The sequence below is a fragment of the Nipponia nippon genome, unplaced genomic scaffold, assembly GCF_047370975.1.
Source record: "Nipponia nippon isolate SJK-2023a ecotype South Korea unplaced genomic scaffold, ASM4737097v1 scaffold_12, whole genome shotgun sequence".
NCBI lineage: Eukaryota > Metazoa > Chordata > Aves > Pelecaniformes > Threskiornithidae > Nipponia > Nipponia nippon.
Window position 1 is genome coordinate 12,364,726 of NW_028262313.1, and position 71,027 is coordinate 12,435,752.

The 71,027-nt window shown below is 48.9% G+C and overlaps 1 protein-coding gene and 2 pseudogenes across 1 annotated transcript; 1 reads left to right on the forward strand and 2 right to left on the reverse strand.

The window, feature by feature from the left end:
• The first annotated feature begins 643 nt into the window (after positions 1-643).
• LOC104015378 (gamma-aminobutyric acid type A receptor subunit epsilon) lies at positions 644-44,040 on the forward strand. Its single transcript, XM_087748734.1, has 9 exons — positions 644-781; positions 6,155-6,303; positions 6,507-6,574; positions 27,660-27,880; positions 28,479-28,561; positions 30,008-30,145; positions 31,681-31,833; positions 36,559-36,761; positions 37,832-44,040. The coding sequence occupies exons 1-9, from the start codon at positions 726-728 to the stop codon at positions 38,123-38,125; spliced, it is 1,365 nt and encodes a 454-aa protein (XP_087604860.1). The 5' UTR covers positions 644-725; the 3' UTR covers positions 38,126-44,040.
• A 22,369-nt stretch (positions 44,041-66,409) lies between these two features.
• On the reverse strand, positions 66,410-67,930 carry LOC148056699 (uncharacterized; annotated as a pseudogene).
• A 682-nt stretch (positions 67,931-68,612) lies between these two features.
• Positions 68,613-71,027, reverse strand: part of LOC148056700 (uncharacterized) — a 3,368-nt pseudogene continuing 953 nt past the window's right edge.

The following is a 71,027-nucleotide window of genomic DNA, read 5'->3' on the forward strand; positions in this document are numbered from 1 at the left end:
AATGCCCAAGTGCAGCTTGGCAAACCGCAAGAGCAGAGAGTGACAGGCTGAAAACCCACAGCCCACCCGTGACCCCCGGCTGTCCCGCAGCTCCTGCCCACGCACCCTCCCAGCTTTTTTTGCGGGACAGCAGCCCCAACAGGTGGGAAAGGACCCTCTCCCGGCTGCGTCTCCCTTGCAGCTCAGCCCAGCGGGGACTGACGCCTTGCATATCTTAATAATAATTACCCACTCCTCTTTTTTTTTTTTAGAAAAAAGCCCCAGCCGTTGTGCATTTTTAAAAAGCTACTATTAAGAGGCATCAAGCGCCTCGTTACGCAAAGGGGGAGCGAGAGATCCGTGCACCAGCTGACGGTGCTCGCTCGCCGGCAGCGCGGCGGCGGCAGCTGCGCGGGTTCGCCTCCGCCGTGCGCCCCCCGCCGCTGGCGCCCAGCCCTCGGGGGGCGCGGGGGGAGCCAGCCCCTGCGCGGGGAGGCAGGACGCTGCGCCGAGCCCCTCCCCGCCGCGGAGTCGGAGAAGAGATGCCCAACTTTCCCCTTCCTCCCCGGCGGCGCGGAGCGGGGCGCGGAGCGCGGAGCCGGGCGGGCGGCGGCGGGGCTGGAGCGCGGCGCAGCGGGCAGCGGGGGAGCCCCGCCGCCGCCCCCGCCCCGGCCCCGCGCTGAGCCCCGCCGGGGCGGGCGCACCGCCGCCGCCGCCCCCCCGGGGCCGGTCCTCGCCTCGCCGAGATGCCCGGGACGGTGCTGCTGCTCTGCCTGGCCCCCGGGCCGGCCCTGCGCGCCAGGTGAGCCCCCCCCCCCCCCCCAGCGCCGACCGGGACGCCCCCTTCCCGCCTCAGTTTACCCGTCGGAGCAATGGGAGGGGAGGGGGCTGGAGTCGCAGCGTCTCTCCCCACACCCCCCCACCCCGGCTGCAGCGGGGGTTTGGGCACCTCTGTGCCCCCAGCGGTTCCTTCCAGCCGGCCCCGAGGCAGGATCAGGTCTGGTGGCGGCAGCACCTAGTCCCTGCATGGCCTTTGCACCCCGGGTCCCTTCCTCGCATGCCGGGAATCAAGAGGACATCCCGTTTTCCACCCCGCCATCACCTCGCTGGCTGAATCCTGCCGGGGGCTGAGCCCCTTCTGGGGGTGCCCAGAGCACGACCAGAGGGAGCTCGGCACCTCCTGGGGGCTCCATCCATCACCAGGGCATTCCCACGGGGAGTCGGGCTGGGTGGGAAGGAGCTTGCGTCCCCTTGCCTGCACTCCATCCCCTGGCACCCCGAAAGCCCCTGCAGGGCTTGCAGCCTGGCAGGAGGAGGGCAGCGCGGGCTCCTGCCTTGCTCTACAGGTTGGCCCCAGGACCCAGCTCTGGGTGCCGGCCGGGAGCCCGATGCCACCGGCGCGCTGGGCGAGGAGGCGAGCGGAGGCGCGGGGCTGGCAGGTTACGGTTCCCTCCCAGGGCCCCGGTTCATAGAGCGTTTCTGTAAACAGCGATGAAAGGCCCCACGCACAAGGGGTTTTCAAGTTTCTTTTTCCTTTTTTTTTTTTTACAATTCCTAGCCCTGCTGGTGAGTTTAATGGCTAGATTGGGGAAAGAACATGTTGTCAGCAGATTGTTGCCCCCAGGGCTCGGGGGAAGAGGGATTTTACTGGCTGAAGCTAATTGGCAGAATAAGCCGCCTTAAAGCCGATCAAATCCCATTACAAATGCAGTCAGGGACAGGGAGCATGAATCCTGCTACTAATGGTCTGCTCTGCCAAGGCTTCCCGACCTCGGGTGCGGGCAGAAGGTCTGTCCCTGCCGTGGTCCTCTGGGGCTTGGCCTTCCCTGGGTTGAGGCAGCGAGAGCTGCCCCACAGCTCGTGCCCTGACGCCCAGCCTCTCGCCAGCGTGCTGGTGCTGGGGGGCATTTGAGGGCCCAGAGGGGGGGTCTGTGGTGGTCCCGGTTCCTGTGCCCTACCGTCCCTGCAGCACACTGCCACGAGCACTGCATTTTGAGAGGGTGAGCGGTAAGCTGCAAGATCACATGGAGGAGCAGTTAAGTCATGTGTTCACATGCCCCAAGAATTGCCCCATAGCTGGCCTGGCTTCCCTTCTGCCCAGTCCCTCATGTCTACCTCTTCCCTGAGCCCTGCTTTGCCAGGAGCAGTGTCTGTGCATGTTGGGGGGGTGATGGAGCAGAAGAGGAAGCCTGTGGGAGAAGGAGAAAAGGAGCAAGTTATATCAGGGTCTTACTCTGCATTCACTGCATTTTTCCTGGCTGCAGCTTGTGGAGGGTGAATCTCACCTGCCCTACACTTGATGGTGGGTGCTGGGGTGAGGAGCCCAGTTCAGGTGCTGCGTGTGTGCGGGCCCCTCTCCCGGCACAAGCTGCAAGACCTGTCCCCTGGCGCTGGAGCGGGCTGGATGCTTTGTGCCGGGTGACTCAGCACTCCCCACACGGTGTGTCGCCCCCCCCAAACCTAATTCACCAGTGTTTCCCAGGGCACTGCCTTGGCTGGGACCAAGGCACCCAACTCTGAGCCCTGAAGGCAGGATCCCTGCACAGCATCATACTACCAGAAAGCTGGGCTTGACAAATGGTTGAAACTGGGCAGACGTGACCATTGGGCCTTCATGGAGTGTGCTGTGAAAAGAGAGGTACAAAGACATGTGAAACGGGTAGGGTACAGTTTAGTGAGCCCCCTGTCCTTAAAACCTCTGCCTGCTTCTAATATAATTTGCCTGAACATCCTTGTGCTTACAACCCTTGGAGGCATTGGGGTGGGTGGCTAGAAGGACACATTATCATGTGTCCTATTATTAGGATTGACCACAGTGCTTTTCAACCAAGGGAAATGTTGTTCTTGCATTTTGTTGCTGTCTGTTCCTCAGGAGCAGGGGAGGCTTTGAGCTGTGTTTGCAGAGGGGCTGGACAATCACAGCACTGGTATCTGCATCCGCTCCGGGACGTTCCTGCCTCAGGGCTAGGGATGGCTAAGAGGGATGGCTGATGTTACCTCCCCAGTGGGTGCAGGTGTCAGTACAAAACTTTACTGTTCTCAGACTTCGTTAACACCCCAGGTTGCAAATAGTAGCGGGTATGCATCCTGGTCAAGCACCGTTGGCTGTCCTACCAGGCAAGGCGCAGAAGTGTCTTCAAGGGCTTGTGGCACATGTTGCTCTTCCCCTCCTCCTGCCAAGGGAAACCTTGTCAGACAGCTTAGGCATGGGGGGAGGGAGCCAGCTACCAGCTCTTCAGGTGGCTTTTACTTTGACCATCAGTGTGTTTGGAAACCTCAGTAAAACAGGTGTCTGCTTGAGTAAAACAGAATTAGGGAGGCAAGGCAGAGCACTGTCCTGCTGTAATGCCAAGGGTTGCCCAAGGAGGGTTGTCCAACCCCATCCATATACGTGAACGCATCCGAAAGGACACCTCCCTGCCGTGCAGGCCTCCTGCCCTGGGCACCAGCGGGAGCTGCCACAGCTCCAACCGCGTCTGTCAGACCAGGGGTTTCCTCGCATTGTCCCCAGCTCTGCCCTGCCGTCATCCCCCCTGCCCACCCCCTGCCCATGCTCACGGCTGCATCCCAGCCATATGGCCGAGCGCAGGAGTGCTGTGAGGCAGATGTTTTGACATTTCAACAAGCGGAGGTGAGGAAACGTGGATCTGCCTTTCCTCCTGGCTGCACGGAGACAGGGCTGTCCCCTGTCACTGAGCCAGTCACTTTGCACAGGAGCCACCGGGCCAGCAAGTGTTCACAGCACATTGGTGATCGCTGCAGGTTTGCAGTGTGACATTTCCATTAGCAGCTGTGGGGGGACATGCATATGTCACCTTAATTCCTCTCTTCTGCAATAGCTCTTGGACCCTTCCCTTCTTGATTTGAAGTGGGGCCACTGGGACGAGAGACTGGGGAGGAGGCAGGGGCTTGCATAGGGTGGCATGGGAATCACACTCCTGGCCAGCAAGAGCTAGTGTGTGTCTGTGTGTGCACAGACACCCAGCAAAAGCATATTTTCTCCAGCAAAAGCTGTTTTGCTTATGCTAAGATGGCTTAGTATGGTTTAGTAGTCCAGGATTAGCTGCATTAGCAAAAAGCATATTTTTGGTAGTGTCACTGCATCTGTAATAGGGATGTTACTCCCTGGACATACTACCCCAAGCCTTAGAGTGTTCATCAGTGACACTAAATGGGGGGAAGCCAGAAGGCTGAGGTCAGAGTAACCAGCCCGGTTTTGTTCGGTCCCAGAGGGACATTTTGGATTCTACGGTGGCCTTACGGCTTGCAGGAACTGGATTTTGGCAGGGCAGTGGGACACGCAGAGTTCAGTGCCAGCAGGTGACCTGTCTTGGGCTGACTTCAAGTAGGGTCAAGGGAATACTGAGATATGGTTTCGGTATAGCTGTTCTCACTCTGCTAGAGGCAGCCTGCATCACCCAAAACGCTGGCAGCAACGGAAGGCTGTTAGGATTGCTTTCTCCTGCCCTGAGCTGGGCTGTGGGCAGACACATGTCCTTCTCTGTGCCCCGCAGCAGCGGGGAGAGCCCCAGATTTCGGCTCTGGCCAGCTTTTGGGTGGGTGCAGCAGTGGTCCCCCGTGCCTCCTGCAGCTGCTGGATGCCGCGGAGCTGTCTGCTCGGCTGCATTTCGAAAGCACAACAGCCAGGCGAGCCCGCGCTGCCACTGCTCAGATAGGGAAGCGCATCCTGACAGCGTTGCTTAAGACTCCTTAAGCATCATTAGAAAGTGCAGCACAATCGGACAGGAAACAACACGCTGATGTGCCAACACCTAACGTGTGGCGGCAGGCAGCCAGCTGCACGCAGCGCAGCCCTTGTCGGGGGACCCATCCCAGTGCCTGAAAGCTGGGGAGATGCAAAGAGTTTTAAAGTGATTGTGAAAGCAAGTTTTATCTGGGGTTTTAAAAGAGAAGCGTCTGATAAATTGACTGCAACATGTCAATTTAATGCTTTTTTTCCCCCTTCAAGTACCTTTGCTAGGCTCTGCCTCCCCAGGCACTGAAGGGGGATGTGTATCAGCGGCGCCTGATTGCACCTCAGAGCTGCGAGGCGCCAGCTGGGAAGTGTCAACACAGTGGCAGCTCCTGCTGCGAGGCCCTTTCTGGCGCTGGAGCAGGTGACATGCTGACATGGCAGACGTTGAGGGGGGTGTGCCGGGTGTGGGATGGCTCCGCATCCTCTCCCGCATATGGCTGTGTCGTTCCGGGGACAATTTTGTGAATGAGCTGCCCAGAGCAGCAGCAGGTGTTTAGAATTTCCCAGCTGACCATGTGGACCTAATTTAATCAGAGGGTTTAGGAAAACTCCATTAGGAAAAGGGAGGGGTGTGAAAGGTTTAGAGAGGGCAGATTTGAAAGGCAGTGGGAGAAGCTGTTGCTTTGTGGATCATGTCCAGAGGAGGATGCAAGCTTTCCTCGCCTGGCTTGGAACTGGAAGATCAGGAAGATGGAGCATCTTTAAATGGGAGCTCACGCCTAAGGCTGGGGAGGAAGGGTTGGTGAGTACAGGGAATGGGTTGTGGCAGGTCTTGGCCTGAGGGCAGCGGAGTTTGCATACGGCTTTAATTTCCCAGGATCTGTGCAGGGCAGATGGCTGGGTTCCTGGCAAGCCAGACATGCATGTTGCCAGCTTGGTAGTTTTAGGACCTCTTTTTCTCTGAAATGCTTTTATTGTAAATGCCTTGCTCCTCAAAAATTCTGTTTAGTCACTGTCAGAGGAAGCCTACTTCAGGTGCAAGCAGCAGGCAGAGCAGCTGAGGTATTTGGTGTTAACAGGCAGCTCTAGGAGCAGGAGCTGCTGGCAGCAAAGGAGGGCCAGGAGTGGGGTGGGGGGAACAGGGGAGGGCAGGGCAGGGACTGGCTCCCATGCTTTGGGGATGAGCAGTGTCTCCAAAGGGAGCTGAGGAGGATGTGGAGCACCCCATGCCTGCTAGTCCTGACCACTGGCAGCAAGGCCCCTGCATGTCTGGGGATGCTGGAGTGAGCAAAGGTGCCAGGTGAGCTGTGCCTTCTTAGCAGTGTGGCTGAGAGGAGATCCCTGAGCTCCTTATGTTCCACCTTTTAGCAGCACTGCACCCTCATCCTCTAGTATCTCTGAAACCCAGCTGTACCCCTGCTCCCCCAAAGTGCCAGAGAGATTCCACAGCGATGTCTCTCCTTTGTCTCTCCACTTCAGGTGCGAGAGCACAGAGGAATATGACTATGATTACCTCAGCATCAATAAAACCTGGGTCCTCACCCCCAAGGCACAGGAGACTGATGCCACGCAGATCCTCAACTCGCTGCTGAAGAACTATGACAACAAGCTGAGGCCTGACATTGGCAGTAAGTGTCACCTGAAGCTCCCTGTGTCCACGGCTGGTGACCTGTCCTGGCTGTGTCTTGTATTTTCCATGCTTTTGTGGCTGCTGTAGTTGGTATTTTTGGTGAGATGGAGCCACGCTGATCCTAGGTGCTCCCCTGGTCCCCAGCCCTTCACAAATGATCCTAGCCCCAGCTCATCCATACCTATTTTATTTTCTTTACAGTCAAGCCCACGTTTATCGATGTGGATATCTATGTGAACAGCATCGGGCCAGTGTCTGTCATCCAGATGGTGAGTGGTGTCATTGCTGCAGGGTCGCGGTATCACTGCAACTGAGAGCATGGGAGGTAGCTGGCCCAGCGCTGCTGGCAGGTTGTGTCATGCTGGCTAGACATGGTGTGAAGGTGGCGGTGTCGTGAGAAGAGGTGGATTTATTCCTCTTCTCTTGGGAAGAGGTGCTTTGAACTGCTGATAGCTGGAGCTAGAAAGGCTTGACAGCTATCCCTGGTTAGGAGCGAGGTCCTCAAGTGCCCTACCATGCTCACGAGCTCAGGGAGAAGGATGATGATGCTCTTTGGTCTCCACTGGCAATGTGTGGACAGACACCTCTGCCTGGTGGCTTTGCCCTCTCCTGCCTGGGAAGCGTGCGGGCACCAGGATGCTCGGGGCAAGTTGCACGGCCCTGGCTGAGCCAGTGCAGTGGTGGCTGGGAGGGGGAGCAGTATGCTTCCCAGGAGGACTGAAATAGGTACCTGGAGATGGTTTCCATGGCAATGGTCCGATGGTGTGAAACTTGGGTGCCCAGGCCTGGCCTGCCGTGCTGGGGAGGGGCAGGCAGGGTGCCTTGGGTCCGACAACTCTTCTTTAGTACGTAGCACATTAGATTGATGCCACCACGACTGTGATGGTTTCTGCTCAGGGCCCCACTGTACCAGGAGCTGCAGAAACACTCAACAGAGATGCTCTTTGGTCTGAAGAGCCTCCAGGCTACACACTGGAGAGCAACTGTTGATTATTTATTTATTACAGAAAACTTGAGTTATTTTCCTTGTGAAGTAATTTTTACCTCTTTTCTAGCAAGAAATAAACCTGACTACTGCCAGGTTTTGAAAGACTTGTTTGGCTCACTGGGCAGTGGGGTGGAGAGGTACAGCCAGGACAATTTGGCTTTTCTTATCTCTCTCAATGCAAAACAGAGCAGAAACAAAACCAGCCCCCTTAAACCAAAAAAAGAAAGTTCTCAGGATGGGCATGTTATTTTTAGTTTCCCAAGTAGAAAATTTCCACTGAACAAACCCTGCTGGGGATGGAGGAATGGCATTGTAGTTGTAGTACCACTTTCGCTGAAAAAATCATTTTGAAGCAGCCCTTCTGACTGGCCACTACTGAGCATGTGCCTCCAAGCAGCGCCTGCTCATGAGCCACCAGATGGGCACCTGGCTGGGTGCTCGCTTGCAGGATGAGGGCACCATCAGGAGGCCCAGCGGGGACAGCCTCGAGGCAAAAAATTTCCTTTCCTTGTTTCTGTGGGCGCAGTCTCCTGGAGGAGAACCACAGCCTGAGCCATGTGGATGTCATCCCTGGCTGCCAGCAGATACCAAAAGCTCCTCCAACCCATGTGTGTGTGTGGCCATGAAGCCACAGCGACGCAAGAGCAGCAGTGCAGAGGGAAGGGTGCAGGGGCTGGGTGTACTCGCCTCCCTGGCCACTGCTGTGCCTGGAGGTAGAGAATAAGGGTCATGTTATAAGTGACTGTCCCATCTGTTTTGCACTGCCCAAGGGTATGCCAAGAAAACCAAGCAAAACCACAGTGCACATCCTCATTCCTCCTCTTTCCCTCTCATCCATTTACTTTACCCCTTTCCACCCCTGTTGGAAGCTCTGCTCTCCTCCCTGTTGCAGGAGCACTGCGTAGCCATGCAGGTGGTAGCAGTAGAGTGGCTTATAAAATTCAGTCTTGCATCCAGAGTTCCTCTCTTCTCCTAAACAGAGATACCAGGCACTGCTGCTAGTCTGGTTTCCTAAGAAACACAGATTATGCCATGGTGATGGGTATGTGAGAATGTACGTACGTCCATCCCAATGTTTCAGTATTTTAGATCCACTGGGCTAATACCAACCATATATGGCTGCAGGTATAGGAGCTTCAGGCATATTCAGCATCTCCAGTATTTTTGTGAAAACAGGATGCAAGGCAGCAACAACAGCCATCCCCACTGAAGGGGAAAAACTGTTGCATGAACTCAACCCTTACTAGACACTAGAGAATTTTGTGGGAGAGGGCTGCTGAAGACAGCCCTGACCATTCCTAGAGCAGCTCAACCCATGCGTTTAGCTCTTTCTAAGAGTCTGCAGAAGCTTTTACACTTCATGAAGTGGGGCTCCAGAACTGCATAGGGTTGCAGCACACTTAATGCAAGCCAGGAGTGTGAAGACAAGACTGGCACTTGGAATTGCCTACATCTGCAGGGCTCTGCTGGGGAAGCTGCTGCCACAGGGCTAATCTACTCATCTGCAGCCTTCCCATGTGAGGAACATATTGCCGTTTGTGGGAATGGCATGGCGAGGAGCTGCTCAGGTAGGGGAGGAAACCACTCAGTGTAGAGACAGTTGTGGCATCAGTCACAACTGGCTGTACTGTCTCTCCAAAGTACGCAGATGCTACAAGTCTGGGGGTCCTTACTGGTTCCCAACAGTCACAAGTGATCTAAAGACACCTCGATATGACTCCTCAGGTAGACTCTCTATGGACATCTCCCCTTCCCCATCCCCTTCAGTAACTTCCTAAGCTTGAATCTGTGATGCCCTTAAGCTTTAAAACCTTTCTCCCTGAGATGCTGGGCTGATATTAAAGGTACTGAGGACAGCTAGACCCAGGTCTCATAGCCTTGGATGGCAGCTTTCTGCCATCTGTACTCTGAATACCTGCCCCTGCTCATGAGAGAGGCTGCATCCTTCTGTAGCATCTCCTGAAGCAAGAGAAAAGGGCTGTGACAAAGCTGCCTCAGTGTCACCTCTGGACTTGGCTGCTTTACCCACTTGTTTTGTGTTTGTTTGCTCTTCTATGCTGATGCAATGAATTAAGTCATTCTGTGGGTCATGCCAGCCACTGGCAGGCTGGCGTCCAACGTATGATACAGATAGTCTTTGCTGGGGACATGTCATTCCCACTTTGTCCTTTTTTATATAGCTTCTCCCAACCTGAGAAGCTTTGCCTTCTCCCAGCTATCGGGCCTATTCCACATGCCTGATCTTTCCCTTCTCCCATATGCAACCTGAGGAAATGCACATTTCCAAGGGAAGGGAACCAGAATTTGGCTTGGAGCTAGATCTCTCCTGAGCCCATGGTGAGATTTCTCTCTGCAGCAGATAGAGAGGCTCGTGTAGGCTGGAAGGTCCACTAGAGGGGAAATGTCCCATTGATCTCTCTTAGGTGCATTGCGATGACAGCATCTTACGTAAATATTTCTCTTTCACGCTGCCAGGCTATGTAAAAGATAGAAACCTAGTTCTGCTTTTAAGAAATATAGCAGCATTACTGTGGCTATTAGCTTGGACCAGCATGGTCTGTGCATCTGAAACTGAAGGCCATAGGATAGCCTGACATGCTGGTGGAATAGAAGGCTCCAACTTAACCAATGTAGTTTAAATACCAGTGGGATCTTCTGCTCGTCCCTCGAAGGGTTAACTACTCACTGATGCCTTCAGCCTGGTGATGCTCTGTCAGGGCTTGGAAGCTAGCCCTGCGTAGCCGCTGCTCAACCTCCAAATGATAAATCATGTCAGGATACAAAACTGATTCCGGTCCTTAAAAATGAATAGGTGATTTGAAAATGCCCTGTGCTGGGTGTGAATTCTGCATCCCCCTCATCAATCACTTGTCATAAATAACATTAACATTCAGGAGTCAGCAGAAGGCGGGCAGGTTTGGAGGGGGAAGAAATGTAAAGTGATTTCCTGGTATCTTTTGTAGACCAGAATTGCAGTTTTGTTTCCCATTTAGGTAGTTGAGAAAATTTTACATTCCATCCTCCCTGGGGAAAGGACCCTCTGTGCTCTGCCGGCCAAAATGTGGCAGTAACCAGGAATAAAGCTAGGAGATGGTTAAATGATAGGAAGTGGGATGGGGCTTGGTTGAAAGAGGATGGGCTGAAAGGGAAAAGGGTGCAGAAAAGTGGGACCATCAAGTCCCACACCTGTTTGCTCCAGTTGCTGCATGGACTGGGGTTTCCTCCCCACCCCCATGAACCTGTTGTCTTTGTGTGGGACTGGGGCACTTGGCGCTTCTTAGGGTGGTGGGAAGCTGTGTTTACTCCATCAGGGAATGGATGTGCTCGGCCACAAACCCTTCCAGAGCCGCCTGCTGCTGCTGGGTGCCGGCCAGCAGCACCTCAAGCCAAATGAGTTGTCACCCACAGCACCACAGCTTTCCAAGCTGTGTCACGGATCTGGAGGCCCAATTAGATTCCCATTAACACAGAGAGTGTTTAGGTGTCCTTGGCTTATCGCTAAGCTGAGCCTGGTGCAAAGACCTGCCTTGGTTGTCCAAGCGTGTTTGTGGGAAGAGGTGCCAGGGAGGGCTGCAGCAGCAGGGACCGATGGAGGAGACTTTGGGTTCAAATTTTGCACTGGCTGGTTGTTTGCTGGAGGGATTTGCTCCTGGTTTTGTTTTGTAATGGCTTTATTGCTATAGATTATAGCTTTAACTGGTGTCAAGGGCACCTAGAGTTCTGGATCACCTTCTTCTAGGGATGTTTAACTCTCACGAAATGATGTTGTAGAAGTAAAGCGGTTGCCAACTATTGGGGCTGAGTGTCTTTCGGTCCCGAGGATGTCCGTGAAGTGCTCAGGAGAGCCAGCATGGGTGGGAGTGCAAAAAGTGTTTCTGTTCCGAGCTTGGGAATGGAGCAAATCCTGCACAGAGCTTCTCAGATTCCTCCCAGAGGTCAGAGCTGAACGTTCTTTTTTTCCTTTCTTGCGCAAAACCAAGCATGAAGCCTGAGGAGTTCAACACAGAGAACATAGCCCACACACTGTTGTAGCCTCCTGGCTGAAGTGAATGGAGATGTTCCACTCATCCAGGGACCTGCCTTGGTTACCTGCTTCAGGTGTCTGGGATCAGAGGCAGTGCAGCCAGGGCTAGTTTAGATGTTGGAGACTCCTCTCTTTGGTATGTGTGAGGAGATGCCCTTGTGTGCCAAATTCTGTAGCAAAACCTGATGACAGCTCTTCTGCTGGGATTGTGCACCACCTCAATCTCATTAATTAATGACAATAAAGATGGAAAGAGCAAAACTGGCCTCCGTCATTCACCAGGGGCCAGGTTCTGGCTGCCTGTGATTTCCAGGGGTTAAGGCTAAGCTCCTGCCTCCATTATTACAGCAAATTATTTTCTTAGCTCTGCCTGTGAGCGGGGACTGGAACTCAAAGAGGGTAACATGTCCAAATACACATGTTGAATATTCTCCCCTTCCCTCTTTAGGAAGGAGATGCTGCGCACTATTAAATTCATAATGCTGTGCCTGGCTGCGTTAGTTACCATGCAACACACTAATGAAATTGAGGATGAAGAACGTATTTTCCCACGTCTGGAGTACTGCAGAATAGATTTAATAGATTTGCATGTATGGTGCATTTGTGAAAACACTGTGAAAAAGGGAGAGGGAGGGAAGGGGGAAATGTTTATTCGTTATCAGCTGATGAATAATTAATTTACAAACGTTGTCTTGTTAAATATAAATTAAATCCTCATTTGACACACTTTATAATTTAGAAGTATAAGCCCAGCATGAATGAAGAGAGCTCCCCACTGGCTGCTTTCATATTAATCCCAAGCCAGGGAGGGAGGTTTGGCTTTCAAAGTTAAAGCTGACAAGGAATAGTGGTGAGGAAGGGGCTGCTGTGACAAAGCCAGCTTGGGGGCCTGGGGTGCTTTGTCTTTGCTCGTGGGTGCTTTCCGTGCAGGGACAGCTTAGCGGGGCAGGGATGCAGTGACTGGCCGCACAGCCCTCTTCCAAGGATTGCTTCCCTCCCCGCTCAGAACTGTGGGTGGCCAAGCTGCTGAATCACGACTCTTTGAGTAAAATCCCTATCGATGCCACCTTATCAGAGTGTGCAGCAAGCCGGCAGCTGCTTGTGAATGGCTGAGCTGTCCTAGCAGCAGGGGCAAAGATCCCCAAGAGAGGAGCTAGGCTCTACAAAAGCCGTACGGGGCTAAGCCACCCTTGCGGAGAGCCCTTAGGCGGTTTGAGGCATCTCTGCATGGAAGCAGAGCCTCATCCTGAGGAACGGTGGCTGTGCTTGGTTGGAAGGCAGTTAGTGTGGGAGCCACAGTGGGAAGCCTTGGGTTACAGCCCTGGTGTCCTGCTGCAAGGCTTGGGTTAATATCTTCGTTTCTTCTTAATAGATGGGGAAACCGAGACTGGTAATAATTGTCTGGCTCTGAGGAACACTTAAGTCTTGATTATACTTAGCTTTGGCTGCTTTGGAATAAGTAGGAAGGAAATGAAATGAAAATGGCACGCTTTTTAAGATGCTTGAATGTGTTGCTCTGGAGCACAAGATAAGCCTATAGGTAAAGGAAATTTGTTACCTCCCCCCTTCTTCCCTGATAATAATAGACTCCAGCAGTTGCACAGCACTTCTCAACTGAAAGGACTTAAAAATGCTTCACAAATCATCTGTCTAGGAGGCAATAGCCCAGATGCACGCACTTCTAGGGTGGATTGCAATGCCTGAAGCATGCCGCAATGCTCTGCCAAGGACTGCGTGCTCTTCTTGGCCTGCCCGGTGTGCAGCAAGAGTTAGGCATCAGCATAAATCCAGTGAAGTTGCACAGGACACACACTTGTGTAATGAGCTAGGTCAGGTTTTGGTCCCTGATAAAGATGTATATCATAGAAATTTAAAATGCTGGGAAATGGATATTGCTCACTAAGGGCCCCAGTGCTTTTTCTAGCCATTAGTTTCCATGCCTGAGTGATGTCTCCGCGTTGCCGGAGCTGGTGGTGTATTTATAATGTCTTCACAAATACTCATTTGCTTGGCGAGTGCTCATATATCTTGATTCCTTGATGTTCAGGAATGATCACCTGAGCCCATTCCTGTGTGCCCAAGTGCTAGGAGAGTGACTGTTCCTCACGTAGCTGCTCGTGTTCACGTGGCGGTCAGGTCGGGTACACAGAGAAGGGCAGCAGCCGTCCTGTAGCCATCGTTTGTCATTGCCTTAAGAAAAAAAAAAATCACAAGGCCACTGAGGAATAGCACCAATCACATGTGACTTGCAGGGCAAATCATGAACCTCAACGGAAGGTCTAATGAAATAAATGAGTTACTCCCATCCTGAATATATCCCAGGAGCTTCTGCAAGTTTCAGGGTCTGCTCCCAGACCCGAAAAGGGCTGTTTTATTCACTATGAATAATTCAACCAGCTCCTTTTATTATCCAGAACATACACTAATCCCCTCTAGTTATTTTCTGTGTGACATCCATGTCGGTATTTTATTTATAGGCTGTTTATTGTGCAGAAACCATGAGTCTGTTATCAGGGAAAAAGAACAAAAAGGAGGGGTTTTGCCTCTAAAATTTGGAGCTAAATAAAATATGAAAATCTGGACAGTGGCCTCCTAGGGGGAAAAGTGCTTTTCTTCAGAGGCATTTCTGGTGAGCAAAGCCCTAAAGTTAATTAACATCTGTGCTCCCCAGTCCAACACTAAATGGGGAATGTGGCTGTACTCAGTCAGGTTTCTTAAACTGTAGCGTCAGTCCTGGCACACAGGTGCCTCCACACAGCCCACAGCTCGGGCGGCCTCTGGCCCTCGGGCAACATGGGATAAATAAACATTCATAATTAAGTAAGCAGCTCTATGTAAATTCCTTCATGAATCCAATTTCCGGCCTTCTGCTGGCAGGAATGGCTCAATCCCGCATTCATCTCATGCCAGCCTTTGAAGAAAACTCACATTTCTTCAGCCAGGCTGAATGCAAAGGGGTTTTTTGCCCTGAACCCTTGCGGGCAGCCCGGGAAGGATGCTTATTGTATGCACTTTCTGAGTAGCCGGTGTGCTTGCCTTGCCTGACCTGAGAGCGTTGTAATTCCTCACTCTTACTCACAGAAAACCTTTCTAACACAGCTTGTGACCACAGCAGCTGCTCCTGGTCTCCCTTTCCAGAGGTCTCTGCCAGCAACTCTGTTTCTGCTTGTTAATAGACCATGATGACAGTTTTCCAGTGACCAGGAGACTCTCCTTACTGGGGCCTGGACCAGGCTGTAGGGATGTCCCCTGCCCTGGCAGCTAGCAGCTTGCTCTCAGTTTGGTAGGAGCTTTGCCCTCTGGCAGGTCATTAAAAGAGGCTTAGCCGTGATGCACAGGTGTGGACACGGCTGCAGTCGCTGGGCGGTGGGAATGCAACCTTGCCCATTACACACTGGTAGGGATGTGCCTGGGAGATGCGGGCTCAGGCTCAGAGCTGCCGCATGCAGCTGCATCTTGCAACGAAAAGTGCGGACGCAGCCGTCTCCATCACAAGCGCATTAGCTAATGGAGTTGCTCTGCAGTTCCCCAACGGCCCCGCTTCTCCATATGGAGATGTGTGTGCACGGACAGGCCAGGAAGCATGTGTTTGATTCGGGTACTGATCTGTGCTCTGAACCTCATTAAATTGATTCTTGCAAGTCAAAGGGAAAGTACTATTGTGTCAAACTTGAGAAAGATAGGCTCTGAGCTGTACCAATAGTTGTCACTTGATGGGCTGAATTATTTTTAAGGCAGAGTTGATTTATCTGAACTGAAGGCTTTAGATCTCTCCACAGGAAAGGTCTGGATATTTCAGGTGTGTGAGAGCCAAGTCAAAGAGCTGGTCAGAGGCCAGGGTTTCTGGCCTAGGGCAAACAACCAGCATCGTAAGGGAGGGGGTCTCGCTCTCCCCTACCACTTGGGAGAAACAGCCAAAATTCTTAAGTGCTTCTGAGGGAAAATAGGTTTAGGGACAATCAAAACATTTATGTTTAGTATCATCAGATTGTTTTGATCTGCTTTTCATACAGTGATAAATTCTGTCCTGTAAGTAAAGAATGAAAATGAGTATTTGAAAATAAAAGCCAAAATGAAGTGAATCAAATAGATAAGCAATAGATAGCAAAATATTTTGTTAGCTTACTGAAGAAAAAAAAGTTTCTGAATGAAATGATGAGGTTGAAGTAATTCGTTTTAGATTTTGACAATTTCATTTTCAACAAAACTTCTTTTGTTTTTCAGTAGAAATCGGTTCTATTTATTTTCTGCATCCCCAGATGAAGCAGTCTTACCATCTTCCCTGAAAGGCTGATGTGAAATCTGCCCGCTATAAATATGTTATGAAATGGAGACCATTTCTCAGAATTCAGTGGTTGTGGGTGACCAGAGGCAATATGCTTCAAGGACCTCTTCATGCCTTGATGTTAAAGGCTGAATATTCAGACTATTACATGCCATCTCTTCTGTGCACAGGAAGTGTTTAATTGCCCATGATGCAAGCAAGCAGCAGCGGAGCACCAGCCTCCCTGTGGCCCCGGGGCTGGCCGGGCTGGGGCAATGCTTTGCTTCTCCTCCCTGCAACCCTTCCCATCTCCTCCATGCCTCCAGGCACTTCCTCGGTGCCTCTGTGTCTTCAGCTTGGTGTCTTTTGTGCTGGTAGGAGATATGTGTTAGGGTCAGCAAGCGGATGGGTGGGTAGACCTTCACAGTCATCTGCCGTGCCGCGGTGCCTCACGCTGGTCAGCAGCAGCCCATCCTTCCCCGCTGCAGGTTTGCTGACACTGCAGCCGTTTCGCACCAGCACTGCTGAGACTGGCCCCACCAATTCCCAATGCAGCAGCTCCTCAAAGCCCCAGAGAAATCATGCTGGCTGCATGGGGCACTGTGGGTGGGGGAATAAGTCTGGTCAGGGGTCTTGGGCCTGCTGTGTGCTGGTAGCATGGAGCTGATGGTAGCTGAGGGCCCTGATATAAGCCTTGCTTGTCCATCTTCATGTCCAGAGGGCTTTGCTGTGAGGATTTCTGTGGTTGTTCTGGGAATGGCTCTAACTGTCTGATTAGCTTTGCTCAACAGGAGAATTACAGGCGGTGATAATGGCTCACCCGCAGGCAGAAGCACATGGGATGTGTGAACCAAAACACTTAGGAGTGTGGGTGGGGGAACACCTTGTCTGCATGTGGCTGGGGAACAGGGAAGGTCAGAGCAGGGACTTTGCAAATGTTGTAAGCCTTGTTTCTGACACTTCCTCCAGATCTGCTTCTCTTTCCCTCCAGCTTTGCCAGTGTACCTGTTACACCTCCCACACCAGACCTGTGTCCCTTGGTCTGTCATTCTCCTCCACAGACACCCAAAGCCACCTCAGTAGCATAGTGAGGACAAGAAGGGGAAGCGGAGCAGTGGGGCAGAGAAGTGGGAAAAATTTGTGGGAGTTAGGTTGGTTGTTCCTACAGCCACAGGAGGTAGGAGGGTGAAGTTAAGATGATAACTGGCTGATCTTCTCTTCATTTGCTCCTTGAAAAGAAAAGCTGAAGGCAAAGACAACTGTAATATTCAAGACAACCATTCCTTTCATGATCTGGCAGTGGTGGACTGACAAACCTGTCCAGAGCTTGCAGCCTTAGTTTGTCACATGAACCTGCTGCACCTTGTGAGAAGGCATGATGGACCCTGGTTCCTCCTGCTACAACAAAGAGCCACAGTGGTGACATGGCTTGGAGCAGTGTGCCGGAGGGATTTGCAGAGTAAATCTCACCAGGAGGCTTGGGGAGGAAGGGTCTCTGCAGAGAAGGTAGGGGATGCAAGGGAGGAGTGAGCCATTGCGTGAAGCCAGGCTCCCTTCCCGCTGCTCAGGGCTGTTCAGATGTGAGCTCTGCATGCAGCTTCCTGCAGAGCTGGCTGCAAGCTTCAGTCCAGTTCTGCAGCAGTGAGGTCGGGGGCTGCTTAGATTCTGGTCCTCTCTCACTGGATCAGCAAGAGGGGAGATGAAGATACCTCAGCGTTGCTGCTATCACAAAAAGCCAAAAGCAGGTCCAAGTGCTGGGATTTGGTAAGGAGCAGCAGAGAATGGGCTGTCCAGCTCCCAGGAACTTTGGACTAAGTTCAAGAGCCAAAATTGTTTAGTTTGTATGTATGATTCTGGGATATACAAGCTCTGCCAGTGCATTCCTTATACCTCTGTGTAGAAAACCTGAGCCTTCATCTTTTTTGCTACTCCTCAAAGATGTACTAAAGCCATCCAGGGGAGCTGGGGAAGGTAGAGTGGTTGAGTTTTAAAGGAGGCACCTGCAGTAGGCTGGGTCTCTATGAAACAGTTGGGAGCTAGAAAAAAGGACTAGGAATACTGGCCCCCAGTTTCTGAGGAGAGTCTTTGGCAGCCACCAGGTGCCATGGAAAGAGAGCAGCCCAGAGCAGCAGAGCTCTGCAGATCCTGCTTGCCCAGTGGCTGGTGTCCTGGCTTCCAGATCACTGCCACACTTTGCCTGAAGTGCGGCTGTATGCCTGGAAAGGAGAATCAGCTGGCCTGGTGTCCCTTCTGTAACTGCAGTCCAGCTTGCTTTGCCCTTCGAATACCCAACAGGGGAGACAGAAAAAAATTGTTCTTTCTCTGTAACCTGATTCATTTCTCCCAGCTGCTTTCCTCAGCCTGGTGCTCCCTTGAAATCTCATTAGGGCTGGGCTGTGATTTTGTGGTGGCTTGAAAAGAAGAACTGCAAGAGGAAAAACAAAATGAAGCATGGAGAAGGAGCTAAATCAAGGAACTGGCAGGGCAGGAAGAGAAAGCTGGCAAGCACAGCAAGGGGGCATGAGAGACAACATGAAACAGGTTTCCTTGAAAGAGTCAGTGGAGCAGAGTATGCTGTTCCCGCCTCCTCCTTCATCTGGGGCTAGGAGAGAACAGTGTCAGGAGTGAGGATTTCTGAAGAGGGCACAAAACCCTCCGCTTTTGTGAAAGCAGAACTTTCTCAGATTTTTTGACTGTGCTTTTTTCCTTGAGGATGAGGATTAGGAAGGGATTTATACAGGCAAACAGTGGTTTTCCTCCTGGCCAGCACAAGGTATTTCTGTGCAATGGATGGCATTCCAGGGACGTGGGTGCACTGTGCTTTCTCAGACCCTTTTTGGTGGGAGGAGGACAGAGTAGCATCAGGGTTTGGGAGGTGAGCCTCTCTCTTAGATGCCGCCCTGGCTCACTGGTTCTTGGAGAACTGAACCACACTGCCCACCCAGGGGCAGTTTCCTCATGATGCTTTCTGCTGTGTCGTGACTCCTCCTGTGGGGCAGCCCGTTAGCTCACCGCAGCCGGTGATTCATCTCCCAGGCACAGCGCAGCTCCCATGGCTGGTGGTGAGCATCACTTCTTCAGCGCCAGTTCTGGGCTCTGCTGGCTTCTCCGCCCTGTCAATGTGCTGCCTGTGAAGGTGGTTTGACAGAGCTCAGTGCTTGTTGGAAGCGAGTAGTTCTCACAGAGGAGGGCATATTTAGAATCATAGAATCATTTAGGTTGGAAAAGACCTTTAAGATCATCAAGTCCAACTGTTAGCCTAGCACTGCCAAGTCCACCGCTAAACCATGTCCCTAAGCACCACATCTACACATCTTTTAAATACCTCCAGGGATGGGGACTCAACTGCTTCCCTGGGCAGCCTGTTCCAGTGCTTGACAACCCTTTCGGTGAAGAAATTTTTCCTAATATCCAATCTAAACCTCCCCTGGTGCAACTTGAGGCCATTTCCTCTCGTCCTATCACTTGCTACTTGGGAGAAGAGACTGACCCCCACCTGGCTACGACCTCCTTTCAGGTAGTTGTAGGGAGCAATAAGGTCTCCCCTCAGCCTCCTTTTCTCCAGACTAAACAACCCCAGTTCCCTCAACCGCTCCTCATAAGACTTGTCCTCCAGACTCTTCACCAGCTTCGTGGACCTTCTTTGAACGCACTCCAGCACCTCAATGTCCTTCTTGTAGAGAGGGGCCCAAAACTGAAGGAGAAGGCTGTAGTGATTTTTCTGCTCCTTATACTCTGTCCCTAAGCTCCTGTGACTGGCCACTGTATGAGGCTGTTGGGACAGAGGGACACTGCCTGACATTGTTTGCCCATTCTTATCCCCTCTGGTTTTGCGTGCTGCTGTGCCATGCCATGCATTTCCTGCACTGGAAGGATGCTTCTGGCTCTGATCCACACAAAAAGCAGAGCTCCTGTGGCTCCCTGTCTCTGCCACCCTTTCTTTCCTGTCTTGACCTCAAAGCACAGCTTCTGTAGCAATTTCTTCATCACTAAGACTGCAGTGGGAGGGATTTTGTTCTCTTTGCATGACAATCGGCATCACTAGGCACCTTTCTCTCCATAGAGAGAGGCAATCCCCGCCCTGGAGAGATATGGCCTTACTAGACAAAGCAAAGTCCCATGAGAAGGTGGGAAATGATGTGATGCTTGAAGAGGGCCATTACAATTGAAGTTGTTTCTGTTTGAGGAGGGGTATGGTCAGGGTGGTAATGCCTCTCTTGCTGAGGCAGAGAAGAAGAGTGGTGAGCTGCAGACCAAAGAGAGTGTGGAGAGGGGCATGGAGAGGGGAGGAGGAAAGAAGACTAGAGCAGGGAGCAAAGGGAAAAGAGGGAAAACCCAAGAAAGCCTGGAAAGGTGAAAAAACAGCAAAGGGAACTGGGCATTAGATGTGGGCTGTTCAGTCCCTGAGCAGACAGGGAAAGGTGTTGAGACCTTTACAAAGGTCTACAGACTGCTGTGCACTATTCTACCTCTCCGAAACCCTCAGTCCCTCCAAACAGGGACTGGATGTAAATTAGAATCAGACCCTAAATCTCAGAGGCAGCATTGACTTTGCCACCCCCTAGTCCATCTGGTGAGCCAGCAGCAGTAGTAGGCTGTACTGGGGTCTGGCAAAGCCAGTGGTGATGCCAGTGGTGGTCCCTTCTGTATGAGGTATCAGATTGGAGGCAGGAAGACAGGCCCAGCTGGAGAACCCTAAGCCTACAAGGATGCTTGCTCTAACACTTCAAAACCAGCCAGCCACATGCCTCTGACAGTTGAAGGCACTCATGTCATTTAATGTTTGGAGGACCTTCCTGCCTTCCTTCACCTGAGGGCCATTTCCCTGCTGCCGCAACAGGATACTGCTCTCATTCCTGCCTCTCCATCCTAGGGAGGAGGCAGTGAGGCTGCAGTGTCCAGGTCCTGAACTGAGCAGGAACCTGCAGGCAGCCTCATGGGAATCCAGCAGCCCAGGACAATGAGTTTTGTAAGGACAGAGATATGGGGCAAGGAGCATGTCAGAGCTGGAGGAACAGATCATGTTCCCAGGCAATGATAGACTTGCAGATGTCTTCACAGGGACAAGCTGACCATCCTGGACACCCCTCCCTGCAGCAGCTGCTCTCCCAGTCCTGGGCAGTATTAGACTGCCCATCCCAGTGTTTCATTTTAATCGCAATGGGTGGCATGGGAATGGGAAGTGCAATTAAAGAAATTCCAGCTTCTCATCTGAATCTTGCCAAGCTGTCCTGGAGGAGCAATCTTGGGGAGTTAATTGTATGCAGTGAGAAGGTTTGTCTTCTAGCCCTTTCAAATGAAATTTCTTTTTGTCTTGTCAAACACCCCATGAGCTTAAAGGACAAATAAACAAGAGCACCTGCCCGAAGTGCTAAGTATTCTCTTCCAGTTATCCTATGTGCTTCTGTCCTCACCCCTTCTCTTCCCCCACCTGCTTTCTCCTTCTGGCACAAAGTTGCTTCAAGTCCAACATCTTGGGGAGCATTTAAGCATTTAGCAGTAAGGTTTGACATGCAAACAAGGCTTTGGACAAGTGTGGCTTTGCTCTGCAAGCAGCCCAGGCATTTTCTAGAGATCATCATAACCGGGCTGCATCCTTGTTTGCATCAGAAGGTGCTTACACATGGCTTTCCACCCAGGCCATGTCCTGTCCTGAGAGTGGTGAAAAAAACAAACTAAAAAGAGGCGGCTCCTTCCCTGTGGTGCTTTGAATAATGCTTCATTGAAGTGTTCAGTATCTTCCCCTTTAATTCTGCTCCATCTGCATATAGCATCCTGTGCCTGTGCCTCTGCCTTTTCAGTAATAACCTCGTCAGGGACAGTGCAGACAGACTGTGCTTCTATAAACCAGAGTCTGGCTGATGTCATGTCTCGACTCAAGGACTTTCCTTGATCCTTTGGGTAATGACTGTTAATCAGATGCTAAAACACACACGTCTAGGTCATGTGCCCCTGGGGCTCACAGTGAGAGACTGTGTCCGAGGCTACATTCCCATGAAAAGAAGAACAGCACTATGGCAATCAGCAGCTATCTTGGGGTTGCATGTGAGAAGATAACATCACTGAAGGACAGGAAGCAGTGGTACAAGGGAACAGCTCAGAAGAAAGGGTTTGGGGGGAAAGAAACAGTCTGGTGTGGTTGGCTGTCATGAGTATAAAAGCCTACCTTTTAGATGTCCCTGCTTGCATGTGCATGGGAGCAGGCATGAGCAGAGGCATGTGGGAACGGGCAGGCAGAGATCTCAGAAGCCAGCACTTGTTGAAAGCCCGCTCCAGTTCCCATCTGTGGAGACTCCAATGGTGAGCAAGCCATGACTGGGGAGTTTGCAATCGACAGAGCAGTATGTACAGCATGTCTTGTTTGAAGGCTCCTGGCACGAGCACAGGACGTGGTGATGGTTTTTAACAGTGAGTTTGTATTATAAAAAGAACGCTGTCTCAACTGAGATTCCCTGGGCAGAGGTGAAAGACATTCAGACAAGGACAGCGCTGCCGGTGTTGCTGCAGAAGTAAAACAGATGGGAAGTTCAGTGTGTCACCTTGAAAACACAGATCATCAGAGCTCTGCTCCTTTTGTCCTTGCAAGCTCCCCTAGTCACTCCAGCATCATGTCCAGAAAGCTCTCTGGGGTCTGATTTGGAGAGAGGAGGACCTTGGAAACATAATGAAACTTATATTCTCATTCTTTTGCTCTTTCTGTTGGGGAGACAAAACTCACCCAGAGCAGGGACACGGAGGCATCCGCAAGCGAGGAGTCTCACACTACTAATGGGAGAACTGAGAGAAGCCTGACACTGTCCAGCTGCTCGCTGAAGTGGTCAGTGTCAGGCATTAGCATATGCTGTTAGTACGTGTCCTCTCTGCTTGCTGCCTTTGGAGAGTGCTTGCACATGTCATGCTAGAAGCACATTCCTACCCGCAAGCTGTGGGGACAAGAGGTTGTGCATCGGATTTGAAGATTATTCTAATATAAGGTTATTTTATTTAGTTATCCAAGTGTGGAGACTGTCTCCAGACTTTTTGCTATTATTGAGCGTGTTCCCTGGGACATGGAGCTGGCTGCTGGGAGCAGCCCAGAGTTTGTCAGAGATGCTTGCAGGCTGGAAGGGATGCGTGGGATGTTGTGGAGAGGAAAATGCTTGCCTGTGGAGGGCTGTGGGGGTGTGCTGTTGCTGAACACAGTTCTGTCTGAAGGGGGGATGCTTGGGCTGACCGCTGTTTTGCAGAAGAGGGAGACCCGAGGAGAGGCTTCCTGGCTTGCCTCGAGCTGCACAGAGCGACCTACCACCCCTTGAAAGAAATACACTCCATTCCTGGGTCTCCTCCAATAACTCCTGAGATTTTCCTGAATTGCAGCACCCCAAAGAGTTTGCCTGTCGTACTTGCTTTGCTTAGCTCTGTGACTGGCAGCATGCACCCATCAGATTCACATCAGCCCACCTGAAATGCTGGCCATGCTTCCCAGGAAAGCAGCCTGTTTTATTGTACTGCAGCGAGGGATTTGCTTGGAGGTACAGAGGGAAAGGGGCTCTATGAATAAAGATAAATATCAGAACAATAAAAGCTAGAATGAGACTGGCTAGGATATTAATCTCTCAGCCCCATTGTTATTTAGAATTTTTCCAAGCTCCTGTTTCCAGGTCTCCATCTTCTCTATTTGGAGGTTTTCTTATTGCTGTTGAATACAAGTGAAGTTGCAAAAAACATGTTTAAATCCTTAATTTTATCCTAATTTAGGAAGGCATCTAAGCCATCTTCATCTCATGGCTTTGCTTCTCTCTTTGGCATTTGTCAGAAAGCTGAGCTCTTAAAGAACACAGAGAAAGATGCTCATAGATGGATACAGAGGAACCATGGGGTACCAACTCCTCTGTATCCCACTAACTGCACCCTTGAGAGGGGTGAGCTGAACTGCACACACAAACTTGCTTTGAGCCATTTGAAAAGGATCTTCTGGCACTACACAGCTGTGTTTATTTGGTGTATAAGGTAACCTGAAAATACAAACTGCTAATTTTCAAGTTGTGTCATGCTAACCCTGTGAGTTTAAGCTGTTCGTCTGAAATTGTGTGGCCCTAACTCATATCTGCTCTGAACCCAGGGTGGAACTTAGTCTAGAGTAGAGTTCCTGGGGCCAAATCCAACTGGAAATACAGGCTGATTCCCCATGTGTGTGCACATACACACAGAGGTGAGAGAGAAGGCACAGGGAGGAGCTAATGGGGGCCAGTGCGCTGGGGACAGGCTGATTTCTGAACCTGTTTAAATTTGGGATTTTCTTTGAAATTACTTTTCACACAGAAATTCCATGGCTTTTCACTTAAACTATGTTTTTAAAAATGAAAGGGTTTGAGAGTGTAGTCAAATCTTTTTGTTGTTTTATTATTTTCTTCCAAGATGAAATATTCTTGTCAACTCCACATCCCCTCATTTCCCACAAATGCTCGTTTACAGGACAGGTTTTTTTCTATTAAATGTGTTTGGATTTTTCCATTTTCTGGAATTGGGTTTCCATCAGCATCTGTGCTGCCCACATGAGGAAGACAAGGACTGATCATTGATGTGCAGCAGTGCCAGGTGATGACGGTGACCAAGGGCCAGCAGGGACATGCTGAAAGGCTGAGTTGGACACGAGCCCACACAACTAGCAGCGGCGACGCTGCAGGGCATTCCTCAGCATTGGATAAACTCACATGATAGTATTTAGGGTAGGGAATCTTCAGTGTTTGCCTTACGGGTAGTTTGATTTATTATTTTATGACTGAAGTTTGATGTAATATTGCGTGCATGCCAACATGTGTGTGCTACACAACGTGTGATCCAAATGGCGCGACCTAACTCTTAGAGCGATTCCTCTTATTTCGCTAGCTCCTTCTCTTGAAAACACTAAAAAAGCCCGTGTTTTTACAGAGAAGTTAACAGCCTCCATGTGCTGCATAGCAGATGGTACAGCAATGTTGGAGGCGTATTTTACAATAACCTTTTTCCACATGGGGAAATTGAGGTATTGAGAAGTCTCTTTCTGATGCTTGAGAATGAATCAGGGGCAGAGAGAAACTACAGGGGTGCAGGAGTTCAAGAAACAGCACTACCATAAGTTTTAGGGGCTGAGCTCATCCTGACAAACTTCAGCTATTCAGCCTTGATCAGCCTGGACTCTTCTAAGGTCAGTAAGAGTGTGAGGCATTTCCAGAAGACAACTTGGAGTGCTTCATATTGGGATCTCCCTCCAGAAGTGCCTACCCATCTCAAATAACTGTAGGGAACCCATGGTCAAACACCTCCTATTTTAATCACCTTCGTCAGATGCCTACAGCTAAGTGGGATCTGATTAATGCTCAGAGAAAGGTCTGAGCCCTGTCCCACAGCTGATCAGTGCAGAGCCACAAGGTTCCTCAGCGTCAATTCAAACCACACCTGATGGGAACAGGTGCTAAAGTCCTCAGACACTGTCATGGTTTTACCCCAGCCAGCAACTAAGCCCCACACAGCCACTCGCTGAATCCCCGCAGCGGGACGGGATAGAGAATCAGAAGGGTAAAAGTGCTCCCAAAGGCTGGAGCATTTTTGTATAAATCTTGCCTCAGATAATTCTGAATGAAAATACATTTGTAAATGCCAACATTTCCCAATGGGTTCCCTACCTAGAGGCAAGGGAGCCAGGTCAGCTAGTAAGTTCTTCCTCGTGAATAGCTATGCTTATAATAGCCACTGAAATTAGATCAAACCACAGGACAGTGACAATAACAGCTCAGATTTTTCAGAAGAGCTGAATGACTTGTGCACCTCACCTTTTGCAAAGGCTGGCTGTGAATGGCACAAGTGGAGCTCTTTAATGCTGATCCCTTCTGAAAATCTGGGCTTGACAACAAATACTCAACCCCTGGGATAGCTGACCCTCCACTCTCCTGAAACATTAGCATTGGTTATCCCAGACCTGAATGCTGAACTTTACAGCAGGACATCTGACCTAAGCAGCCAGCCCAGAAGCAAGATCTCACAAGTGACTCCAGTTAGGAGTTAGAAACCAATAGTGGCATCTAACATGGATTTATCATTGCATTTTTTGTTGTGGTCTCCTACACCAGAGATATTGCTGAGGAGGAGCAATGTAAGCTCATACTGGCTCAAACAGGGTTTGCAGAGGTGGGGGAGAATATGTCAAATGTTGTGTTATTTTGGCCCCAACAGCTGGCAAGGAGAAGAAAATGATCCCAAGAAGAATAAAGTCAGCCCTCCCCACATATGTAATTTTCTTGGGCTGCCATTACCCCATCTTGTCCCTGCTGTGCCAATGGTTCTTTGCCAGCCTGTGGGCTCTATTTCACTGTTTCACAACCTGATCCATGCCTTCATCACCACATACCCTGTGCTGGAATGGGCTGTCCCCACCTCCTGTTTTCAGGCAGTGGCTATGCTTGTGTGCTTGGCTTTGAGGGCTGCTGCTATCCTAGCTCTGTGTCTCCTCATGTCTGTTTTGAACTGTAGAGGCAACACCATCTCTTTGGACATGCTGCATCTGTCCCCATTTAGGGCCTCATCCCTGTCAGCTTTGTTCATCCCTGCGTCTAACCAGGGTGAAGGATCAGCCCAGAGAGTGACTCGACCGCCTGATGGCAAATGCTCTTTTCTCATTATCTCATTGCTATGCAAGGGACATTTTTGGTACCAATCAGTCATCACTGGTTGGCTGACAGTGGAGCGAGGGCAAGGAGAATGAAGCAGGGAGTCATGCGCTGCCCTGCTTTGCCTCCCCAGGCAGGACATGCTGTCCAAGGGAGTGCGCTAAGAGCACCACATCTATTTTAACAGCATGGTTTGAGGAAGTCGGCTCTGAACCAGCAGCGAGGGCAGTGAAGGGAGGATGTGCTGCAGTTGTAAAAATTCCACCGAGATAAATCAATAGAGGGAGGAGGAGAATGGGAGGGAGAGATGGCAAAGTCAGGCATTGTTCACCTCTGCCCACAGGAGAGAGGGAGACTATGCCTCTGTGGTCATGGGGTTTTAACAAGAGTGAAAGCAAGCAAAGCCCAAGTCAGAGAGGGGCTGTCAAGAGCAGGTGACAGCCTTTAGTATGGGCTGGTGGAACTGGATTTGGGGGTCTGGTTCAGACAGCCACTGAGTGCCAGACATGCTCCTTCATGGCACTAATTAGCACCTTCTCAGGCAGGCTGAAAAAGAGGGTAAGGAGCAAATTGACTTGCAGCAGCAAGCAGCAGAACGGTGGGCTAATGATGTGGACTAGCGCCAATCTGATCCAGACAAATGCTGCCTCCCAGAAATGCTAGTTATGGGTACGCTAGGACACCCTGTCTCTCACCAAAACCAGAGGTCCTCATTATGGTGGAAACTGTTTTCTGTCTGCAAAAGACTCAATATTTTGAACTGGTTGCACCAAGAGCTGGGTCCATAGCAGCCCCTGCCCCAGCTTCCTTTTCAGTAATGGATATCTGCCCGGGAACTCTAGTGCCCTGGTTTTTCATATAAACCATTTACAGTATAAGTCCTGCTGCAAGGGATGGATTCTCACTAGATTTATGCACAACATTAATATCGCTATATGTACAAATTAGGTGTATGGAACACTGCTGGGATGTATCCTAATAAATAACAGAAAGAGCTGTCTGCTTGCCTTCTCTGGTAAGCTAGTAAATAGCTTTCCTTTCCTGTGTTTGAAAGGTGTAGCTGAACTTAGAACTGGATTCAGCCAACATCCACACTGCCCCTTCATGCCTGTGCTTAAAAGGAGTGTTTGGTTTGAGTTGTCGGTCAAGAAGAAGCCCAAGCCCTTGTTCATATGGTCTTGGCTTTCCAGGCATGAGTCAGGCCAAACATGCTATGGCTCAGCCTGCCAGTCAACACAGAGTCTTTGGCTGTTCCTAAGTGTGCCATGGATGTCCTGGCCCCGAGCTAAAGATGAGCCTGGAAAGGTGTCAGTGGTCACCAGCACCTGCTCCCAGACTTAAAAAGCAAACGTTCTGGCTGTAAGTCCAAAACGGTAGCCTGCAGACCAGAGGACAGGGGTCTGCTTTGCCTGAATCCCTCTCAGAAAGACATGTTCTTCCTTCTCTTTCACAGGAATACACCATTGATATCTTCTTTGCTCAGACATGGTATGACCGGCGTCTTCGTTTCAACAGCACCTTGAAGGCCCTCACGCTGAACACCAACATGGTGAGCCGCATCTGGATCCCAGATACCTTTTTTAGGAACTCCAAGCGGGCTGATTCCCACTGGATAACCACTCCTAATCAGCTCCTCCGCATCTGGAATGACGGAAAAGTGCTCTACACGCTCAGGTACATCCAGCAGGCACTGTAGCTGGCTGCTGAGGCGAGGGAACACGGAGCTGGTCAAAGTAGAGGAGGTTTCCAGGTGCCCCAGGACAGAGTGGAGGAGATGTCTCCCAGTGCTGATGGGAGTACACATGCAGTACTGGTTGCAGAATGGGCTTCCTCTTCTCAGGATGAAGGCTTCCAGAAAATCAAACTGTTTTTTCATATCATACCTAGAAAAAAGTCAAAACTACAAATGGTTTCCTAAACAAAAATTGTTTAAAAGTTTATGTTGGTCAATCCAGCTATTTCATTCCTTTAATAAACATTTGGCTTTAGTTCCCATAAATTCTCACTCCTGTAAATGAATCTGAAGAGCTCACTAAACAAAAAGGCTTTTTGAATGTGAAAATTAGATGTTTTTTCTCACTTTGAAAATATTCAAACATATGTTTTGTTTTGCTGCTGTTTTGAAATGTTCCTGCAAACAGACTGATCTTCAACAAATTAGTGTTTCTCTCTCAAGGAAGCGAGAATCCCTCTGTCACATTGTGGTGTTGGAATAAAACCACCTTCACCAACACAAAATCTCAGTCTCCCTCTCTCTCTCTTCCTCTCCCAGGCTGACAATCGAGGCTGAATGTCTGCTCCAGCTGCAGAATTTCCCAATGGACACTCACTCCTGCCCTTTGGTTTTTTCCAGCTGTGAGTATACATATTTTTAAAATAGTTTTAGAAGGCAACTAGAGAAACCTCAGTAGAGTAAAACTCTTCTGGGGATACCATCCTCCCTTTTAGCTACATTTTTCACCTAATGTCTATGACTCTCTTCCTGGGCCATTACCCATCATGCCGTGAAGCATCCTCCCAGTCCTGGGCTAGCAGAGGTCTTCAGGGACAAATTCACAGCACCTGAGTTTCTCCTTAATTTGGCTGGATGGTTGGAGGTGATTATTTCACTGACCTTCTGGTCACTCTGACCTACTAGACAGAATATATCCCTTCAGCTGGCAGACAAATGGCACTCATCCTGCCTTGCATCTTCCCCCTTCTCCTGCTCTCTGAGGGGACAGCTTGGCTTTCCAGGCCTCAGCCCAGACACAGGCCTACTTTCTGCACCCAAGGCCATCACAAAGGAGGGATACACAGACCTCCCCTCTCAGTCCCCACTTGTCCATTTTCATCAGCAGACAGGGCTGCTGATGTTGGCACATCTCCACTGGTAATTTTGCAGGGAGCCTTTCTGCACCAAGAGATTCCTGTCCTCATGCGTTGGTTGGAAATCTGATTTAGTCATCTTAGCTCGGGTTCGCCTCTCCCGCTTCCCCTGCCACTGAAAAGATGCAGCTCACGAGGCTCTGAGGTGCTTCAGAGGGAGGCAGCATGCTGAGGAGATACCATCCCCTCATCTCCCACCATCCCTCATTCTTTGCTAATTAACAGTACATGCCATACATGCTTGATAATTAGAAACACACTTTTAGTTAGCTGCCAAGCTCTTGCTCCTTCCCTCCTCTAAGGAACTCTCTCGTAGGTGTCGAGGTCCCTGCTTCACAGTAGGCTTGTTTCTTTGTCAAGAAAGCCAGAGCCAGGAGAAGCCATGCTCCAGCCTGCAGGAGCCAGGTCTCCTTCTCCATGGAGAATGCACCCCTTCTTTTCTATACATAGATCAGTTCCCAGAGTGAGAGGTACAGAGATAGTCAGAGCAGCCACAGCCATGCTGCCTCCCATGGTGGCAGCTTTGTATTCATGGTGTACTCATGCCCGGGAAGTGAAGGTAGTCATGAGGAGTGGTGAAGGCCCCATGCTGCCCCAGGGAGCTAAAAACCCTTAAAGATTTCAGGCTGGAGGAGTCCTCTTACAACAACCCAAGTCTCATTTCCATCAGTGCAGTCCTTAGAATAGCTCCACTTCTAGCATTGCTTTTCCCATCCCTAGGGATGGCCCACAAGGGAAGATGCTGCCCCTACTCCCATTGCATGTAGGGATGCCTAAAGGAATCTAAACAAAAGGCATCAGAAATACCTTCCTGAAAGCTTCATGTTCACAAAACAGCTAGAGTGAGGTGCCAGTGCTTTTGCAGTCAGGGCGGTGAATGAGGTGCAGGCATATGACGTACTCTTTCATTGATGTCCTTGCCCCTTTTCCCAGATGGCTACCCACGTGAGGAGATTGTCTATCGCTGGAGGCGCTACTCCATTGAGGTCTCTGACCAGCGCACCTGGAGGCTCTACCAGTTTGACTTCACAGGGCTGAGGAACACCTCAGAAGTTCTCAGGACTGGGGCAGGTGAGGCAAAGGGAGACAGCCCACAGGAACGCCACTGTGTTGGAGACCTCGTGGGAGGCAAAGGAGTCATCAGACAGCTCCACAATGGTGGGGAAGGAAGGTCACAACAGCACGGTTAGAGAAACGTAAGAATGAAGGGATGGGCCTTTGCTAGAGGGAGCAGAAGTGATGGAGATGAAGGGTGAGGGGAAGACGAAGCAGGGGTAGGCCAGAACCACTGACATCTCTGAACTGTGGGGTGACAATGCTGATGTGAATGAAGCTATCCCTAATTGAAGGGTCAGGAAGGGGAGGACATGGAGCTCAGATCCTCTCTTGCTGCAGTATGTACATACTGTGTGATCCCTGGGTCATGTTTATTATTGTAACAGGGGTGGGGAAATCAGAACTTGCAGGTCTCAATCTTTCCTTCTGTAAAGTTGTGTGGGGCTGATGAACACCTGAATTATGCTTTAAGAGACAGGAACGAGGCTGCATGTGTGAAGAAACCAGAGAATGGAGGCCTTTCAGCTCCTCCTCCTCATAATAGCTCACATCCCCTTTCCGTCCCACAGACTACTGAGGAAAGACTCTTTGGGTTCCTGCAGGTGGAGTGAGCTCGTATTTTTAAGCCCTCTGAAGCAGCAAGTTCAGGTAGTGCTTCTCCCACACTGCAGAAAGCTGCTGTTGCCAATGCCGGCAGACAGCCCCTAACCGGGTTAGAAAGGCAGCACAAACGGGGACAAGAAGTAATGCAGTGAAAGTGTCTTGAATACACCAGTGGCTGTCTGACATTTGTAATTCTCTTTTTTGGTAATTGCTTGCAAGGTCCGTCTTAACCCTAGAGCTGTTGGGTGGCTTTTTTCCAATACTCACTAGAAGCCTCTGAAAAAGAGGAAGAACCTCAGCTGTAAGTTGCTAAATGAGCAATTAGGATGTACAGCACCACATGCCTTTTCCAGGGGCAGAACCAGAGTCTCAATGAAAGGGATTGAACGGCACCTCCTTTGTCACATATCAGGTAGTTACTTGGCAAGTCAGGCCATGTAGCCTGTTACAGCTAAATAGCTTCTATAGAAAAGAAACCCTTGCAGCAATCAGCTGAAGATGAATACTCTCTATCATTTCCCTGAAACTTTTCCAGACAGTGTGCTTGGACACACAGCCAGGCCAGTACAAATGCAGCCTGGTGGCCACATAGCCAGGCAGGCAGATAGCCAGTTGGGCAACCACAAAGTCAGCTCTTAAATTAGTCACAAAGACATAAAGTCAGACAGCTACAGAGCCAGACAGGTAGCCACAGAGTCCACTAGCCACAAAACCAGCAAGCCAGCCACAATGCCAGTGAGTCACCAAACCTACCCAGCCAGCCACACAGCTGTCCATGAAGTTAACAATCTGGGCAGCCACAAAGCCAGCCACAAAACCAGCTGGCCAGGCACTTACAACAACAAGAAAACCTCATCAGAAACACTCCAAATTCTGAAACTTTGCTGATTTTTGTGTTTTAGGAAGCCACATGTTATGATTCCAATGTCTCTGTTGCTTTTTCCTAGGGGAGTACATGGTGATGACAGTTTCTTTTGACCTAAGTAGACGTATGGGTTATTTTGCCATTCAGACCTACATTCCCTGCATCCTGACTGTTGTTCTTTCCTGGGTTTCCTTCTGGATCAAGAGAGACTCTACACCAGCCAGGACATCTCTGGGTAAGAGACAGGTTGTCGCATGTCTGATGCTTGTCGAACTCTGCAAGGCTAGCAGACTGGCAGTGTTGGAGTACAAAATCTCCTAAAGCACTTTGCCATTTTCTGGCATTATTCAGCTTACTGGAGAATAGTCTACTCCTCCATCTTTCTGTTTGTAACACTATCCTCAAGCTCAACCGAATCTCCAGCTGTGCTGGCTTGGACTACTGGATTATTTCAGGACAGCACAACACTCTCATATCTTGATCTGAGGCCTGAACGCAGTCTTTTCCAAGTTGACAATGTTGTATTCTCATCTGCTGAAAGGGAGAGGGAAGGGGTGAGCTGTGGCATTGCAATGCTGGCCAAAGGGCTTCTGTCACATGCATGTATTCTGCATTTCCTCATGACCTGTCAAGGGCTCAGTGTAGGACCAGTGACATGAAGGCTGCAGGATAATGAGCCAAGTTGCTCTGCTGTATCCATAGAGTCCCAAGCTCTGGCAGGATGTGGAAGCCCTGTAGGTACAGTCTTTCTCTGTCAGCCACACCACAGTGGGAGTCCAGGATGTGGCAACGGCTCTGCCTATCATTTAGATTTTCTCAGCAACCTGCAATGGCTCTTTGAGGCAGGAAAAAGCTTATTTTGATTGAATGCTGCTCTGAAGTCTTTACAAATCTTTAAGGCACTTTGGCTGTACCTGCATTTTGCAGCAAGCTCTGCTTCCCAGTGCTGTCCTTCCCATCAGCCCCGCTGACTTTCCCTTTAATTGGAGGTAGCATTCCCAGCCCTGCCTGCAGGCCTCTGTGGGGAGGGAGAGGAGAGGGGCCATCAGCATCAGGCAGGGCTATTCAGAGCCCATCCATTCTGACCATCTCTCCCCACCTCCCTATCAAAATCAATTTCTTTGGTGCCCATGGAGAGAGCAGGAGGATGAGTGGGTTGTCATTTCCAATGGAGGTGAGGGTACACCATAGTCCGTGGCTGGGAAAGGAATGAATAGCAAGAGGCAAAACATTCTGCATGGCTAGCACCACTATGGTGGCTGTCTCAGAAAACAAAGGCAAGTTTCCCCAGGAGGGGGGCCCCTCTCTGTGGGAAGGGTCCTCAGTACATCAAGAGTAATGTATTCTCTCCACAGCCCCTGTTGTACTTAATACAAATGATCCCCAGTACATTTCAAGCCCGTCAGCCTATATTAGGGAGATGTAAGCCAGACCAGTTCCACTGGCATTTCAAATACATGGGAAGTCACATCACATCTGCTAATGCAAATACAGCAGGAAAATATTAAAATCTCTTGCCATGCTCCCACCCAGAGCCATTGGGGTCACCCCAGGAAAGGGTGGCAGGGGGATTTAGATGAATGCTAGAGAAGGAGGAACAGGTGGAGTTTCTGCTTCTTCTCCACATCCTAAAAAGCAGTGGATGAGATCACGATACCAACTCTTTTGCAGCTGATCCTTTGTTGGCTTCTGATACTTTATGTCTGGAAACAGGTCTGTGAGCATTACTGCTGCTGCAAAAACAATTCCAATCCCCATTCATGTCAAAAGAGGTTCCTTATCATCTCCTACCCACTTGCCCTCTATGTCAAGAAATGGATAGATTGTGAAGAGCTGTCCCTGAAGAGTAGCCACAAGCAGGTTGAAAGCTCATGGGTAAGAATTAGAGACCGAGGCAACAAAGGGAACCTTGTCGTTGGTGTCTACTACAGGCTGCCCGATTGAGGGGAGCCTGTTGACGAAGCCTTCTTACTCCAGCTACAGGAGGCATTGTGCTCACAGGCTCTCATCCTGCTGTGGGACTTCAGCCACCCCGACATCTGCTGGAACAGTAGCACGGTGAGCTGTAGACAATCCAGGAGACTCCTGGAATTCACTGAGGATAACTTCTTAAGCCAGGTAATAGACAGGCCTCCCAGAAGGAATGCGATATTGGACTTGATGGTCACCAACGCAAGTGAGCTAATTGGTGATGTCAAGACTGGAGGCAGCAGTGATCATGCACTGGTGGAGTTTGCAGTCCTGAGGGATATGGGTCAGGCAAAGAGTAAAGTCGGGACCATGAATTTTAGAAAAGCAAACTTGCAGCTGTTCAAGGAGTTAGTCAGTAGGACACCCTGGGAAACTGCCCTCAGGGACAAAGGAGCAGAACAGAGCTGACAGATCTTTGACACTTTCCAAAGAGCACAAGAGCTCTCGATCCCCAGGTGTAAGAAATCAGGAAAGGAAGGCAAGAGACCAGCATGGATGAGTCAAGACCTGCCTGTCAAACTAAAGGGCAAGAATGAAATGCACAGGCAGTGGAAGCAGGGACAGGTATCCTGGGAGGAGCATAGGGACGCTGCCTGGTTGTGTAGGGATGGGGAAGGAAGGGCAAGGTGCAGATGGAGCTGAACTTGGCAAGGGACGCAAAGAATAATACGAAGGGCTTCTATAGGTATGTCGGCCAGAAAAGGAAGGTCAAAGAAAGTGTACCGCCCAGATGAACATGACTGGCAAACTGGTAACAATGGACGAGGAGAAGGCTGAGGTACTCAACGACTTTTTTTGCCTCAGTCTTCACTGGCAACCTCTCTTCCCACACCTCTCGAGTGGATGGGACTGGGGGATCAAAGTCCCTCCTACTGTAAGAGAAGATCAGGTTCATGACCACCTGAGGAACCTGACAGTACATAAGTCTATGGGACGTGAAGAGATGCATCCCAGAGTCCTGAGGGAATTGGCTGATGTAGTTGCCAAGCCACTCTCCATGATATTTGAAAAGTCATGGCAGGCAGGTGAAGTCCTCGGTGACCGGAAAAAGGGAAACATTGCACCCTTTTTTAAAAAGGGTAGAAAGGAGGACCCTGGGAACTACCGACCTGTCAGCCTCACCTCTGTACCTGGGAAGATCATGGAACAGATCCTCCTGGAAGCTATGTTAAGGCACATGGAGGACAGGGAGGTGATTCGACACAGCCAGCATGGCTTGACCAAGGGCAAGTCTTGCCTGACCAACCTAGTGGCCTTTTATGATGGAGTGACTACACCAGTGGACGAGGGAAGAGCTATGGATGTCATCTATCTGGACTTCTGTAAGGCCTTTGGCATGGTCCCCCCCTCTCTAAATTGGAGAGATATGGATTTGATAGATGGACTGTTCGGTGGATGAGGAAGTGGCGGGATGGTCACATCCAGGGAGTAGTGGTCAACGGCTCAATGTCCAGATGGAGATCAGTGACGAGTGGTGTCCCTCAGGGGTCCGTATTGGGACCAGTACTGTTTAATATCTTCATCAATGACATAGCGGGATCGAGTGCACTCTCAGCAAATTTGCAGGTGACACCAAGCTGAGTGGTGCAGTTGACATGCCTGAGGGATGAGATGCCATTCCGAGGGACCTGGACAAGCTCAAGAAGTGGCCCCATGTGAACCTCATGAGGTTCAACAAGGCCAAGTTGCAAGGTCCTGCACCTGGGTCAGGGCAACCCCTGGTATCAGTACAGGCTGGGGGATGAAGGGACTTGGAAGTACTGGTGGATGAAAAGCTGGACATGAGCCAGCAATGTGTGCTCACAGCCCAGAAAGCCAGCCGTATCCTGGGCTGCACCAAAAGAAGCATGGCCAGCAGGTCGAGGGAGGTGATTCTGCCCCTCTGCTCTGGTGAGACCCCACCTGCAGTACTGCGTCCAGCTCTGGAGTCTTCAGCACAGGAAAGACATGGACCTGTTGGAGTGAGTCTAGACGAGGGCCACAAAAATGATCAGAGGGCTGGAACGCCTATCCTAGGAGGACAGACTGAGAGAGTTGGGTTTGTTCAGCCTGGAGAAGAGAAGGCTGCAGGGAGACTTTATTGTGGCCTTTCAATTCTTAAAGGGGGCTTATAAGAAAGATGGGGACAGACTTTTTAGCAGGGCCTGTAGCAATAGGACAAAGGGTAATGGTTTTAAACTAAAAGAGGGTAGATTCAGACTAGATATAAGGAAGAAATTTTTTACAATGAGGGTGGTGAAACATTGGAACAGGTTGCCCCGAGAGGTGGTAGATGCCCCATCCCTGGAAACATTCAAGGTCAGGTTGGACAGGGCTCTGAGCAACCTGATCTAGTTGTAGATGTCCCTGCTTATTGCAGGGAGATTGGATTAGATGACCTTTAAAGGCCTCTTCCAACCCAAACTATTCCATGATTCTATATTCTATGATGAGCTTTGCATTGGGCTGAATTCATCCTGGGAGCAAATGCTCAAAGACAAAGGGGGAACAAGAACACAGGCCTTTGCATTCCAGCTCTAGTTCACATCAGACAGAAATAGCAGTTCTGTGTCATCTGAGACATTGCTATGCTTATTGCTGACTCAGCCAGACATCACTGACTGAATCCCAGCTTACCCGTTGCCTGCCCAAATCCATCCATCCAGTGTTATTGCCTCTTAGCATGTCCTTCCTTTGGACTCTCCTCCCATCATCCAAGCAGTTGTTCCTGTGTACAGCCTTAAGCAGAGTCCGAGTTCCCCACTTCTTTACCAGTCCACATTGATGGCCTGCATGACACCTGTGTTTTGAACAGCTCTTTTTCCATAGAGCATTGTCAGAGGGCAGCTCAGGACCAGAGTCTCGCTGAGCAGAGCAAAAGTGGGACCAGACAACCAGAGGAATTTCTCTCCCACAGGAGAGGGGAAATGGTCATGTTTTGGGGGCTGGATGCATGCAGAAGACAGAAGTGCTCCTCTTCATTACTTAAACCAGCTCTTTTCTCTCATAGGTATCACAACTGTGCTAACAATGACCACCCTGAGTACCATCTCCCGCAAGCACCTTCCCCGTGTTTCATATATCACAGCCATGGACCTCTTTGTCTCTGTGTGCTTCATCTTCGTCTTTGCAGCTCTCATGGAGTACGCTACACTCAACTACCTGGTGGGAAACAAGAAACCACCTGAGCACAACAACAGGAAAGCCAGGCTGGTAGGTCAAAGAGTGGATGCTGTTAGAATCCCAGGCTATTTAGAAATATCCCTCCTGAGCCTGTGTTGGAAACTGCTGACATGGTTTAGTGCCTGACCCATACTGTGTTCATAAGATCCTCAGACCACAACCAGAAAAAGCAGCTGAAGCTCCCATAAAACAAGGAGGTCCCTGTCAGAACCAGGCACCCTGTGGTCTCTTCAGAATTGCTGGAGAGCTTATCAGTACAGTTTAGGATGACTCACATGCCCAAATGTAAATGTCCACTTTAAGACAGGGTGATCCACACTGAGGTTCTTCCACTTGTACCGGTTTGATCTCTGCGGATTACAGAGGTACCTTAGGTCACAGAGATCCAGAAACCTACTTTCTTTTGCGGTGTGTCCATCAGAAGACCTCCTGAATGTGGAGATAGTGAGCCCAGAGTGGTCATCATCCTCTTGAGATCTGCCCAAGCTCATGGCATGTACTTCTGACACATCAGCTGAAACAGGCCTCTGAATTGGGACAGAACTGAAACCAAAAAAGACAGATCTCTTCTGTGCCAGTCTCATTTCCCAGCATGGATAGAGAGAGCTCTTCCATGAGGCTGATGATATGCCTCTTCTCCTGGGCCAAGAGGTTATGAGTCACACACAGCCCTTCCCCAGCTTTTCTCCAGCAACTGACAGCAACCAGAAGACACATCTGGACCGTGTGCTGTGTCTTCAGAGACAGCTGAGCTCAGGGGAATAAGGGAAGAGGCTAGCACAGCTGAAACCAAACAAGTCCTGTTTCTGCACTGACTATTAGTGGCAGAGATGGGGAATCAGACCAATTAGATCTTTGCTAAGGCTATGTCCTAGGGTGCCAGGGAGGAAACTCAGAGTCATGCAGGGAGCTGCCAGTCCCCACAATATGCCAAGGTGGTGATTTACAATCAGATGCAGAGATGCAGGATGATCAGTCATCCCTCTCCATTGAACTTCACCTATGAACCGATCTATTGCCAATTGGATGAGTTTTCGTGTCTAGAACATGTTTTCTTGCCTTTTCCTTCCCTTTAATCTACCTACCCCTCCTCATTACAGCCGCCTGCCAGTGCACAGGTGATGCCATCCTTTACCACCATCAACATCAACAACATCATGCACTGGCCCCCAGAGATAGAGGAGGATGACGATGAAGACCCTGGCTCCCCATGCCTGGAAGGAAAGGAATGCGAGAGGTTCTTCTGCTGCATTGAGGACTGTCAGACAGGAATGTGGCGGGAGGGGAGGGTCCGCATTCACATCTCCCGTCTGGACTCCTACTCTCGCGTCTTCTTCCCCACCGCCTTCCTGCTCTTCAACATTGTCTACTGGATTGCCTATCTCTATCTCTAGCCATTCTTTATCCTCAGCTGGAATGGACTGGAGACCAGCAAGATGGGCTTCTCAAGGAGCACAGAGAACAGCATCTCTTCCATTGTAGTCGATTGTCAGTCTGAGCAATCCAACCTGGTGATTCCCTCTTCCTGCTCTCTCATCTCTTCTGAGAAGAATCAGACAGCTTTTTTTTAGCCTTCTAACATATCTTTTTAGAGAATCTACCCTTCCCAAACAAGCCCCTCTCCAGCACCACCAGCATTTTACTCCTTGTAAGATTGCCCAAAAATGTCCTATCTCAAACATTAGGGATTTTGTCAAAAACAAAAACCTTAATGCGTTTCATTTTTCCATCCAATCCTACTCCAAAATTCCATGGGAAGTGATGGCAAATGGAGTTTTCTGCATAGTTATTAAGACTGCAAAGGAAATAAAGTAGATCTTACAACTTCTGCACCACTTCCACCAGAACAGACTTTGTGGAGTGCTAGAGGCTTGGAAAGGTCAGAAGGAAAGAAGTGTGAAAGAGGGCAGCAGTACAGCTTTCCCACAGTAGCGGGGCTTGGCTAAAATGTTTTGAACCTGCCCAGAAAGCTGACAGTGGCACTGACAAGGATGGAGTAGCTACAAGCCTCCACCAACTCCCCATAGAATATCTGTGGAGCATTCCTCATGGATCGCTCCACTTGTTGTACCAAGTGGCACCCAAGGAATCCACCCACTGAGGCGTTGCTGATTCTCATCAGATGGTGGTAAAAATCACTTCACAAGTCTGAAGAGCCCATCTGCCTTACTGGCACAGACTCTTCAGGGCCTACAGTGACATTCTGCTTTGTGATCAGGACTTTGAGCAGGCTATGCAGCTTACATTGGGCATAGCCAAAAGAGGGAGAAAGTCCTTATCCTGCAAAGACCAGAAGCAGTCTCATGAGCCAGTTGTGAGGTAGCTTTCTTTGGCCTGTCTCATGTGAACTGGGCTCTATTGTACCATGCATCACAGCAGGGCACTGCTCTCCTTCATAACAACACTTGTTGAAACCATCAGATCTGTGCGTGGTAGTAGGTGCTAACCTGAGAAAGGGGTACTAAAAAAGGGAACACAATCAGCTACTAGTGCTGCACCTACCAGTGGTGGGGACAGAGCATTCCTGCAGCTCAAATGTGTTTCCTTACTTCTTTCTTTTTTTTTAATAATTACATAAAAAAACAGACTTCACTAAAACTGTATGGCTCCTCCCAGTTGCCACCAATACTTGGCCCTTTTCTTCCCAAAATCAGGAAATGGAGCAAGTCGTCCTTGATAGATTTCAGGAAGGTCAGACATAGTGAGATGGTTCCTTATGGTCCATCTTAAAGGGTTAGAGAAATGCATAACACAGGCTCAACTGGGAAGAAACTGCATAACGTAGAAGAGGAAACTCAGGCCCAAGTTCCATAACGTGTAAATCAGCTGCCTCCCCATTTATACCAACTGCTGATGTGGCCCACAGTGTGATTGTGAAAAGCAATGTGCCATTAATAGTTACTTACTGTGTAAATTACAAACAAAAAAAATCTTTATAAAATCAGCATGTTTTAGAAACAATTAGTACTTAAAACGCTTGTCATGAGAAGAAAGCTGGCATGGCTGCAGAGAAAAAGTTAGGAACAGCTGGCTCACTGGACAGCTAACAGGGGCAGGAGGTTTTACATATTCTTAGAGAGCAATTTGATCTGGTTTAAAGATGGATTTTGACACTGTTAAATCTGATCTGAATAATGAAGTGTCATGTTTAATTCATTCATAAATACAGCCTTACCTTGGTTGCAGAGGAACAGCTAGAGCGCCTAATTAAGTATACAATAGTACAACACTCAGCTAAGTATAACCTAATGGGGTCAGACCAGCATAGCTCTGGAAGGGGAAATTGTGCCTGTCTAACCTGTTACAGTTCTTTTAAAATACCAAGTAAGAGATAAAGGTTACCCAGAAGCATAATTTGCTTAGCTTCTCCGACAGCTTTTGAAAGGATGGAAAGAAATTATGGCGGGTGGTTCTAACTGAGGAAATTGATTTAGCAAAAGAATTATTAAGGAGGTTCTAATTAGAGGAAATTAACTGAGGAGAGAGGAAAAAAGAATTGTTAAGGAGGCTCTAATTAGAGGAAATTAATGTTTTAGAGAGAAAGACACAGAGAGGGAGAAGTCTAAGAAAAGAATCAAAACAACTTCCAGACAAGGAGAGCTGCTGGGTGACAGGGCCGACTCCCAGCCAAGCGGGCTGATGTTCTGCTCCTCATAGCAAAGCGCTATTAGATGTAGCAACAGAAAAACCTCCTATGACTCAACCATACACTGACAGGGAGCTGGATTAAACAGGGTCCTGTGATCTTTGTGGGGAGCCAAAAGGAAAGAGCATCCTACATTAAAACTGGCTCATGCGACAGACTCTGAGTGAAGCACGTCTTCATATATCAGAAGGCAGCTGCTAGCGTGTGTGTGGGAGGGGGCACCCTGGTGGCAAACCAGGGCCCGTGCCAAAAATGCTCATTAACAGTACGGTGGCATAAAAGGTGTGCAGGCAATGTAGGCTGCAGCGAACACAGGCAGCAAAATGTGGAAGGGGAGCATCTGAGAAACGGATGGTGGAAGGGAAAACTTAACATCCGTGTGCAAAGGAGTCCAAACATCTGCAATTCACTGTAGCTTCAAAGGACTTGGGAGCCTTGATGGACACAGATGATCATCACAGGCACCAGAGTACAGACTTCAGCCCTGAGAGCAGCAGCTTGTTGAAATTAGACCTTTTACAGAATCAGCCAGGAGAGAAGCAGGGTGTACAAGAGACCTAAGAGAATTACAGGGACTTGGGGAAAGTAGACTTGAAATATTATAAGATTTCACCAAAAAAAGATAAAGCCAACACACACCTAGGTAATTTAACCAATGATGGAGGATTTGACAGAGGAAAATAGCCTAGCGTGGGCTGGAGCACAAGGAAGCTGATTACTAAGGCTGGGGAAGGAGGAGGGAGGGGGCTTTTTGGCTTAGGGAAATCTGTGCCCATCATAAATAGCTCAATAAATAAAGGCATGCACGAATTCAATCATGGTTTTAAGTTTCTACAGTATCTCAAAAAAGGAAAGCTAAGAAAAGACAGAAAGAAAAATCCGCCATTTTTTGGAATTACTTTGCAAAGCTCCAGTTTCCTGAAAAAAAGGTTTCCCTGCTATCAGCAGGGAATCCAGGGCACAGAGACATCCAGTAGCCATGTGTGGCCCTGCTCAGCAAGGCAGTGGGAGCCAAGCCCCACTGGTCCCCTCCTAGGCCGGCTTAAACCACCCGCCCTTCCCTGCATGCTGTAGTTTCTGCCATCATGCTGGACTGGGTTATGGTGCCACAGCGTCCTTCGGTCTGGGAGAGCTGCTGCCTTTTCGCCAGTGTCTGACTAGCTCATTCCAGGGGACGTAGCCTGAGAACACGGGGCTGAGCTGTGCCATGCCAGACAGGAGGGACGAGACACCTGGGTGGCTATGAGACACCTGCATGGCAGGGCTGCCTCCTCCTCTCACATATGTTTTGACTTTCTTCCGCACCTGGAAATTTGGTGGAGGAGCCATGTATCTCTGCTGTCGCAGGCGAGTTGGCACTGGGCTTCCCTCCCCTCCTCCCTCCCCTTCCCGGCACGAGCAAGTCACCTTCCCACCCCTGGCATCTACAGAGGACCTCTGTTAGACAGCTGCTACATGACAAGTTTCCTTGCTGGTGGCCCGAGAGTGCCTGATGCCGGCTATCATGGCTGATCCCATAGCAGAAAAGTATGCATCCCAGGTCAGTGAACTTTGCTGTCAATGTGGTTGGTTCCACCTCTTGCTGGACAATAATCTCTACAGCTTCCAGGATGAAGTGGACAATGAACTCATCTGCCATATCTGCCTTTAGGCTCTACTCCAACCTATGGACACCCCCTGTGGACATGTGTACTGATTCAAATGCCTTGAAAACTTCATGCAGAAGTATAAATCTGTCCTGTGGACTGGAAAAAGCTCTCTTTCCAGCAGTCCCACAAGTCCAGCCTTCTAGTATGAAACCTGTTGGATAAGCTGATTGTCTTCTGTCCTTTCAAGGCAGAGTGTCAGCAGAAAATGCAGTGGTGTGAACTAGAAGCTCATCTGCGGAACAGGTGTCCTGGTTTCAAGATATACAAATCTGAACTACAGCAGAAAAAATAATCCCATTTCCAAAGGGAAGGAATATCCTCCTACTAAGGTGGAGACAAACACACCCAAGGATCCAGAGGTATCACCTGGAGGATCGTGACTTGCGGCAAAACGCTCTGCAGCTGCTGTGGTATCGCTAGGGACTGCAGAGCCTGGACTGGTTAATCCAGCTTTTGAGGAGACTGAAGACGACCTTCCTCAGAGAGTTAGTCTATGGCTGAAACGAATACAACTGAAATTCACTGAGAAGACCCGAAGAAAGAGTTGAGGATGAGGATAGCTGGGGGTAAAGACACCCCACTAGGAAACACTGTTGTTCAGGAAGGATTGCAGGATTCTGTCATTGCTGCAGCTGGAAGAATAGCACTTGGGGACCATATTCTTGAGGTGAATGGTGTCAACATCAGCTGTGTGACTCACTGTCAAGCTGTCTCCTTCCTGCGCCACCCAGGGCTCAGTATTGGGGCCAGTTCTGTTTAATGTCTTTATCAATGATCTGGACGAGGGGATCGAGTGCACTCTCAGTCAAATGGCAGAAGACAGCAAGTTGGGCAGGAATGTTGATCTGCTGGAGGGTAGGAAGGCCCTGCAGAGGGATCTGGACAGGCTGGATCAACGGGCCGAGGCCAACTGTATGAGGTTCAACAAGGCTCAGTGCCGGGTCCTGCACTTGGGTCACAGCAATCCCATGCAACGCGACGGGCTTGGGGAAGAGTGGCTGGAGAGCTGCCTGGCAGAAAAGGACCTGGGGGTGTTGGTCGACAGCCGTGTGAATATGAACTGGCAGTGTGCCCAGGTGGCCAAGAAGGCCAATGGCATCCTGTCTTGCATCAGGAATAGCATGGCGAGCACGACCAGGGAGGTGATAGTGCCCCTGTACTCAGCATTGGTGAGGTCAGACCTCGAATACTGTGTTCAGTGTTGGGCACCTCTCTACAAGAAGGACACTGGGGTGCTGGAGCATGTCCGAAGAAGGGCAATGAAGCTGGTGAAGGGTCTGGAGCACAAGTCTTATGAGGAGCAGCTGAGGGAGCTTGGAGTTGTTTAGTCTGGAGAAGAGGAGGCTGAGGGGAGACCTTATCGCTCTCTACAACTACCTGAAAGGAGGTTGTAGCAAGGTGGGGGTCGGCCTCTTCTCCCTAGTAACAAGCGATAGGATGAGAGGAAATGGCCTCAAGCTGCACCAGGGGAGGTTTCGGTTGGATATTAGGAAAAATTTCTTCACTGAAAGCATTGTCAAGCACTGGCACAGGCTGTCCAGGGAAGTGGTTGAGTCCCCATCCTTGGAGGTATTTGAAAGACGTGTAGATGTGGCACTTAGGGACATGGCTTAGTGGTGGACTTGGCAGTGCTAGGTTAACAGTTGGACTTGATGAGCTTAAGGGTCTTTTCCAAACTAAATGATTCTATGATTCTATCATTCTAACATCTGGCTGATGATGGGGACTGGAAATGAAGATCTCAGCATTTATGTTTTATGGCTTTTGTTTGGAAGATGAAAGGAAGTCGGGAGAAAGGTTGATTTCTCATTTCTCTGTCTCCAATTCTTATCCTTCCCCTCCAAATTATGCCGTGTAAAGGACCATTTTTAGACTGTATGCTCTTCAGGGCAGGGACTCTCTTATTGTGTGTTTGTACAAGGACTAGCACACTAGGGCTTGATCCTTAACTGAGATTTCTGGATGCTACTTATTATAGATAATAAATAACAGTATGGACTACCTGTCTTCAACACATCTATGTCTATCCATATTTCATAAGAGGGCTAAAAATTGTCCCCTGTCCCCCTACTGATGGGGTTACTGGAGTTGGTTAATATTTTTATTTCCCCAGAGAAAAATATCTTGTTGGAAAGTGGGGAAAAAATGTTGGTCTGATATTTTTGGGGTGGGTGGAGGATTTTTCTGATTTTTTTTTTTTTAAAGAAAGACAGAAATTCCTTCAAATCAACACTGCTCAGAAGCAGTCTCTACCATTTAAAATCATTGTTTCTAATGCAAGAGAAACCCTTGCTTGGTCCCTTCAGTCTGTTGCCATTGTAAAGAAAATACCAATGTTTCCCCAAGTGTTTTCGGGGGTGTTGGCATTAATATTTGGTGGACTTTATTTTGGCCTTTCTGCTCCCCATCGTAATGCTGGTGACTTTTGGGGTGATCATAACGAAAAGGACAACCCCAGCTCTGAAGAAGGCTTCCCCCAAGAGCCACCCACCCTCCTGTCCCTGAACCGTACGGAGGAGCAAAGGCCAGCAGTACCTGCGCGGCTGTCGAATCCAGCCCTAGGCCCGCACCGCCACGTATGTGAAGCCTTACCCTTTGCTCCTTTGGAGAGCCATTCTTTAGTCATTCCTGATGTGCTAGAGAAAGTAACTGGCCTCTCACTACCGCCTGCCAAATCAGTCTCCCTCTTTCAGCGCTGTCTCCCTGCCCGCATCCTGCACAGCCCTGCCACGCTGCCGCCATTCCCTCAGCCTTGAAGCTCCCCTGAAAGCTCCCCTAAACATCCAACCGAGGGAAGAAGGGAGCATTGATGCCAATGAAAAAGCCCCCCCCCAAAAAAAAACACTACAAGATCATCCTAACAGACAAAGCATCACAAGAGGCCTGCCTGAGGATGCCCTGCTGCCCCGAAAGACTCCCCCACCTCTCCCCTACAACCCGTATGTGCCTCAGGAACCTGTAGGGGGATGTGGCCCCGCCACCGCCTCACCTCACCCACTACATGGAGGGGGGCTGAGCCGCCTCCAAGAGGCCGCAGCCCACGCCACCTCCCGCCCCCTTATGTTATTTCCTCTCCTTAATCTTTCTTTCGGGGCTTGTTTTCCGGGTTTCGTCCCGCCACCCCGCCTCTCCCGGCGTTTTCCCAACACACTAGGGCTCATGTCGCGACCGGCGCACGGCCCGGGGCAGCTTCTCCCGCGCGCGCGGAGCAGGGTCACGACAGCCGCCCCTCCGCCTCGGTCGCTGTGGAAACCATTACGCCGCGGCGCTGCCGCCGGTGCTTGAACTATAAAATCATCGTATTTCTACCGTGATTTTTTTTTCACCTTTCTTTCCCCACTTTCGAGTGCCAACGGGAGGCGTCGTTATTTTCATTTGACGCGCAGCGAGGAGGGCGCGGGGCTCTGAGGAGGGGTGGGGTGGCCCTGCGCCCCGGGGCAGGGCCCCGCCGCCCCGGGGAGGAGCTCCCGGCAGGCACCCTTCCCCCAGCCCGGGAAGGGAAACCTCCCTCCGCTCCCCGGCACACCGTACATCCCCTCAAGCTCTGACAGTTCCCAAAACGTTAAAAACATGAGATGGTGAAGGGGGAGGGCGGGGGGAGAAGAGAAAGTTATATTAAGTCGTTACTTTTTATATTCCTAAAATACATTCATTATAATTTGTCTTCCTCTTAATGCCTCAGATTTATAGGCTTTGGGAAGATTGAATTTAAGGAGAATGAGTGTGGCCAAAAATGTTTGAAGCCATGTGCCGCAGGGCAAGAGGGAAGACGTAAACGCTTCTGCCTGTGCAGCCCCAGCGTGGTTGGGCCCACGTCAGGGTGACAGCTACACCGCGCCCGTTCGTTACCTTTGCCTCCTCTTGGAGAAATGCGTCAATCGCCTGGCAGCACAGCACAACCTCTGGCAGCCCGTTAGTGGCAGGAGGTACCCGCTGTGAAGCGTTGGGGTATAACGTGGCTAGGCTCCCAGTGTTCCCATCAGACTGGGTGAGGAAACCCAGGTACTGGGGGAAATGCCCTATTGCCTGCAGACCTTCAATAAAGAAGTGTGTTTGGGAAAAAAATTGGGTTTGTTTTTTTTTTTTTTAAGGATTGTGCAAGAGAAAATTGACTCGATTTTCTGTCAGAGGAATCTCAGGTCTTTCGGGTTGCACTTTTTCTGTTGTTGCTGTTGCTGGTTCTTTATATTGCTACCTGGCATGATTTTACCCCTCTCTCCTTGTTTCTTCCCCTTCTCCCCACATCTTCCAAAAAAGTAAATAATAGAATCCAGGCCTCATCCATCCCAGCCACACTGCTGGCACCATCTGAGCCCATATGACAATAATAACACCGCAGGATGGAAGAGAGCAACCGAAGCCTTAATAGCCTATAAGCAGGTCGGCATAGCAACATCTCCAGAGAGAGCTCTCCATGGGGTCATTTCCATTTGCTTTAAAGCCCACTTGGGCTGCTAGAGTGGTATAAAATGGACTCAGAAAAGCTGTTAATTAGGATTAGCAGCTTCAGGAACATCAAGCCACAGTGCTCCAAGCTGAGCCATTTATCTGAGAGAACTAAGGCCTCTTGACTGCCTGCTGAACCAAGGCACAGGACACCACATGTCAAGGCAGACAACTTTTTGAAATCAGATGGCAGAGCCACCTTGTCATCTATGAGAGAAAGTTCCCACCCCGGCAGCTGAATGACACTGCAGCACCTCTCCTGTGATCAGATCGCCTTTTGCTGGACTCAAATGGTTGGCAGGTCCAAGATGCACCAGCCAGCTCTACAGGAGCAGGGGAGAAGGCACGGACCCATCTTATCAATACAAGTTGCATGTAGTGTGAAATCCACAGGGCATATGGTGGATGCCCCTGAGTGAGGTTTCTGGATGATACATATGCCGTAACAGGTCTGTAGGGCTCCAAGAGAAAGCAACCCCTGTGGATAAGAGATGGCAGCCATGGATGTCAGCATGCTCTTTCAAGGCCAGTCAGACTCCATGGAAAAACAAGGTAGTGACTTGTGTTTCACAGCTGCTGGGATATGACTTTTATTCTGTTGCAATAAGCTTCCTGCCCTTCATCAGTCTGCAGCATGAAAGGCCCAAGGAAGGTGAGAAGTCCCTCATGTATAGCAGCAACACAGAAAGCCAGCTTTGCAATAGCTTCTGCCATACATGAGCAAAACAGGCTGTAGGGAAACATTGAGCCGTTGCCAGGCTGCCATTGGGCTGATTTGCATCTCTCATGTGTTACTGACCCTGACAAACCTCCTAAGGCAATCTTTTCTGACACCTCCCCTTTCCAAATGCAAGGTGAAACACAGAGGTCTTCCTCACATTATTCTGCTTCTCTTGGTGTTTTCATCTCCTCAGGGTAAAACACTACCTGAATCAGAGCCAAGCTGAAGGCAAAACCTCCCATCTGGGAGTGGAGCTTCCTTGCATTTGTCACTCTTCCTGGAGAAATACACTAGGCCTGGTCGAAGAAATACCTGTGGCAGCAATTCAGGCATTCACACTTCAATCTGGTTTTCAGTATCAGGCAGTTCAGGGCTGCTAGCAGCCATGCTTTCAGCTGTGTCCATCATAAAGACAAAAAGTCTTTTACCATATTGACAACTGGACCATGTTCAGGCAGATCTGAAATCCTTTTTAAGGCAGAACTGGGCCTACACTCTTCTCCCATTTTAGTCACAGAAACTCCCAGTAGCCTCAAAGAATATGTATGGCAGCAGAGACTCACCAGGCCAGAAAAACAGAAATCCCTACCCAAGAGTTTACAGTCAGCATCTTGAAAATGGTAGGTACCTGCTGTGGTCCTTGCCATAATGGAGAGCTTCTATTGCTCCTCTCCAGGAAATGTCCTTCACCAACCAACCCTTCTATCATAGAGCTTTAGCCAGCCCCCAGCAGCATCCAACAGAGATCAACAGCTCAGAGAAAAAAATCAAGACAACGTGTGAGAAGAAAAAGCTGTAGGAAGAATTTAGTAAGCTAGAACTATCACACCTCAAAAGAATATGTACAATGCTAGGTGACTAAATCTGTGAGTAAGACCATATGTTGGTGCTTTGGCCAAGCAGGTAGAATCATAGAATCATAGAACAGCTTGGGTTGGAAGGGACCTTTAAAGGTCATCTAGTCCAACCCCCCTGCAATGAGCAGGGACATCTTCAACTAGATCAGGTTGCTCAGAGCCCTGTCCGACCTGACCTTGAATGTTTCCAGGGAGGGGCATCTACCACCTCTCTGGGCAGCCTGTTCCAGTGTTTCACCACCCTCATTGTAAAAAATTTCTTCCTTATGTCTAGTCTGAATCTATCCTCTTTTAGTTTAAAACCATTACCCCTTGTCCTATTTTGGTACTAAACCAAAAAGCAAAAGGAACCGCACAACTCTTGTGGAACCATCTCCAAGTCCCTGCATGCCCCCTCTGCCCAGCACCACTGGGATATGAAAGCCTAACAGCTGAGTGGAGAAGCATGCCAAGCTCATTCAGGCATTTCTCATTAGTTTCCCAAGATTTCTCAATATTCTCCTTCTCAATATATTAATCTGACAGCAAATTATAGATGAAGGAAAAGCATCTCTCCCTAAGCCATCCAGAGGACACAAAGTGACCAAGCAAAATCATAACAAACAGGGAAACTTCTAAGTCATCATCTTCCCTCCTTTCCCTCTCACATTCCAACATTGCTGATAGCCCCGGGATTGTTCCATGCAGCTTGGAACCAGAAGGTACCTATTCCTGCTGCAGGCGTAAACCACTTCACTCCAGAGGAGAAAAGAGGATTTTTAAACATGGCAAGACTTTTACTTTCATTTTCCATAAGTAAAGGAAGAAAACAGCAATTGCATCTTTGTATCTCTCTCCTTAAGCACCTTTTACATGCTCTTCTGAGATTGATGGCCCAATTATGCCAAATGCATGAAATAAAATAACTGTCCCTTTCCCAAAACAATTGCCATCATGCCCAATATGATACCCCTCAAAAAAAACCACAAAACAACAACAAAAACCACAAATGAACCAAACAAAACAAAACAAACCAGTGGATTCATCAAAGAGAACACAAGAGCAGTTGTGATCTGTGCAAAACAAGCCAGGGTGGCTGCATATATATGAAGTCAAATGAAAGGAAAACAGCCTAATGTCTGTATAACAGAGAACATGTTTCTCTCAAGTCGTCAGATCCATATGTCCAAACTGCAAGGCATTTTCAATGGCATTGATTTTGCTGTAGCCTACCACATATTTCAAATTTTGGCTTGATCGCCAACTTTCACTGCTCAAAAAGGAAGATAAAAACTTGCTCTAGGCTGATACATTTTAAAGAACCATTTCTGATTTCTTTGGCCAAATTTTCAGAACAGATACATTTGTCCTTGAGATAAGTTTTATTTGATCTGCATTGATATTCACAAAGTAACTTACTTCTCCCTGGCTGAAGAGACTGAAATGTTTGCTGCAGAGACTTCAGATAAGCCGTTAAACACGTTGTTGGGTTTAGGGGTTATAGGGTCACCATTCCATGTAGTCTATAGGTAGCCAACATTTCTACAGTGTTTACAACCTGAATTTAAATTCAGCACCAGCACATATGTTTATATTATTGGAAAACTTGGCAGGTTGAAACATAGTTCAGCATATTTCTAACATGGTTTCCTCAAAGCATTCTTCTTCTCTAAGGGAACCTCAGAATTTGGTCTAAAAGGAGGTCCCAGCAGGACAGCATACCTCATCTGAGGAAACTTTGCTTTTCCACTTCTACTTGGTGCACAGAGACTTAAGGCTCATGTAAAGGAGTTACTTGTTGGCTCCTACAGCTACTCCAGTTATTACAACCCTCGGTCTTCAAGAATCAGAACGCAGCAGATTTTATATTGGATTAATTTCGGCGATAGGTCCATGTGTTGGCTTGCCAACATCATTATCAGACTCTATAGCATGAGCCTCTATAGCCACAAAAAGCAAGACCATGAAGAACTGTCACCTCTGAAGATGAACCAGTGGCATAAAGTTCTGCCACATGCTACAAAGTCTCATAACCAAGTTTTGGCTGATCTTATACAATCACAGATTACAGCATGCTACACATTGATCCCCATCCTTCATTAGCTAAAGCAGTAGAAACATCTCATTTGGAACTCTTGGGATCCAAAAGCACAGAAAACTGAGTGCACATACGCCGTCCCACTGGTGAAGAGATGGATAAAAAGCAGTGAGGCCCAGGCACAGCACTGCAGAAAGGGAACTGCATGAGTTCAGCTTGTCCCTGGTGCCTGCCACCTTCTTTCTGCTCTGTGATTCATTAAATTTAGGCTACTGCCCTTGCAAATGAGAAATCTTTATTAAGTGATGTGTAGAAACTATCCAAAGACACAGGAGGTTGCTCACCCTGTTTGTTCCGTAAGCCACACACACACAAAAACACACACTTTTTGCCATCAACTCTCTCTTGCAGAAACAGCTTTCATCTGCTGATTGTCCAGGCTCCTCTCCAGGGAAGAGCTTGTCTCAGTGACTCTTGAAAACACCAAGTCAGGAGAGACCTGTAGTGCTGTACATGTTTGTTCAGGCTGTGGCACTGGAGTGTATGGGGCATGCTGGTTTTCACCATCTTAGGCCAGCCAGAGGTCCAGGCTCTCCAGGAGCTCTACAGAGGGAAACAAGAGTGAATCAGCAAGGGTCTCAAGGGAGCAGAAATGCATATGGCTGATACATGCATTTACAGGATGAAAGAAAAAGAACAGAATATAACTTTAGAAGAAGTTTACCCAAAAAGACAGCTGATAAATGCAGATAAGGCATCTGCTCTCACATGTAGTTCATGACTTTGGATGGAGCAGGCACAGCAAAAAAACAAAACAAAACAAAACAAAAAAAACCCTCCAAAAATAATATAAAATTCCAGCCACCTAAAAATGTATCAGAACAAAAACAATTTCTTACTGTGATCAGATTCTAGAGCAAAGCCAGAGCTCTCCTCAGAAGATCAGGCTCTTTGTAGGCTGCTTAAAACAGACTCTGCGAGGTTGAAGCAGAGGGACCTCACTTTCAAGCAAGTAAAGGGCCTACTGACCCCAAGCCACCCATACCAGCTTGCTGTAATATTTCCCAGACCCCAGCCTGGCCAGAATAAGTCAGGGGCTCCTACCCAGTCCCACTATATGAAGGCAGTTGAAAATTGCTCCAGAGACCTCTGGTAGCTGGGAGCAGGTCTCCTTCCCCAGTGATCCTACTGCTTGCCCACACTGTGCCCCAGGGGGAAATGACTTTATCCCTATGCTGTCTTCAGACATCCTGCTACACATTACCCCCAAAGAGTATAAATTTAAGAACAAATAATTAGATTCAGGCATTGAGACCCCATGTTAGGTAGTCCAGGAATAGCACCGGCCCCCTCCTCCTGTATGGAGGCATCTCTGGGGTAGCCAGGACACAGCCAAGCCTTCCCTGAGGCCCAAGATGGGACAGGGTCCATAGCAGGACCTGCTCAGTGCCCCCTCTCCATATCTCAGGGACTGCTGTATTGTAAAGGCAGATTATTATACTGCAAAATTTATTTTAGCTATAACTGGAAAAAGTAATCAAAGCAAATGCAACATCTCAGGAGGAATCAGAGTAGGATTAGACATTTATATGAATAAGAATAGCTTCTGCGCTTCGACTTGCTGTGATAAAAATAATAACCACCTCAGTTTTCATGCTCCGGGGCAGAAAGCTGATCTCTGAACAAGGTGTTGAAAGAAATTTCCTCCCCCAATAGTAGTCCACAACTGTCCAGGCCACAGCATAGGGTTTAGTGCTGTCTAGCGGCCATCACTAGAGACAAAGCTGGCTGGAAGCCCATGGGCTTGTTCAGGAGCCACTGCAGCAGGGAGGGAGTGAGGTGGGCTGCAGTGTATCAGGCGTAAATGAAACAAGCCCATCACTCCCTTTTCTCTTTGCATTTCCTTGCTAAATCTTAGTCTCTGACAATCAGTGAGTTTCTGTACTGGATTCCAGGGGTCTCCTTGCTTTGTTTGGTTTGTTTCTGTGCAGAGATGGATCACTGCCACCCCTTGCCTCCTCTGCCCCCACACAAGCTGAGCCGTTAAGCTATAATGGCCTTAGCCCCAGCTGATTAATAAACTGGCTTGAGACTGCTGATCTCTTTGGGCCATTAAACCTTTCCCCAGCGACTGGTCATTAATCCCCCAAAGAGTCATCCTAGATGAGGTTGTTGTTAGCTGCATCAATCCTTTTTAAGGCCTCAAATTTGCAGCAGAAAGGAGCAGGGAAGGGGGGGAACAGTCTGCATTTGTCAGGCAGTGCCATCTGTTCCCCCAGGTTACAGAGAGCTACACCAGCCCCTGCATGCCAGAGCTCAGAGTTTCCACCCCGGTGAGGGCTGTCACCATGCAGCACAGACCATCCACCAAAGAGCAAGATAGTACCGCACCAGACATCTGGCGTATTAAACAAGACCAGGAGAAAAAGCTGACATTTGTTTTCTTAATTGCAATGCCTTTGGCTGGGGCCAGAAGACATCATAACATACGGTTACCGTAGGAATACCTGCTGTATCAATTTCAGCAGAGATGCTTTCACACAAACAGGTTTAGGAGGTGAATTACCCAGAGCATTACTACTTATAGGCCTGAGCAAGTCCCCTTGTTTTCTCAGCTTCTGTTTCTAATCCCAGTGTCTTCATTACTAAAACAGTCCACATCTTCAGCCAGAAGACTGGATTTGCCTTAACGATGACTCTGGAAAGTGGTATTTCGGCCACCCTGGCCATAGCCCCCCCCACTCTCTCAGCCTCTTCCCACATTGTCAGCACACTAACCCTGATTATCTTTCCTTAGCTCTTCTAGGACTTTCTGATATCCTTAAATCTCGTTACCATGAGCCATGCTTAGGGGCTTGGAAGGAGGATGGTGGCAACAGAGGTGTTGCACCTCACACTGTACCCTCCAAAGTTCATCCTGGATGCAATGTAGAAGTCACATCTGCAAAATCACAGTCAAATGTTTCTGGATTTTCACCTAAAAACTCACAGCTCTATGAGCTTCCCTCCCCTGTGTCTGGAAAGTTACAGCTTTTGAACTCTGGATTTTATGTCTATGTGAGGTTTTGAATAAATGAGTGGTGCATGTTTAAGATCAGGTTTTATAGAGATGAGGTCATGTAAGAGCCTGTCAGCTGGAACCAAGCTACATTTGTAGCTCCACACAGAGCAAACTGTGCCCCAATCTGGTCTGCACTACTGCATATTGCACTGCTGTTAATGGTCTGCTAGAGCAATCATAGAAGGGAAGGGAGTGAGGGATGATGCTGGTACATAACTTATGCTGTGGACAACAGTTATCTTCTGCAGCTAGTTATGTCAAGGATGGCTGCTGTTGAAGCCCAGTATTCAGGCAACACCAGAGAAAATAGCTTCAAAGTTTAAATTGGTAGCTTGACTTAACTGTGATGCTACTGCTCCTGCAGCATGTCCAAAATGGGCAATGAGAGGGCAAACCCCTGGCACTAGCACAGCTTGGAATAGTACACCTCCGTCCTCAGCCAAAGAGCTGGTCAGTGCTGTGCTCTTCATTAGACTTTCCATGTGTCTGTGCCACTGTTGCTTCATGTCCCTGTGCCACAGCTGCCAGCTATAATTTGGAAATGGCCATACCAGTTCTATCCTTTCAGTGTGAGACTTCTTATACCATGAAATATGTCTTACCATTAACAAGCAAAACTTTTACATGTTCTCACCAGAGGTCCTGGTATGCTGCTTTACTACCAGCACAGTGCATGACTTGCGTGAGTGCATCACCAGATTAACGTGAACATGAGTCTTCAGAAATCATTTTGGCTTTGGCAATGGCTTGGCTGGTGCTGAGTGCACCAAGTATAGCCAACAACAGCTGGACTCCATGGGGAGTGGGGAAAAAAGAAAAAAAAACACACACACATGCAAAAAACATCAGTCAGGCTTCTTTTAAATGATTAATGCAGTGCACGGTGAAAGGCTTTTCAGCTCTCAAATCTTCACATGATTATATAAACCTTAACTCATCCCAGCTGCTGAAGACCTGTGTTTGTTTGTGGGCATTAATAGCTGCTGTGGTGTTATAATTAGAGCAGAGAATGAGGAGTCCCATGGGGAAATGGAGGAAACCCCACGTTGCTCAAGTCATTTAAACATTCAGGGAGATAAAACACTGCAGAGAAGTTCTGGAGGGAGCAGTGCTCAGGGGACGGTGGGGTTACAGCCACCGCAGAAGTTGTTTCAGCTTCTCTTGGCTCCATACAATTAATTACGGTTATTAATTATTTAGAATGCTACAGTAATAATTAGTGCAATAATCATCTCAGCCACTGAAATAGCCCCTTCTAGCCCCTGAAGATCTTACAGGACCTCACAGATTCCCATCCAGTCTCTTGCCTCACTGCCTGTGGTCTCAGACTCCCTACTGCACCCTTGGGAAAGCAAAGGCTGGTGGCCCCAGCAGGGAGAAAGGACCACCCCAGCCAGGGCCCCGCCACCCTCCGGATATATGAACAAGGGCCTGGGGTGGAGGGTGATGGGAGCTGCTCCCACATGGGAGGGCAGCAGGGAGCACGTGATTTGGATGCTGCGATTTTCCTGGGAAGACTCGACGGGTGCCAGCATGGAGTGGCGAAGGACCCTGAGGGCCTGCTAAACCAAAGCCTCTCTGGGGGCAATGGGGAGCTATGGCGTGGTCCTGCTGGCCCTGTTGACCAGCCCTCTCTTGTGCACCTGTCCAAAAAAACTTGCATGTGACCCCAAATTCATCCTCAGAGAACCGCTTTCCCCAAATCCATCACCCATTCTTGTGCTGGTGGCTCCCATGGCCTGTCAGAGGAGTGCTCACATTTGCAGCATGCTGCTGTGATTTCTCCCTCTGTTCTCCCTGGCCATGGGCATCATGGACCAAGACACACCTGAGGACTGAGGGCACTGCACTGGTGTCAGAGGTTTTGCTTCCTCTCAGGGTCTTGTAAGCAACTATGTTCCTCAGTGAGCAGCCAACAGCCAGAGGTCACTTCCCATCCCACAGCCTTCCGCCTCCATCCACCCATCAGGTGAGCCCAGAGGACAGGAATGCCCCAACTCCCCTCCACCCCCTCTCCTTCCCATCACATCAAGTGGCACCTCATGCATAAGGATTTAACTCAACCAAAAATTAACATATTTTACAATGCCGACACCCTCAAGAAACACTGGTGGACCCACACCATCAAAGAAATAACTCTGAAAACCAAGAATCAGCTCTCCTTCTCCACATCCAGCCTCTCCTTCCTCCCCCAGGCAAGTCCCGACTGCTGCTCACAGCATCCGCGGTCCTCATTGCGACCCAGCAGGCTGCATCGCCCAGCCCCCTGGGGGCTTGCGTAGTGGGGAAGTGTCAGAGATTAGAGACAAGACAGCAGCGACTGCAATATAAAAGCAAACTGAATAATTAAAGAGAGGAGCCGTTCCTCGCAGAGAACAAAATGAGAGAGTTGTGTGATTTGAGCAGAAGTGACCTTTACACTTCATTACAAGGAGGTGGTGTCCTTATAGGGTTATTAATATTTCCAGCTGAATTAGCTTGGGTTAAAAATGGCTCAAAGGAATGAAGAGAGAGAGGGAGAGCATGCACAAAAATATATCATTCTGTCTTTTTCTCCTCCTCTTTGCTTTTTACATTTTTTGTAATTTGTTGACTTGAAAGCAGAAGGGCTGAGTGGCCACCAGGAACAAGGCTTCATTAGAAAGGGTGAGAGCTGCAGGATGACCTGGATGAGAGATCTTCCCTCCCCACTGGCTGTACTTCAGCAAGAAGCCTGTGTGATGCCTCTGTGGCTGTTTCCCCATGTTCTCATCTAGGGCACAGCGCATGTCTTCATTCACCAGGCTGCAAACACGTCATGGGACTGACATCCAGGCGGTTTTGAGCCAGCAGTGGAGCTCAGTGCTGCTGCTGTTGGGTCCACATGGAGTCACTAGGATCTCCTAGGGCATCGCAGGTCTCACACATGCTCTCATGTTTACTGTTCACCTACATCTGGGCCAACTGATTCCCCTTCCTGCTGCCCACAAAGCATCTTCCCACTTTCATCAATGGGGAAATGGACAACTTCTCAGCAAGCTTTACCCCATCAAACTGTGGGGGCATTTACACCCTGACACAAGGGACAGACTTACATCCTCCCTCCCAAACAGACACAAAGCCAAGGCCTTCCCTAAGATTATTTTAGCAGAGGACAGACCATAAAAATATCACAGAGAGCAGAGCTGCTTCAATGCTGTAGCTGCCAGAAGTTCATACACACACAGACACTTTTTTCCCCCAACATGCACACAGAAAAGGACCTTTACTTCAGCATGTTCTAGCAGATGCAGGCCCACACAGCCTTACAAAAGCATGACTGTCAATAACGTCCCAAAGCACTGGGTGAATGAAATGAGCAAAGCTGAATTCGGCAATCTGAACCTAAATCCAAGCTGCAATTTTGCTGCTCAGAGCCTCGAGGTGTACACAGTTGTGCTTTTTGCTCATCACTCAGTCTCATATTAGTCCCATCACTGACTTTGCAGATGCAAAAGTGCTGCTACCTTGATAATGCGTCCAGATATTTGGTTGCTTCTCCACAAGCCTGACCTAAACAATTCCTTTTAGTGCCTCTCTCTGCCCAGCGATAACAGACATCAGGAAAACCCACCCTAAGCAAACAGGAGAAAGAAACATGAAAGCAGGTGCACATCAATAAGGAATGAGGGTGCTGTGCTGGAGCCTGCAATCAGTCTCATGGGCTGTGTCATTACCACAGTGGTTACTTCCACACCATCCTCCCCAGAGGCACATCAGATCTCCTTCCCCTGCTCCACCGTGGAGGGGGCTCTTGCAAATTTAATGCAAAAACCCAAATCAAAAAGAGAATTTAGGCTTTTGAAGCGATCATGAAATGGACAGTGGCAGCTGCTGCTCCTCCAGTGGCTGCTGAATCACAGCCCCTCACTTATTTATAAGCCTCCCTAGGGTGCTTTCAGCCGAGCAAATAACAAATGCCAATGAACATCTACTCTCACCCCCACAAGGTGTTGTTATCCTGGCTGTAAGGGAGATGCAGAGCAACTAAATAACACACCCTGCGCCAGACGGATGTAGCAGAGGCAGGCACAGGACCCAAGACACTTCACCAGCCAGCCAGTGCCTCCAGCGTTGTCTGAACGTTATTCCCAGCAAATGCACAGTTTCCAGTCTCTCATCCTACAAGGTGTAGCTGGTGTCCATTACTAAGCCCCACAGTTTTTGATGCTATCATCTTCACTCCCACAAAGGGCAATGCTCTTATGACCACAGAAAAGAGGACACTGACACACAAAACGAGCAGAGGACTTAACTGAGTTCTGAACCAAGCAGGGAAACATCCCAGGGATGGAGGCCGAGATGCTGATGCTCCAGAGGGAGGAGAAGGAGGAGGTATTGAGACCCAAAGAACAGCCAAAGTTTTCACCTTTTTGCTGGAGACTATTGCACATGGGCCAGGCAGTGAACAGTTCTGAGGGCAAGAGAGGAGAAAATTCAGACTTAATCTGGCCTTGGTGCTAGGAGAAGGCATGAATGTGAAGGGAGAGGAAGGGAGAGGCCAAACCTTCCCCAGGCTGGGTCAGGGAGGTAGGAATACCTTCCAGCGAAAAATTGGAAGTGAAAGAAAGTGAGCTGTACCACCCTTCTGTCCGTAAGAGCATCCCTCCCAGGTGATCTCCATCTGGGCTGTGCTCCAGAAGGAAGAGGCCATTTCCCTCACCGTAGTGCCAGGGAGCTCTCTCTGGGTGCGTTCACAAACTCTGGTACTGTACAGCTGGCAAAAGTAAGAGTCAGCCGGCAGGATTGCCATTATCAGCGATGATTCACAGGCCGCAGAGATCACAGCTTGCCTTGTAGATGTCACTGGGACCTGACAGTCAAGGAAAAATATCTTATTTATAAACTGGGACAGATTACGATTGCTGAGGTATAGCCCACACGGGAGCTGCTCCCTGCTTTGCAGAGCAGAATGACTCTTTCAATGATACATGAGGCTGCAGGACCCCTCCACAGGGCTCGCTAGCTGGGAAAGGGCCACCCGGACAGGGTGTGCAGAGCCCCATCTCTCACTCACAGCCAGACCAGGGCTGGGCCTCTTTTTAATATGCTTCCTGGTGTTGGCTGACACAGTGCTGCTGTAGCTGTTTTTTTTTTTTATTCAAGTCATCACTCATATCTGAAGTGGCTGTTTGGACTAGACATGTTTGCTGTGAAAACTTTCACATGGGCTGAAAAAGCTTTTTTTGGGGGGCTGAAAAGGTTTTACAGGGAACACCCAGCGCAATTCTAGATGGACCCAGGAAGCCAGTGAGCTGCTCTGTGAGAGAAGCTTGGATCCCTGTGGAGTTGTCTCCAGATTGGAAATCTTTGAGGTCTGATATAGGGTTGAGCTCACACTAAGGCCAACAAGACTACTGATAAAATCTCTCCCCTGACTCTTCAGTTTCATGACATTTATAAGTATACAGTTCCAGATTTAGGTGGAATTAGCTGATGGCATAAAATATTATTGAAGCAGGAGCTGGAGTCGGATAGGCAGAAAGGTCGTCTACATTTTGTTCACTTTATTTCAACTTTCTTTAGCCAAGCCCATGGCTGATCTGAAAGGACTAGAGGCAGCAGCAGTCCCACACACCTGGCTGAGATCTACTGGGAAATGCAACTGTGGAGCAGTGGAGAGAAAAAAAAAAAAGAGGGAAGGGTTAGGAAGGGGAGACATGGGGTGCAGAAGACCCCTTAGTCCCACTTTAACTCTGCTAACACAGAAAACAGTAACAGCAGTAGCTCATCATCTGAAGACTGTGACATGAAATTTATCTTTTTTCCTTGCTTTCACAGTAATTTTGCACTATGTTTCATAGCTGATGTGCATATCCAAATTCATGCAGCCCTACCATCCCTCTCTCTCTGCCTACTCGCACTCACCCACGCTCCTTCCGCGTGTGACTCAGGATGAAAAGGAATTTAGAAAGATGCAGAGAACGTTTACAAGCCACCCACCATTTCACCCTCAGCCTGGATGGCCACATCAGCACCTCCAGTTTGCATTTAGAGGCCAGACTGGCCAGCATTTGGGATGAATCCCTGGGACAGGCATTTCTTCTGTTCCCGGCAGAGACAGGCACAGAGCAAAGCTGCACAAGGTCTGCCTCGGTGATTACTGTTGGCTGGATGTTGCAAGGCTGGATTAGCTTTAAGACAAGGGAAGTTTTCTGACTTCTTGCTCCATGCCTTGTCCATAGGCTGCATCACAATATCCATCCAAGAGTGGTCACTGCAACAGACCCAGGAGACCTCCTGAATATGGTCCCACAATAAAAAGATACCTCAGTCACACTGGGCCATATAGGAGAGAAGGAGACATACAGCTCTGCCACATTTGCAAGAGAGCCATAGTCTGTCCCGTTCAGGAGCACCAGTAAAATCGTGATTGTGTAAATGTCTGTAGCTTTTTCTGGGCTGGCTGAGTGAGGTGTGACGACTTGAGTCTGTGAACTCTCCAGCAAAATATCTGCAGCAGGGGGGCACTGGTGCAGGTTCCACCAGCACAAAACAAGCAGCAAAAATTCCCCCAGCAGGAGCTGTCAGGGACTGACAGGGGACGAGCTAACCAGATTTGGGTGACAAACTAAAGCCAGTCTCCCCCTCTAAGGCGGCTTCTGAGCAGCCATTTAGGGGAGCGTGTCACCACTAACATCATCCTGTTTCCATGGAGACCAGATTAACAGAGTGGCTGAGAGAAGCTGCACTCCTCATCTCTCCCAGAGAAAAGAGCTTGCTGATACAAGAGACTTCTAAACATGTTTAATCCAAACTCAGGATTCTCCTTTCCATGTTCTCTCTAATCCTGCTAGAGGTTACTACGCCCTTTTAACCTCAAGCCCAGCACAATAGCATCAAGCAGTGCAGTTACCCACAGCCTCTGCAGTCCCTTGCTAAAATAAAATGTGCCGTCTCTCTCTGCAAAAGTTTGGCTGTCTTAAAAATAACACTTAAATACCCCAGCCCATCACATGCAAGTGGCCTGCAAAATGATGTCTGCATCAGTGCACTCAGCCTACTTTCTGGTGATGGAAGCAGGCACTGAGGACAGAGATGGAGGCACTACCTCCAACAACAAAAAGATTCAGCTCCTGCCTTCTGTATTGCATGAGACGCTTTTTATTGACTTTTTTCTCCTGAGCTTCTGCCTTTCCTGTGTGGCATCCCGGGTCAGAGCAGATTCCACAAGAGCACCAGACAGTTTGCCTGGTGGGACGGTACACTGCAGTTACACGGTTTTACCTAAGGACTTGCTGATAATGACTTCCACAAAACTACGTTTGACCACTATCACTGCAAAGAAGTTCCTTGCTATAGCTATAGTCTCACCTGCACTTCGGGTGTGTTGATTTTCTGTCCATTCCATGAAGAAGGTGAAGAGAGTAGTGCAGCCTGGTAGGAACAGCCACACGGCAGGTGGCAACCCACCTACACCCACCCTGCCTGGACCTCCACGCTTTGTTTTGTCTGTGGGAAGCTTTGTGGGCCTCAAGCCAAGGCAAGGTCTGAGGGACTGGAGTCCAAAGCAGTCTCCAGCCTAGTGGTAAGAAGACTAAACCCCTGATGAGAGGTCAGTGTTAGAATAGCAAGGGCTCCTGGATTTGACGTGTGGATCTCAGCCTACATGGGCCAGGAAGTCCTCCTTCCTGAGCCCTAACCTCCCCCAAGGCAACCTTCTGACCCCAAATTTAATTCTAGTTTGGGAGGTAGGAAGACAATTACCATGTTCTCTACTTCTGGCAGCCCTGCAAATTTAAGCACAGCAGAATGAGGTCTGCTTCTCCTCCAGATCTTTTTGGCTTGGTCTGTCCTTTTCCTGATGGACAATTCATGTCTCCAAATGCTTCAAGAGTTCTCCCCACCCTCCCTGCCCATCGGAGGCAGGCACCCACATATTCAAACCATCAGGCAGGGTCTTTGCCACACAGCTTTTGTTGTATTTTTTCCAATGGGATTCATGCTGGTTAAGCCTCATCTACTTCTCTAACACTCCAGGCAGGTGGAACGCTGTACACAGCCCTTTGTGCGTTCCATCGAGGGGTACACTGAGCACCACAGATGTGGCTTATACACTGCTCCAGCTGTGCTGAGTCAGAGCCATGTGGAACAGCTCTGGCTGCTGAGCTGAACAAGACATCGAAGTCTCTGCTGCCTTCCTGTTGCTTCCAGAAGTTAAAAGGAATTTGACTACTTGCTTTTTCTTGCCTTTACCCCAAAACCTTGTCAGGTGGTTTCTGACAAAGCTTGACAGTGTCAGAAAGATGGAGAAAGAGGGAGTGTGACTGGAAAAGTTCAGTTCAGTCTCAGTTTCATTCCTGCTCCCCTTGCCAGAGGGGTTGATGATGTTCTGCACATCTGCTGGCATAGGTACAGGTTTGCATAGCCTTGTCCTAGAGGGTTGAAGCTTGCAAGTCAGCTGTACTACAAGGTCTCACCTGAGTCAGCCCTCCGGCACTCCCCTGGGATCCTGCATATGCTGAGGTTTCTCTTGGCAGTCAATACACATGCAAGCCTGAAGCTTCCCAAAAGCACAGCTCTAACAGAGGCACAACGTGCATCTGGAAAGGGCCAGGCCACAGCACGTCTGTGTCCTCAATGGGCAATGAAGGGTTGGTTTCCTCTCCAGGCTCTGAAAGCTCATCTCTGAAGTACCAGACTACTTCTGACCACCATCTCTGATTTCAGATGAGAGCTCTGCTGTGGAATAGAGCTGGCACGTGGGATAAGAGGGAGCAAAATTAAACACAGGATATTTTGGGGTAGGGTTTACTGCATCTACTTCCATGATCCTCCTTTGACTGAAGGGTCCCTGCAGTTTAGTTCATGGCTGTGCATGGTGGCTGGAGTTCAGCAGAAGTAGAAGCAAGGGGTAAGTTAAAAGAGTGTTGCAAAGGCTGTGTTTATAGCACCTGCACCTACAAGTGATTTTTTATTTTTTTTTTTGGTTGGCCAGATGATGGGCCCCTGGGCTCTGCCTTGTATCTACAGCCACTCTGGGTCAGACAACCAAGACTATTCATCTGAACATAGCCCCAGACACCTCCATCTCACCCCTCCAGCTGGTCTCTCTGAAAACGTGATGCCCAGAATAGAAGATAATAATAATATTCTGCAGTTTTATCATCATTTGTGTACAAACACATTGTACTGTCACCACCCAGGCCATGTCTAGAGGTCCAGAGACCATAGTCAAGGACTTCCAGGAAGGATGATCTGCCGCCTAATAGTGTCTGATGGGGCCAGCACCGCCCTGGATCTGCCCCTCAGTCTGTCAGCCTGGGGCTGTCAGGGGAGCATGGGTAGGAGGAGGGAGCAGGGAAGGAGCTGGCCTGAGCATGTCACATACGTAGGGGAGATGGCAGCTCTACCTGCAACCTCTTACCTGCAGCTTTCAGGGACCTCGGTTGTCCTCGCAGAGCAGGAACAGCGCAAGCAGGATGGCAGATACATTTGAGGTGCTTGCGGTGGTGGGGCACCTCGGGAGTTCCCTCCCACGCACAGGCTGGATGCCGGGGGACAGTGAACAGGGATTGGCTTTGCTGACTCGGCCTCAGCTGTCAGGCCTGATGCGTCTTCAGCGGGGTCTGTCACACTCCAACACTGTGGCTTGTTTTTGCTGGCGGGCAAGAGCTCCGCAACGGACAGGCAACCAGAGGGAGGAAAGCGGGAAGAAGAGGGGGCAGATGAGATAAATAGGTAGTGTGAGGATAATAAAGGAGGACAGCTGGCCTAGAAAACTCAAAAGATAAATCAGCAAGAAAAAAACTGAAGCTAATTCCAAAGCATGAGGTTCCTGCTGAGCCCACAGGAGAGAGGCACCACGTAGCACTGGCTCCTGCTGCGACTCCTTGCTGCCGAGCGTACTGGTGGCCAGCACCCAGCCGCAGTTGGCAGTTGCCAGTGCCCTACACGTCAGCATGATTTATAGCCAAAGAAAAGCAGATGGATGCATGGCTTTCCCCACAAACAGGGGACCTGCTCTGCAGGACGGGGGCAGCTGTTCAGTCTTCAATGCACCATGCTTGCAGCTCAGACTTACCAACCCAGGCCATACCAAGCCTCTGCGTGCCTGCAGGACTAAAACAGGGCTGAAGTGGACCAGCAGGGACTCATCTTGACCTCCATACTCCAGTTCTTTCCTTACATTGTCAATATCCAAGACCCTTAACCCCACCAAAGGAGCTGGGCAAGAGTCTTAGTACTGCCTTCATGCAGTACTAAACCCCATGGAGCTCTGGGGAGGCCAGAGATGAGAGCTTGCCATCCTCTTAGCTGGGCCAGCAAGTCTGCATGAAACACTGAAGCAATACATCAGCAGTCACTGAAGCAATTGAGGCTAAAGGATTTTTTATCATTCAGGCCCTCTGATGTACCACAGCACAAGAGGCAGGAACATTGTAAGCCTTCAGTAGCAAAGAACCATGAAGTGCACCCTACTGACCTCTCGCAGGAGGTCCATGGCCTGGGCAGACGTGAACCTGTGTCTCTCAGCTCAGTGTTTTTCCTGTGCAAATGAAGACAGCACATAAATACACAGCACTGGTGTTTTCACAGATGGCATCAGCAAGCTAAGTCATTTTCCAAGGTCACAAACAAAGATGGAGGGAAAGTTAGAACAGAAGGAAACATGGGACTGGGGAGCAGCCTGTGCTTTCCAGGTCGACAGAAAAAGCAGGGGGGGACTAACAAAGGAAACAGAGCATAGCTTTAATTGCCTCCCAGCCACCCTGTCCACAAGCCTCTCTTCCAGCATAGGAAAGGCAGCTCACACTTAATCCTCCCCACAGATATTCACACCCCTCCCTTCAGTGCCTGAAGCCTGACTTGGAGAAGTGAAAACAGCTGCTACAAAGTCAAAGCTAAGTGGCAGCTTCCCATTTAACCAGCTCTAATTGCCAGCTGAGCAGACGGTTGATCTCCAAGAACGTGCTGTGATACAGGTGTTGCTGAGTCCCTGTAATTCCTTAAGAGCAGCCATCGAGGATGCCAGGAATTGGCCAATTATTCTCCTTAGTTTCTTTTCTTCCTCCCCCCCACACCCCACCCCCTCAGTTCTGTGAATTAGCAAAGAGCTTTTTTTGCTCAAAAGCAGCCTGCGCAGGATCTCTCAGCAGTTCAGCGGGGATGAAGAGATTATATCTGGGTTGGCTAATCCTGTGTGGGCAGGGAGAAGAAAATGGGGGGAGGCAAGCAGTGGGGATCCCGCTGTTGGCTGGGCCCGCCATGGGGAGGGGGAGGTCACTGTAAAACCCTTCAGTGTTATTGCTCTGCAAGCAAAGGGGAGGGAAGGCTGCAGTCCCAGGTGACACCTTGAACAGAATTCATCCCAGCAAGCCAGCACTGGCCCTGAGTACAAATCACATCCAATTTCCAGCTTCTCAATGGCTCTATTGAGTAATAAATCAGCTCTACGTCCAAGCTGGCTGCAACACTCACACTTGCACAGTTATCTTATTCAGTGCTGAGAAGTTAAAGCCTTCTTGCCAAGGCCAGCAGGCCAGGGAGAGCCAACCATCCAAATCCCTTCAGAGCTCAGCAGTAAAAAATAAAACAAAAAAATGCCAAAAACCACAAGACAGAAAGCAAGTCCCTGAACTGCAGATCACCTGCACATCTCCATTTGTTCAGCTATTTTTCTCCACCCTGGAAGAGATGATGCAGCGGGCCAAGTATTCAGCTAGTATGATCAGCTCTCTGCAAACAGCCAGGCCTCTGTCTAATGCAATGCTAATCTACATGTACAGGTAACAGGGCTCAGCTCCCAGCCCTTGGTTATCTTTGCAACTATTTAAAGTCTGGTTTCCTCCCTAGACACTTCATGACCATCCCTTAGATGCTACTTAAGTCCCATCATAGCAACACTTCTTTGAACTGACCATTAGGCAGAAGTCTTCAAAGCCACCAAAAGGATTGAAGGACTCAAAGTCTATTCCTTTTGATGGGATCAGGTTAGCTCTTCTGTAAAGGGTTCCTACAAGTTTGGATACAGTCACATAGACGCAGCAGTACTAAAGCACTGCTGACCTCCTGCAGCAGGCCCAGTCTGCCTGGGCCACCTTTGGGTAGGGATGGGACACCCAGGTGGATTTGGGCTCTTTTTTGTGCTCTGTGCTGCCAGCACGTATCCTAACCCGGCTGCAAGCAACAGCAACCACAGCATCTCTACCTCCATCACCTTACACCTCTAAGTGGCTCTCCATCTCACTGCCCATCCCTCCTATTATTATTGCAGCCCTTGAAGACACCAGGTAGAATCAGTGTTATGCCAGCTCCTGCACTAGCTTAGTGTTGGAAACCTCCTAGTGTCCCTTCTCCGCTGGGATGGGACTGGGGAGCTAACGCTGACCCCAGAACACAAATCCACCCTATCCCACTCATGGCAAGCTGGAAAGCTCCCTGTGAGCTGAACCAACAGAGGATGCAGGATCTCAGCAAGGGAAAAAACAGAGCAGAACAGGAGAAAAGGTGACTTAAAATCCCACAGTGCACCTTCAACTCAATGAATGCCAACCACAGTGTCGCAGGAGAAGAGTCAGAGATCACTCAGACAGATCTGAGCTAGTAGTTAGTTCGCTGAGTTCTAATCAGTAAATTTAGGTATGTAAAATATTTAATAAGTACAGATGGATTGGCAGTCAATACTATTTACTACACTTCAAGTTAGTATAGGATATAAAGATTATCACTTAAACTTACTATACGTATCTTAAATGTTACACGCATGCAAAAAATGTCACTTACCAACCCGTCGATGTCTGGTGTCAGGTAAGGGATCTCTCAGCCTCGAGGAGCAACCTTGAGAGGCATCCCTACTCAAGGGGAGATCACTGCCGCGCAGCCAGTTGCTATGGAGGGAGAGCTCAATGGACCCTGATGGCTGCAGATATTTATAGCATAAAGTGGTTGATTTTAGTCAGATTGTCTGCTGTGTTAATGCAGTTTCAGCCGCTTATCAGCCCAGTCTCCAGCCAAACCATTTTTTGGGGGGGTTTGGTGCTGAGTTCTCACTGATAGCCTCACCCAACAGGATTAATTTCGGCTAGGCCTACTTGCTGAGCATGTGCCTGGACCAAAGTTCAGTTAGTTCAAACAGCAGGAGTGCATCTGTCACACTCTCCACCCTGTGACTACAGTCAATCCACTTTACTTCACAGAGTGGTGGTACGGTCACTTCTTGCCTCTGTGCCATAAATACAGGGCAGTAAAGACATCACCTTTTCAATAGGCTGGTAAATAAGTTAATATATCAGCTTTGCTGATTCTTTAATATCGACATGTTCACTCATAGCTATTATACGTTGAGATAAAGCACCATAATTTGACATATAAACAAAGGGTTAACAATAAACACAAAACTACAAAGATTAACCAGACTACAATTAGGTGTAACATCAAATTCAAAGCTCCAGTTGCTGTTGGTGACCATCCAAACAGAGTTTCTCACCAGTGATGTTCTCCATCTTTCTTCACTCTTTCTAGGACACTCTGTATCTCATCTGCAGCACGATGGATGGTAATTAGTGTTCTTTGCCCATTGTTTTGAACTCGTTTTAGCAATTGACACAGGTCATCATGTTGCAACAGTTTTCTTACCAATGTGAGATTAATTCCAATGGGGGTGGGTAATAATTGTTGATACACTGTGTAGTTAGATCATAGCAATTGGTGGGATGTGACAGGAGCTGAATAGTTAAAGTTGCATCCCATAATTTTAGTAAAATTACAAATACAGATATTTGAGTGATTGCATATATCTACAGTGGTGTTGTCTATAAATATAGAATCACAAAGGGTTCTCATACAAGCACATCAATTTCCAACATATACAAGTACAGTTTCAGGGGTTTCGTTGGGATGTATTTCAAAATGACAAACATTTTGTTCAGTGTCAAGACAAATGTCCTGGGCCTTAATGGTATTACTGTCACAAATAAATCCTTGTTGTTTCTGTACAACACATGCGTCAACATTGACAGTTTGCCATTTGTTCCCATTTTGTTGGGCCCATACTCTGTGTTCTAACGGATAGAGTACAGTTCCATTGTGATTTAATCCCAGCACAATGGGTGTATACCAAAGCATTGCCTATGGTTAGAACAAAAGCTGTGGCTTTACTGCTGGTGGGGTCATAAGTGAAGTTCACTAGATACCACCAAGATTGGAAATCCTTTTCAAATTAAGTTGCATTTTCTCAGATTACCTTTTGAATCTCAGTGGGTAAGTTGCCCTCGTCGCCTTCCCTTATAATTGCTGCTATAGTGGTTTGCATCCATAACTGAGCTTGGATACAGCTAAGAGCTAGAGAAACATTATTCTGGGTGATGCCAAGTGCATCTACAATTAGTTGGTGGTCCTCTTCATTAATTCTTTCCCATTTATGCAATATATCAACTGAGAGCCATTGACTAGTTCCTAGCGCCAGCAAAGAATATCGTAATGGGTGGTTTAGTTTATACAAATCACTTGTTGCTGACCTTAATTTGTTTGCCAAAACTGTGCTAATCCTGTTCCCATGGCTTCAGTTACATCTATCCTTGCTCGTTTAGGAGATGTAAGGGTTTGCCCATGCAACCATCCTAACCACCCTGTGTAGGATGTATTTAGGAATGGTGAGCAGGTAGGTTTAATTGCAGAGATATTAACCTGCATTAATAGTTCCACTCCCTTGAGGGACCATGATGGATTAAACAGCAATTGTTGCTGGCCTGTGTATTTAATAGCATGGGGTCCAATTTCAGAAATCTGTGGGGATAAGGTTTCAACAGTCTTATCGGGTGTCCTGGAGGTGGTAGGATGCATTGTGGCGATTAAGGTAGTTTTTGCTGTGCCAATATAAATTATCCTGGTTTCAGCTGTGGAAAAATGATATCTTCATGTGTATACTATTTCTCTTTCCATATTTTCTTCTGATGTAACACTCACTGCACAGCTACTAGCCTTGTTACATCTATGCCACTTTCTGAAGGAACTATATTGAAAACTAAGTAAGTAAATTTCCCCTTCATTGTTTGAGGGTTGTGTTTCACATATTATGCTTATATTTCCCTCTGCCAAATTCATGTTAATGGGTGGGATTCCTAAATTTGTACAATCATAGCTTGCTTTGTTAGCGATTGTCATTGTAATGCACTCAGGCTTAAGTGCGATACAACCATTACCATATTGATTTGTACAAATAAAAGAAGTGAGGGTCTCCACCCCATGCATCAGGCTTGTTGATGTATAAACTAGATCTGGTTCATGTTGGAAATGATTACTCCTGCAAGAAGGATAAGTATTGTTCTGTGGTTGACCTAGTCTCCAGGGTAGGTGTTTTGGTATCGTCCCAGTACTGTTCCTGGAAAGGGAAATAACACAAGTCTTGGTGGAGACACTGGACTGGTTACCCTTTCTGGCTAAGGTGTATCCACCTAGCATTAATGCAATGTTTAGCTCCACTGTTGTCTTTTGTTTTGTCTCTTTTTATAATGCGATATGGTTTTCAAACAGCGGGGGCTCAAGGTATTAGTGGCTTCATGGCCTGGAGGTCTATGGGAGCTGACACAGGGTAGTTGCCATGTTCACCCCTATCGTGCATAGCTTGAATGCAGGCTGCCTTTGAAACTGGAGTAGAAAATTCACTTAATGATCATATAGGGATAGCACTGAGTCCTCCTCGTTCCCGAGGGTCTGTGCCCCCTGCCCAATAAGCTATTTGGCGGGTGGTAGAATGGAGTTCATTTTTAGGGTCTGGTCTCCCTGTTAAAAATACTCCTGATCTCCAAAAGCTGTCCTCTTCATCTTGATTTAACATAATATGATCTCTTCCAGTTAAGGAGACATGCCACAAATATTCAGTTTCACTCTTGCCATATTTTTCTTGCAAATTAGCCAGTTGAAGGGGGTCCCACAGAATGGTTCTTGTGGTATTTCTTTGGTTACGCCCCTGGGGCCCTGCAGATATTTCTGTTTTAATAATAGGGGCAACCTTAAGCTCCAGTTCATCTAACTCACTCTCTTCACTACTCTCATTGCTAAATTCCTGGTCAGGGTCCCCCATATATCTCTGTCCCAATCTTCCGGGGACACAGTTATATGGATCTTTATAGTGTCTGGGGGATTGAGGGCCCAAGTTATCATGACTTCTAGTTTGTCCTCTACTCTTTTTCACTTTTCCTCTTGTTCCTCCAGTTGTTTCTGCACTTGTTCTATTTGCAGAGGTAACAGCATTTCTTGTCACTTTCTTTGTTCAACCTCATCTTGTAACATTCTCATTTCCTTTTCTTTGTATTTCTTATACTGACATGCTGCTTCCAAATACCTTTGCCACATGTTGCATATTATTGCCTATTCTTTACCATTTTTCAGTTTCCCTCTCGTGAGGTTTAACTGTTCTTCTATCTTACTCTAATTATCCCAATTCTCATGAGCCCAATCCTCAGAAAATCTTGGAGAAGGGCTAATTCCGTGCCTCCATAAATAGTCAGTAATTGAATCCACTATCCTGCCAACTACACCAATTTTGTCACAGGAGAAGAGTCAGAGATCACTCAGACAGATCTGAGCTAGTAGTTAGTTCGCTGAGTTCTAATCAGTAAATTTAGGTATGTAAAATATTTAATAAGTACAGATGGATTGGCAGTCAATACTATTTACTACACTTCAAGTTAGTATAGGATATAAAGATTATCACTTAAACTTACTATACGTATCTTAAATGTTACACGCATGCAAAAAATGTCACTTACCAACCCGTCGATGTCTGGTGTCAGGTAAGGGATCTCTCAGCCTCGAGGAGCAACCTTGAGAGGCATCCCTACTCAAGGGGAGATCACTGCCGCGCAGCCAGTTGCTATGGAGGGAGAGCTCAATGGACCCTGATGGCTGCAGATATTTATAGCATAAAGTGGTTGATTTTAGTCAGATTGTCTGCTGTGTTAATGCAGTTTCAGCCGCTTATCAGCCCAGTCTCCAGCCAAACCATTTTTTGGGGGGGTTTGGTGCTGAGTTCTCACTGATAGCCTCACCCAACAGGATTAATTTCGGCTAGGCCTACTTGCTGAGCATGTGCCTGGACCAAAGTTCAGTTAGTTCAAACAGCAGGAGTGCATCTGTCACAGCAGAGTCCTAAAGCCATTATCACAGCAAATCGAGGAAGACTCATTCAATAGCATGCCTGATCTCTAGCAGCATCAAAACATGCTCTATGGACACTGCCAGACCTTCTAGGCAGTGACCAGGGGTGGCCCGCTCTGCCAGGGCTGGACTCTGCTCTTACCCATCAGCCACCCCCCACGGCAGGGGCTCTGGGGAGCACAGCTGCTCTGGGGATGGATCTGTGAGTGACCAGGGCTCATGGGCAGCCACAAGCACATCTCCGTCCTGCCTTTCATCTGTATGCAGCAGAGGCAGCATCAAATGATGGACCATGAACACAACACCAAGTGACAGCCTTCCTACAGGAGGATTTTGTGCTTACCCAGCAAGGCCTCTGTTTGCACTGGGAAAACAACAGTCCTGGGGCTCCCCAGAAGCTCTCTGGGGTCAGGACAGAAACCAGGAAAACAGGAGAGCAAAGGTGTGAAGGGCTCCTATCCCAAGTAAAGGGCTGTCTTTACCCATGGTACACCCCTAATCTCTAATGTCTGCACCCCCTCCCTGGCAGCCCTTTCCTCCCCCTGTATGCCCGTGGTACCCACAACACTTCAGGACTGCTCACTTCCACACCACAGGCATGCTGATGCAAGAGCTACAATCAGCCCTGATCCAGCAACTTCACCACCTAAAAAGCCCGAGGGGCAACTTCCTTACTACAGCCAGCCAAAAATTACTTGGTGGGGAGAGGGCAGAACAAGACAGTGATGGTAGCCTGTGCTATGCAACCCATTTGCCCAAAAGCTGGATTGCTTGTTTCTGC

Bases quoted from the DNA above. Each gene is read 5' to 3' on its own strand.
- LOC104015378 (XM_087748734.1), top strand. From the start codon at position 726: ATGCCCGGGACGGTGCTGCTGCTCTGCCTGGCCCCCGGGCCGGCCCTG. The intron at 27,881-28,478 runs GTACATCCAGCA...TTCCTCTCCCAG, and splicing joins AAAGTGCTCTACACGCTCAG to GCTGACAATCGAGGCTGAAT. The intron at 31,834-36,558 runs GTAAGAGACAGG...TTTCTCTCATAG, and splicing joins ACCAGCCAGGACATCTCTGG to GTATCACAACTGTGCTAACA.